Consider the following 72089-nt stretch of genomic DNA (forward strand, 5'->3'; position numbering starts at 1 on the left):
AAAATGAATTACTAAATATGGCTTTGGCAAGATTTGTAGGAAACAATATATTCACCCAGTAGTGATAGGACTATAAAGTGGCATAATATTTTTGAAGGTCAATTTTTCAACAGGTCAGTATCTATGAAAATAAGTTTAATTCGGAAATTCCACTCAAAAGAATCTTTTTTTCAGTTGATTTTTCCACATATTCAGTTAACAATACAGACTCAAGGAGACACATTGTGGTTGGAGTTTTCCTTCTACTACATTTTATAGGGTTTCATTTGTGGACAGACATTGTTTAAAGCTAGTTTTGTTATGAAATATCTTGTTTTCTCCATCTATAGTGATTGAAAATTTTCCTGGGTATAGTACTTATGTATGGTATTGTATCATCTGCAAATAGGGATAATTTCACTTCTTTCTTTCTAATTTTTGTCCCCTTGATCACCTTTTGTTGCCTTATTGCTCTAGCTAGAACTTTGAGTACTATATTAAATAGAAATGGAGAGAGTGGACAGCCCTGGCTTGTTCCTGATTTTAGTGGAATTACTTTGATTTTCTCCCCAGTTAATTTGATGGTGGCTGTCAGCTTGCTGTATATTGATTTTATTATGTTTAGAAACAGTATGTTCCTTGTATTCATGATCATCCAAGACCTTTATCATTAAGGGGTATTGGATTTTGTCAAAGACTTTCTTAGCATCTAATGAGATGGCCATTTGGTTCTCTTCTTTCAATTAGTTTATATGGTGTAGTAAATTGACAAATTTTCATATAATTAACTATCCCTGCATTTCTTGGGAAAAGCCTACTTGATCATAGTGGATGAAATTTTTAATGTGTTCTTGGATTCGGTTTGACAGTATTTTATTGAGTATTTTTCATCAGTGTTCATGAGGGAAATGAGTCTGCAATTCTCTTTCTTTGTTGAGTCTTCATATGTTTTGGCTATCAGGGTAACTGTAGCCTCAGAAAAAGTATTTGAGAATGTTCCTTCTGTTTCTATTGTGTGAAACAATATGAAGAGTATTGGTATTTGCTCTTCTTTGAAATTCTGATAGAATTCTGCACTGAAGCTATCTAAACAAAAATAGAGGAGTAGATGGAGGGAACAGAGGGGAGGTGGGGGAGGGAACAGGAGGAAAGGAGGGAGGGGAAACTGTGATTGGGATGTAAAACAATTGAAAATATTAAATTAAAAAAGTTTTGAAAATCTTCTAAATTGGAAGTAGTCTATGTTTAATAACAGTTGATACAAACATAAATAATTAAATACCATAAAACATTATAAAGAGTATCCTAGCATAATATAATGGAAGTGGTATGTACTGGTATAAAAGTATCCACAAACTATTAAATTAAAAGAAAAACCAAAGAAGATACACATTTTTTTTAAATGTTTTCACTGTGTTAGATACATAAGCTTATATTTATGACATTTGTAATGATTTGGAATTCATTTTATTTATTTTCTTATATTCAGATCCTTAAATACATGGATTTTATTACGTTCAATAACTTCTCATGTGTGATGTGCTTGTATATATGTATGTGTATTCCTGTGCACATTACAATGAGTGTCAGCATGCACACAGAGATCACATGACAACCTTAGGTGTCAGCCCTCACCTTTCATCTTATTTTGAGTCAATTTCTCTATGTTTATTGCCTCTGGGTGTGCCAGGCCAGGTGTACCAGAAGCTTCTAGGGAGTCTCCTGTCTCCACCTCCCATCTCACTATAGGTTAACCAGTATTGCAGACACAACACACTCAAGTGGAGTTTTTCATAGGGACAGCAGGTCAGCTCTGTCCACCAGCCATTCTCAAATAACCACACAGAGACTTATTACTAATTATAAATGCTCAACCAATAACTTAGGCTTGTTACTAACTAGCTCTTTCATCTTAAATTAACCCATAATTCTTATCTATGCTCTGCCACATGGTGGTACCTTTTTCAGCAAAGCATATTAATCTTGCTTCTCTCCAAGTCTCCTGGTGACTCCAGAGATTCCTCCCTTCTTCTTCCTCACACTCTTTTTTTGTCTGCTCATGCCATCTAACTTCTGCCTGTCCAGGTATTGGTCAATCAGCTCTTTTATTAACCAAGGAGCATGATAGGTATTTACAATGTACAAAGATTGTGCCACAGCAAACACTTGCTAGCAGATGCAATTTTATGTGGTTTCTGAGCATTTGAATAGAGGCCCTCATAGTTGCATAACAAGAGCTTTACCCACTAATCCATATCCTCAGTCTAAAATCCATAGATATTTAAAAATTTATTTGTTTATGGAGCATTACACTCATGTGGACTATTATGCTTTCTCCAGAACTACTAATATTTTTATGATAGTTAACTTTTCAGTGTCAACCTGATTGAGTCATAGATATCCAAATTAAATGCAATATGTAGGCATCTCTACCATTCAGTTGGTGGGCTATCCCAGAGTAGCTATCTCTTCCCATGTGAATGAGTGCCATCTATTCTGTTTAGGGCCTAAAGGTCCCAAAATATAGGGTAAAGAGAAATTAACAATTGTCTTTCATGCTTTCTTCTAACTCTGATTGGTACCCTGCTTCCCAGAATTACAACTGAGATTACATCTCCTGACCATCTATCTATCTTGGATGTCTAGTTTACAGATGACAGACCTTGAGACTTTCAACATGCATAGTCTCATTAGGTGAATGTTATTTTTATTTTAAATATGTTTATGATTATGTGTGTATGGTATTCTCTCTCATTATTTCTCATGTGTGAATGATTGTGTGTGTGTGTGTGTGTGTGTGTGTGTGTGTGTGTGTGTGTGTGTGTGTATGTGTGTGTGTGTGCATTCAGGTGCTTACAGTGGCCAGAAAAAGCATCAGATACCTTCATGTTAGGATTACAATAAATTATAAGTAGACTAACGTGGGTGCTGAGAACTTACTTCCATTTTCCTGCAAAAGAAGCCAGCATCCTTAATTCCTGAGCTATCTCTCCAGTCCCATGAGCCCATTCTTAATAATAAATATATAAAGCCTATTGTTTCACTGGGTAACTTTAACTAATACACTTCTTATCCCTGCTTAATTTATTATTTTAATAGAACCCACAATAGGTTCTCATACATAGTGTATATCCATATCCCGGCACAGGAGTGCAGATATGTAATCTCAGAACATGGGAGATGGAGGCCAGATGACCAGGAATTCAAGGTCATCATCAGCTATAGAATGTTCAAGGCCAGTCTGGGCTTAGTGGGATCCTGTCTCCACAATAAAAGCAAAACAAAATAAAAGCACATAATGCATATCCAAGGGAGAATCTTCTTTTTCCTTCCAAATTCAAGAAGTTTGCAATTTTTCTATTTGAGCATTGATGTAAGAGCCCTCTGCACTTCGATAAACCTAATATCTGGAAGTCCTAATAAAGAGAGACATGGGACTTTCTCTCAGGACCAGAAAGGAAACATCTCCTATGAGAAAAGAGACTTCTAATCCTTGCTTTCTGATAATAACACCACTTCCATAAGCAAGACTCAATGAGTAAAATCCCTAAAGCCAGACTGGTTCAATCTACCGGGGTTGTTCTTTCTAAGTATGTTTTAGGAAATTAAGAAAATGTGATTAACATGGTGGTTAATCTTCATCGTCAACTTGACTGGATTTAGAATGACCTAGCAGATTGACAATGTAGACTTCTAGGTTTATGTTTGGGAAGGCATTTCCAGAGAGGATTAACTGAAGGGAGAAGAGATATCCTGAATGTGCATGGCACCATCCCAGGGGACTGGGGGTGGGCCCAGTTGGAATAAAATGGTCAAGAAAGGAAAACCAGCAGAACAATGGCATTTCCTTTCTTTCTGCTTCCTGCTCCTTCATAAAGGAAACTATTCTCCTCTGCCACACCCTCCTTCACATAATGAAATAAATCTTCTGAATTCGTGAGCTGTGTGTTTCCTAATTTAAAGTTTCTCTCAGGCATTTTGGTAGTGGGCTGGGCACGTGACCCCAGGCCATTTAGGTCCTAGAAAAATACTCACTAGAATCTAGAAATGTTTAGGGAGGCCTTACCCCTCTGAGGTGTAGATGTGGGGTTGGAGAAGGAAAGGAGGGTGGAACTGGGGTTGGTATGTATAATAAAAGCTAAATTTTTAAATAAAAAAATAAATCTAGAAATGTTTAAAGCATACTGAAATATCCCAAAACAATGCCACTGAAATTATTCTTGCTCTTCTTCAGGGATGTGGTAAAGGACAGCACAACCATCCAGATTTAAATTCCCAGCTTATAATATTTGTTTTGGGGACACTTGTATCTGTTTCTGAATTTGTGTAGTTTCCCAGAGATGAACTATCTTTCTGGGAAGAAGACAGGTAGAGGATTTGTGTATGCATGTTTCCTTGACATCTGACCACGAACTTGACCTGTTCCATTTCAGTTTGTTGAATCCTCTCAATGCCTCTTTGTTATAAGTGGAGGAAGTAAAGTAATTCTCATGAACATTTAATCAATTTCCTGTTGGTAAAGCTCAGGGATAGAATTTGAACCCAGAGCTTTCTGGATCCCAAGCCTAGGAACATACAGGAATCCTAAAGAAGAAATCCATCTCAAAGCTCAGTGTTACACAAACAATAGTAATCAAAATCATCAAGTTATTATATCAATGTGGATTCTCCATCATATGCTACATGGAAATAACAATGACCAGATGAGAAGAACTCATTAAGGGAATCCATAGTAGTTGTGAGATTATTCTGGCTGCCCCCAACCTCCCTCCCTGTTGTCTGTTCTCATTTTATGTTGGAGTATAGATTGGAAATCCATACAAGATTTCTGCAGCCATGACCACTAGGATTCCCCCTAAACTGACCACAGGGTGGTGTGTTAAGTGTAGTATGGTATCTGAGACTCACCTCACCTATCCTGTCATACTGCTGTCCTTACCTTGCTCTATGACCTTAGACAAGTTACCTCACATCACTGAGCTTCTGTTTCACCACTTGTAAAATGAAGATAATTATTCATAGTTAATAGATCATGGTAAGGATTAAAGTACATGTGACAACCTGAGGAGAGCATCAGCACAGCACCTGATAGCCCATCCACATTCAGCTGATATAAAGGCTCCTGTAGGTTTCTGAGAAAATAGGTTCTTTCATCCCAGAGTTATTTGTTTGCATGTTTTAAAGATTGATTCTCACCATGCAGACCAAACTGACCTTGAATGTGTGGCAATCCCCTTGCCTCTGCCTCCCAAACACTGGGGTTACAAGAATATGCCACCATGCTCAGTACAGCAGATTGCATTAGGTTCCTATAATCTGATCTCAATGGAGGAATATGTGAAATGAGAGTACAGTGGGACCAGAAAACACACATTCATATTTCAAACTAGGAAGAATCCAGTATGAGAAAGCACAAAGCCCAGTAGTTTCTTAAAGTGGTAATGATAGATTGTCAAAAACAAAAAAATAGGTCATTCGACCTATGAGATGCCTCACTGGGTAAAGGTGCCTACAGCAAGTCTGATAACTTGAGTTTAATTACCAATCTCCCCATGATAGAAATAAGCACCAACTCCTACAAGTTGCCCACTGATTTCCACACAAGTAGTATGGTATACATGTTCACATGTACATACACACATGAACATAAAATAGATAAAGTTGTTAAACTATTGAAAAACACCTGGGGCTGGGTGGTTCAGACATTGAAGGAGCTTCCTCCTCTAACAAGGGACCCTTGCCAGAACACACATAGTGACACACAGTCACCTCTGATTCCTGTTACAGCAGGTCTGACACCCTTTCCTGCCCTGCATGGGTTCCTTAAACACATATGGCCCATATAAACTCACATAGGCAGACACACACAGACACATACATAAAATGATAAATAAGTAAATTAAACATGTCATCTAATAGAAACCTATTGATCAGCACTTTTGAAGGTTAGAGGTCAAGTCAAAATGCTGGCAGGGTCCTGTTCCTTCTGAAAATTTCTTGGGGAATTAAACTTCCTTGCTTCTTCCATCTTAGCTAGCTACCAGAGCCCCTCAGCATGTCATACTGGACAAGGGTCTCACTTTGCTGCATTATGACTTCACCTAAAGCAACTGCCTCTATGACTCTATTTTCAAATAAATCAACATTTTAGGGTAATGGATGTTAGAACTTCAATATGGCCTTTGGGACAAAGCACATATATACTAAACTTTAATAAGATAGATTTTCTTCATCTCCAAGTTCTAAGTTACATCTGCCTGGTTAGGCCATTGTACTCAGTTCAGAAGCCTAAAATGTACACATTTCTCTACAGTTCTACAGTTAGTGCTGTCAGGGTAACAACCACTCTGGAAGTATCTATACAACAGAAATCTCAGAGAGTCTGTTCTTCAACAGTAACCAGCCCACTACTCCTGTGGGAGAGAACAGACCTAAGACTTGTGGGTTCCCGGAGCTTAGACTGAACAGAACTGGAGAAGACTCTCTCTGTTCCTACAGAGACATAAATTCACTTCTCATTGAAAATATGCAAATTTCCCCTATAGCCTCATGGGACAGACATGGTGGACACAAGGACATGGGTGTTCTTTCCTTCGTCCACCCACATTCTCGCAACCTGTTTGCAACTCTTATGTTGGCCATGACTTAGACCCTGGCATTGGTATTTCAATGGATCTGCATTCCCTGTCTGCTCCCCACACTGCCCCTACTCAACCACATTTCCACTCAGCACCTAGTTTGCCTTCTGAAAATGTACATATGGCTTTTCATCTCCCTGTTTGGAACCTGAGAAAAGCTTCTATTTCTTTTGTATGGCAATCAAGTCTCTGGATATGGTTTTATTTGCTCTGGGTCTGAATAGGAACATTTCTGTAAACAAACCCTCTCACCTCAGATACAGGTGGGTAAGTGGCTCAAGTTGGGTCAGTCGGATTTTCTCACCCGTCACTGTGGTTGATTATAAGAAATATCTCAACTAAGAGAAGCTAAACATTTTTTAAATGTATCAATATAATGGAAAACATCATTTCTATTTCAAGTCATCAGGTTGAAGAGAAATAATCCCACACTTCTCTATGGCTGTGTTCCCTACTAAGTAGAATTTCTTCCAGAATTCCTCATTCCAGATTTGCACCAAGAAAGAAAAATGGTAGCTACCAGAGGGATGCTGAGAGTAAGACAAAATGTCAGACAAAGAAGCACAGGTAGCAACTTAAGCTTTGTTCAGGTCCAGATTCTCTGGGACCATCTCCATTCCTTGCCACACATATCTGCCCACATTGCAGCTAAACAATCAATAGTTGGGTTTCTTTGATGTGAAAGAATCCTCATCAGTAGGACAATCCTTGACATCTAGCTTCAGCTTGTCTGCTCAGTCATACTCACTTCCCTCCCTAGACTGTGTGGTCAGTCACACTGCCAGTGGACTCCAGTGCCCTTTCACACTTCCATGTTTTGCATAATTCCATATCTCTTCTGGGGATCTCTCTGTCTTTAAATTGAATGTTTACTCCTCTCTTCTCTAGAGGAGATGCTGAGGCTTGTCTAGTGCTCACAGGAATGACAGCCCATTCCAGAAATGAAATAACACAGAAAATAGTGTTACCATGTAAGGTAGGCACAACAGAATGTTGAGCTAAAGAGACCTAGTCCCTTTAGCTCCTGAGAGCAGTGGAAATGGATGAATCTTATAATACCAAAAGGATTTGATTCTGAAAGAATAGTAGTTGGCCAGAAAAAGACAGCAGAAGCAAAAGACTAGAAGGCAGCTGGAAAATGCCCCAAACAGACAAAGAAGGAAGAAGAACCCAGTGATCTCACTAATGGAACAGAGCTTGAAGATTAGGATTTGAGCTAAAGAAGTGGAAAAGGGAAGAGATGGATTGCCAGAATGCCACTGGGGAGGCAAACCATCCTGAAAAAACACACACAATACATATATGTGTGTGTTTATGTGCGTGCGTGCGTGCGTGCGTGCGTGCGTGCGTGCGTGCGTGCGTGCGTGCGTGCGTGCGTGCGTGTGTGTGTGTGTGTGTGTGTGTGTGTGTATCAAATTAACAGTGGTACATGTTTGCAAAGTACATTGTGATAATTGATAAATTTGTCAAAAGTGCAATTATCAGGTTAAAGTAACTAATATTTCCACCTCCTTAAATCATTTTTTTATTGAGAGTATATAAACTTCTCCTATCATTCTTTAAAACTCATTTGATTTGTAAAATACAGTCATTCCACTATGCTATAGAACATTCCTCCTGCCTAACAGGATTACGTACTCAAAGCCCCTCTACCTCTCTCCTCTCATCTATTCTAGCCTAGAGCAAGCACTATCCTACCCTCTACTATGAAATAAGCATTGCTTTGCTCCCATGCATGAATGAGAGCATGGAATATTTAACTACATGAGTTGGCTCATTTAACTTTAACCTAAAATACTTTAAATCAATACAGCACAATGACCTGAACATGAACTTTGGAACCAAACAAGCCTAAGCTACCAGCCTTGGTTCCTTGGAAAGAATCTGAAGGTAAACACTTGCATGAACATGTTTCATTATAAATCCCAGAGAATAAGAGGGAGAAAAAAGAGAAAAGTAGTAGTAAAGAAGAATGGTCAATAAGAGGTATAGTGCCTGTTTTACATAGACTGAATTAAATCATATGTTCACTAACAGTTTATAAAAGCATTCCTTGCTCTCTGCATCTTTGCCAGCATTTGTTAGTTTTGTTTCCTCAATTTTAATCTTTCCAAATAGGATGAGATGTTATCTCACTGCATATTTCATTTGCTTTCTTACTTAGGGTTTCTATCACTGTGTTATAACGCATGACCCAAAACTTCTTGAAGAAGAAAGTGTTTATTTCAGCTTAGAATTCCACATCGCAGTCTATTACTGAGCAAAGTCAGGAACGCAAGGTTGGAACCTGGAGGCACGAACTGAAGCAGAGTCCATGGAAGAGTGTTGCTTACTAGCTTGGTCCTCATAGATTTCTCAGCTTGCTTTCTTGCACATTTTAAGATCACCTACCCAAGGGTGAAATTGCACACAGTGAGCTATGTCCTCCCACATTAATTATCAAAAAAAATTGTACCCACAAACTTGCCTATGATTGACATTTAACAAGCCAGCATATTTACATCTCCCAGTTAATAAGCAAAAATGGGCCTTTTCATACATCTATTTGCCTTTTTAAGATTCTTTTGAGAAAGGTCATTCAGAATATTTTCCCATTTTAACTGGATTGTTAATATATTTTATGTTGCTATTTGAATGCTTTATATATCCTTAACAGCTAAACATACAATTATTGTTTGATCTAATAACCCCACTATTAGGTATGTATCTAAAGGAAATGAAATCAGCAAATCAATGATATATCATCACTCCACATTATTTTAGCACTATCAAAATAGTCAAGGCATGGAACCATCCTAAATGGCTATCAATGAATAAAGAAAATGTGATATGTATACAAAATGATGAAATCCTGTCAGAGCAAATTGTGTGAGAATGAATGACATTATAGTAAGGGAACTACATAAAAAGATAAATAACTCATATTCCCATACATTCATGGAAACAAAAACACTGTCCTCACTGTGGTAGATAATATTCAATGGCACCAAAGGTTGGAAGGAATGAAGATGGGAATAGAAGTGGACCAAGACACAGAAAAGAACAACTGGACAGGAGAAAATATTCTCTTGTTTTATGGTATAGTAGTGCTACTATAACAATAATAACATACTATATACTTCCAAAGAGCTAGATAAACCTTGAATGTCCTCAATACATAAGACATGATAAATGTATTAGGTGGGGTATATGCTAACTGACTAATTTTCTCATTACACACTGTGGGTGAGTGTATCACTCTGCCATATAACCATGAACAACAATTAATAAAACAATTTGAAGAGAAAATAAAGCTGAAATTGTGACTCAGAGTGGTCGCCTGATATGCACAAAACCCTGAATTCAACCCATAACACTCAAAACATGAGCTTGTTTTGTTCTTCAAGAAAAATGAATAAAATGCCTCTCTTCACAGCTTGTCCAGGGAATGAGATGCAGATAATCACTTTACTGGCTTTCCAGTTCCCTCTGGTCAGCTTTTATTCATAGGAAACTAGTCTGTCAGTTCTCTGGACTGGTGTGCCTATGTAACCAGGTGTACTGTGAAGCTGATGTCACAAGGAAGCCTCAGGAAGGAGGGGCTGGAAAATACACTATGGGAGCACCCAGATTGAGGTGCTATCAAATGACACCTGCCTCAAGTTAGTGGGAGTTATGTTGAGCTGGTTGCTACAGCAACACCCAAATGTGATCTATATGTAACTAATAGCACCTTAAGATGCATACAGTCTGATGTGGACTTCATCATCTCTCACAGGCTGCCATTTCTTCTGGGTGCCTCAGTTTCCTATGAAAAGTTGGAATAGTTGTATGTCACTTCTGAGAAAATACCTCTGATTAGGAGTGTACCTGCTGTACAGAAAACACTCAGTCACTGGCAGTTATTATTATTATGTTCATCATCCATGACAATGGTACAGAATTACTTTCTGTCAGTTTCTGCTTTGAGTCATTGTTGTTCACCTATTATTACTATAAAGTAGCTTATTATGAAAAAATCACAAGTAACTTTGTTTTAAAAATAACATGTAGCCTTTTATTTATTGATTTATTGCAGCACTATTCACAGTATCCAGGAAACAAACATCTAAGTGCCCACTGGCTGATGAAAGGATAAAGACAGTGAATGCTGTACCTGTTCACAATGCTATACCCTTCAACTATAAAAGAGACTGTCATTGCATCACTTGTGATAACCTTGATGGAGTAAAACAAGTCAGGCACAAAAACAAATAGTGAAGGTTGTATAATCTTACATGAGTGTGGAATCTAAAAGAAAGTTATTTCATTGTAAAAAATTTATTTCATTTTCTATTTCTACAACTTTCATAGCAAACATGACTTTCTAGTAGAAGGTAACATCATTTTATGTCATATATAGTTAAATTTTTAAAGTAATGAGTTACAACACATTATGCAAAGTTAGCACAGATGGTATAGAGTATAAGGAAATAGGATCACTCTATGGCTCCTTATAAAGTAGTCACTAGGATGGGTGTCATCAGAATTTTGAAGGTTCAGTGAGAATAAGTTTGATATCATCTGCCTCTTTTAGCAAAGTTCCTCAAGACATAGTAAGGTCAAATAAAATATAGCCTTATGTGTAAAGTAATCACAGGGAATATAGTTTTGTTTTGCCCTTTCCCATCACCTAGATTTCTCCTATACCCATAATTGAAAGTCTTGACAAATTATAGACTAACCTAATCCATCATCATGAGCTACAGTGTTAGCATCAGATAAAGTGTCTGTTAAATGGGAATAAGTGTACTGCATTTTGAACAATGCTTTTAGTTTCAGATAGCCATAAAACTGGGGGAAGTGGAATAGAAAAGCTCATAGGGATCTGCAATTAAATCCAAGAAGCCTGGTGATTAAAATATCTATGGGTTAATAAATGTCTGCTCCATTAAGCTACTAGCTCTGGGGTGATTTGGGTTAATCTCTTCTCACCTGCAGAAAGAGATGAATCGCAGAGAAAGGCAGAAGTAAAACTAGTTGGAAATCAGAGCATCAGTGTGAGAAGGGACAGCTAACAAGTGGCTTGGAGGTCCTAGGCAAGCATCTTCCAAAGGAGGTTAAAAGGTTACAAAGGACACACACTGCTTACGGAAGCAGTACTATTATTTTTGGTAATAGTCAATATAGAGATATGTAAAGGTAAAAATTTCAGAATAAACTTGGAATCTGGGCATTAAGTAATCCTTTGTGTTCTTTCTATTTGTAGACAGAAAAACTCAAAACAAAAGAATATAGAACAAAGTAGTAAAGAAAAAGTACACACAGGTAAGTAAAATATAAAGTAAAACAGGATAGAGTTGATTGCCATTGACAGTGAATATGAGCAGGCATTGTTCTAAATAAGCTAAGTGTTTATACTACTGACCAAGTGGTCATCCTACCATGGAGTTATTATTTATCCCTATCTCATATAGCAGGAGAATGAAGCAACAATACAGAATGAATTCAGAATAATAGTCAGGACACCAACCTAGGCATCCTGTCCCCCTTGGGACTATGTATTTAAAAAACCAATTCCTTTCTGCAAAAGCAATTTGAGTCAGCTAGAGAAGGAAGGAGGAACAGTTAAGGAATGGCCATGCTCATGAATAATTAAACTAAGTAAATTCACAAACATATAAGCTAATGAACAGATATCACCACTTTTCCAAGAACTCTATAAGATTTGTTTTGTCTTATTCTAGACCATATAGTCTTATTCTAGACCATATCCTCCAAGAGGCCTTTAACTCTGATCAAAACACCATGAAGGGAAGGCAGGCAGTCATTTCCATCTGTGTAGGCATGGTCATGGAGGAGGGTCCATGGTGGAAAGGATAAAGAAAAGAGGCCATTAGCACAACTGCTCCTTTTCCTCCAACTGTCTTGGCACTTACCACTCTATGCTGGCAAGATCCTGAGTCAGTTGTCCCAAACAGATTGTACACTTCTTATTCAAAATGATGTTATTTGGTTATGTTCTGTGGTTCATAGGAGGAAAGACTATCATCAATTATTCTCACCTCTTCATTCCATTACTTACTAAGTTGTCTGTTCAATACTTATTAAGTTTAATACTGTCCCAGGTCCCTCATTGAAAAGTATCACTGGCTTTGGTTTGATGACCCTAGGAACAATGATTGGACACAGATGGGCAGGCATGCAAGAGCTTTATTTGAGGTCACATTTTCTTATTTGGCATATTTGAGGACAACTGGTAGAAAAACTGACAGATGAGATGCACAAGGATAGAAGTCAAAAGGGGTATGTTTTTGTGCTGGCTACTGCAAGGCTCAGCCCTCCATGGGCAGCTCTGGGGTGTGCTAAAAATTCTTCTGAGGGATTCTGCACACAAAGGTCATGAACTGGGACACTCTTCCTTCCACTCATATTAGTTGAAGAGAAGAATGCTTCTGGAGACACTACCCTATTGCCATTTCTGGTATTCCTAACCGTGATACATAAACAGAACAAAATAATAATCATAAAAAAAACTCAGAAAAATTGTGCTTGCAGTAAGACACCATGGACACATCCCGTGAGATGCTGACAGGATATGAGCTAAAGGAGGACCCACTGCATCTGCAGTAAAGAAGTGGTAATTGTTTTTTCTCTCTACTCCCTGACTACATACACACACACACACACACACACACACACACACACACACACACACACACACACACACACACATGCTTATAATTTTATACCTCACAAGCATCTTTAATAAGTTATGTTTTATACTTTATGTGTATGTGTGTATGGGTATTCTGCCTCCATGTGTGTCTGCATATTGTGTGAGTACAGTGCCTTCAGAAACCAGAAGAGGAATTCAGATCCTTTGGAACAGGAGTTGGAGTTTTGAGCCTCCATGTCGGTGCTGAAATCAAACCTAACTACTCTGAAACAGAGCCAGTGCTCTCAACCACTGAGCTACCTCTCCAGTCACCACACAAGCATACTTTTTTTCAACTTTTTTTTATTTGAATTAGAAACAGGATTATTTTACATGACAATCCCAGTTCCCTTCTCCCTCCATTCATCCCCTACCTCCGAACTAAAGCCCTATCTATCATATATCCTTTCTGCTCCCCCTGGATGGTGAGGCATTCCACAGGGTGTCATCAGAGTCTATTGTATCCTTTGGGATAGGGCCTAGGCCCACCCCCGTGTGTGTTGGCTCAGGGAGTATTCCTCTATATGGAATGGGCTCCCAAAGTCCACACCTATGCTAGGGATAAGTACTGAACTACTACAGGAGGTCTTGTACATTTCCGAGGTTTCCTCAGAGAAACCCATGTTCCTGGGGTCTGGATCAGTCCCATGCTGGTATTCCAGCTATCAGTCTAGGGAGAAAGAGTTCCCTGATGTTCAGGTCAGCTGTTTCTGTGGGTTTCACCAGCCTGGTCTGGACCCCTTTGCTCTACACTCATCTTTCTCTGCATCTGGGTTCCAGTTCAGTTCAGTGATTAGTTCTGGGTATCTGCTTCTACTTCCATCAGCTTCTGGATGAAGGCTATAGGATGGCATATAAGTTAGTAATCAATCTCATTATCAGGGGAGTGCATTTAAGGTAGCCTCTCCTCTGTTGCTTAGGTTGTTAGCTGATGTCATCTTTGTAGATCTCTAGACATTTTCCTAGTGCCTGATTTCTCTGTAAACCTAAAATGTCTCCCTCTATTATGGTATCTCCATTCTTGTTATTATCTATTCTTCCCCTGACTCGACCTTTCTGCTCCTTCATGTCCTCTGCATCCCTCTTCTTCTTCCCTTCTCGTTCTTCTCCTAGCTCCCCCTGCCTCTTCCTGTCCTCCCAATTTGCTCAGGAGATCTTGACCCTTTCCCCTTCTCCAGGGGACCATGTATGTCACTCTTAGGGTCCTCCTTGTTTATTAGCTTCTTTGGCAGTGTGGATTGTAGGCTGGTAATCCTTTACTCTATGTCTAAAATCCGAATATGAGGGAGTACATACTATGTTTTTCATTTTGCGATTGGGTTACCTCGCTCAAAATGGTTTCTTCTAGTTCCATCCATTTTCCTGCATATTTCAAGATTCCGTTGGTTTTTTTCTGCTGAGCAGTACTCCATGTGTAAATGTACCACATTTTCTCTATCCATTCTTGGTTGAGGGTCATCTAGGCTGCTTCCACTTTCTGGCTATTACAAATAGTGCTGCTATGAACATCGTTGAACAGATGTCCTTGTTGTATGAATGTTCTTTTGGGTATATGCCTAAGAGTGGAATTGCTGGATCTTGTGATAGACAGATTCCCATTTTCCACACAAGCATTCTTTATCACAGAGTTTAGCTAGCTGCTTATAGTCTGTCTCCTCTTTAGAAGGACAAAGCAGAGTCTCCTGAAACCACAAGCTTTTGAAGACTATAATTCCTCTTCAGATATGTAATTTAACAAAAGATACTTCAACAGCAAAAACTACATAAGGAAATGCAATCAGGTTGTGATTTTTCTCATGATAATTAAAGTGTGTGTGTGTGTGTGTGTGTGTGTGTGTGTGTGTGTGTGTGTATGTATGTATGTATGTATGTATGAATATCACATTAATTTGAGAGTTCCCTAGCAACTGGGCTTTGCTGATGCCTTGGGCGCATTCTTGAAATTCCCACTGGGCATTTGTATACTACTCACACACTTGAACTTCGTGTGGAGAAGGAAGATCTACCTTGTTTACTTGAGGATCAGTGGTACCAACAATGCCTGGAGAAATTGGTCATGTATAGGAAACTTAGCTTGCTTTGTGGATTATTGAGAAATGGATGGTAGATAGATAAGTTGTTTAAAGAGAGAGAAATTTCAGAACATGTAAACAGATTCAAAAGAAAATTATACTCTAAACCTATTCATAGATGTTGCCCAAGGGTGGTCATTAAAGCTTCAGAGAATGAAGCTTTAATGTCTTGACTATCTCAGGTTGAGAAGCACAGTACAATTAAGTTCTGCTGTAAGGTTGGACCTCTTGCATCATAGCCTCTTAAGGTAATCTCATCATCTCAATGTGCAGGGTGGTCGAAGAAGTTGTCAGTGGCTTTAGGCATTGTCACAAATAATTCATCCCTTATGCTTGGACTTTTGCAAGTGAGAGGGGAAGGATAATTGGGTCTTCCTGGCAACCCATATCAGCTCCCTGCTAAGATCCTTCTACTTCCTTTCTATCCTTGCCCAGTGCCAAGGCCAAAGGGTGATTATTTGGAAGCTAATGCCTGCTGTTACTACCCTGTCATGATTGTTTTCCCAATCTATGCATCCTATGCCAGCTACTTCAAAAGGTTTAGAAGTCACTGCTAATTTCAAAGCTAGAGTAAGATTGACACTGCAATGCTTCCCAGCTGGTTTTTCTGGGCAGCCGGCCTCACCAGTGCCTTCACAACCTGCTTTCTCTTACATCTTTGAGTTTGCAAAACATAGGCTATTAAAACATTCAAACAGAACAGAACATGTTTCCAAAACAAAGAAAGCACATAGATATAAACATGTTCTCTGTTGCAGACATTTTCATTAATAATGAACATTGGGAAATTGGGGCTTTGGAGTCACTGAGTCCAAGGTTCAAAGTTTAGGTCTTCTATGTATTAATTGAGTGATCTTAGAAAAACTCTTTGTCTTTCTCTAAAACTAAAATTAAAGTACTCCCTTTGAAAGACCCAGGGAAATGCAGAGGAAGAAACCTCAAATTTGACCTTTGGGTCACACCTAAAGTCAAAGCCTGGCTCTCCTACATTTCAAATAATGACTGTAGACTTAATTCACCGAACCTTCCAGAGACTCAGGCTGCTTTTTTGTAAGTGGAAATGGTAAGACATATCTCATAGTATGCTGTTATAGGGATTATATCCTTTAATATATATGAAGTCCAGCACCCAGTACCAAGTGAATGTTTGAGAAACTGATAGATTAGGCAAATGAATATGAAATGTAAAACATGATTTAGTGTCTGCCTTTAACAGTGCATGGAGCAAGTAGCAACTATGGTATAATGGTTTTCATGAACATGTCTGTGTCCACAGCTTGTTCATAGTCAGTCACCCCACAGCTGATGTTCAATCCTATGCTTAAAGCAGTAACATTAAAGCATGGCTCATAAATCCACAGTTCAACTGGGGCCTGGGAGTTCTAAACAGGGGTAACTTCAGTACAGGGATGTTGCTGACCCTAATGATTCCCATCTTTAAGAGGCAAGCTCCTGCTTGTTTGAGCTGAGATGGGCAATGTCTCAAAAGAGAGGGAGGAAAGACCTGGAGCTGGCACTTCACAACCTCTGCTACATTTATTGGCCACACAACATCACTAAGCCTGCTCAGTATACAGAGTGGAGAGACAGCCTACATCCATCAATAAAAGGTAAAAGTAGTTATAAGCCAAATGGGCATGATCACAGTGTAGGCAGGAAAGGAATGTGATCATTATTATAGCACAACACTGCCTCTGAAGTAAATTATAGTCAATCCTTTTTAAAATTGATATATTCTTTCACCATTCCATATATATTACTTCGACCATATCCACCCTTATTTTCTCTAATCCCCTTCCTCATCCTAGCAAATCCCTTCTTCTTTCAACAAATTCCCCTCCTACTTTAACAACTATTTTATTTGTACAGATAGTTGCATTTAATAGGTGTTGCCATCATAGGCCGAGGTGAAGGGTTATTTACTTGAATAAGACAACTTACCAGCTATATTACTGAGGAATATGACTGCTCTTCCCCAAGCAAATTTTAATGAGCTTCCTTGGAGAAGAGCAGAGCCTACACACCCCTCTCCTATCTACAATGGAATAGATGGGAATGGGGTGCAGCTCTTAGACGGTTAGCCACTGCTGCTATGAGTTTATGGGGGCAACAATCATGTCATGTCCAGAAGACCACAACATTTCAGACCACTCCTTCCTATTCTCTGCTCTCACATTCTTTCTGCCTGCTCTTCCATGGCATTCCCTGAGCCTTGGGATGGAGGAGGATGTATGATAAAAATGTTCCCTTTAGACCTGAGTACTCACAGTTGCTTATTCTCATCACTTGGTGTTATGTCTTGGCACTAACTGTTACTCACTAACACTTCTCTAACCCAGGCTGAGGGCAGTTCTACTTAAAGGAATAAACATGAATATTTAGAAGGCAATTTAACATATACCAAAACAATAGTATTGAATTCCCCCTTAGGGTTTATAACTTCCTTTTTTTTTTTTTTCCAAGACAGGGTTTTTCTGTGTAGCTTTGGAGCCTATCCTGGCATTCTCTCTGGAGACCAGGCTGGCCGTGAACTCACAGAGATCCTCCTGCCTCTGCCAACCGAGTGCTGGGATTAAAGGTGTGTGCCACAAAATCCCGGCCTGGATTTATGACTTCCTAAGCAAGAAGCTGTTGACAGGTTTACAGTAACAGGAATGAACTTCTCCTATAGAATGGAACTAAAATCTAACAAGAAAATAATGGTTAACCACATAACAGTGAAACCACCATTTCAGCAGTGGATGCATCTTGCCTGGAAGGTTGGTATTACTACTTGAAGCGTTCGCAGTGGTGAGACTACTGACTTTTCTCTCTACAGCACCCTCTATAGTATCTTCTGAAACTATGAAAGTTAGCCAAAAGGGAGTAAGCTCTCAACTTAGCTATAATTTGATTTCTCTATGTCATGCACCCAAGGCATGTGGTGTCTTCAGCAATATGTTCTAACCATCTCATTCTGGAGGACAATCAAGAGCAATGCAGTAGCCTGTATTGTTTCAGGAGCCTCTGGGCTTTCTGTGACCAACAAACTAAGGAAGTATCCCACACCACTTGCCACTGGGAATTTTGTTTAACAACCCCTGACTTCTGAAGGTGGCCTTATCTACATCTCAACTCAAACTGGTCTTTTTTTCAATTTAGCTTACAAAACTTCATACACCATTTTCACACAGCTTTAGGTTTTGGTTAATTATTCATTCCTACCCACTCAATTCCCAATCCCTCCCATGCCCATTTCCACTTAAAGCTTTCCATCTTCAATATTGCCTTCCTCTACTTTCATATCCAATGTAATCTATAAATATCTTTTTGATGAATTCCTCATGACAATTCAGATGTGTTATCTTCATGCCCAGGCTCAGCAACAGTCTTCTAGCTTTAAGAAGTCACCAGTTTTGAACTTTTCAGTTTGAGAAGTATGCTGAGTGGGCAACTTGTGTCATGTGGTCTTGGAAGAACTCAACCAGCATTGTTTTATTCAATAAACATCGACTAATTGGTTTTTCAGAGTAGGTGTTGAGTGGCAATGCTATGTATGTCACTTCGATGAACTAGATGGACACAGGACAAGATGAAGTTCCTAACACCACCTTATTATAAACTGTCAGATTAATGAGCTCAGGCTGGGTTCTTCTTCGCTAAGTATCCAAAACATATTGTGGCTCCCACAAAGGGAGAGCCACAGCCTTCAGGGATGGGGAAAGACCAGAATGTCAGTCCTTGCCATCTTAGTCTTAGGGGAGGCAAATCTAAGCTTGCACAAGGAAGAGGGCTTTTGTTTTGCTTTTCATAAAACCATGGCCTCTTTTCTGAGGCTTTAAAAGATATTTTAAGGGGCTTGGAAGATATTTTGGTGAGTAAAGTGCTTGCTGTATAAGCATGAGGACCCAAGCTCAACCCCTAGCAGTTACATAAAAATCTGGGCATGGTGCTGTGTGCTTAAAACCTAAACACTAGCCAGGATACTCCCTGAGGCTCTCAGACTGGTCTACCTAGTCTAACAAGTGAACACCAGGCCCCAGGAAAACCTTGTCTCAAAAGCAAACTATGTACACTGCTACTGAGAAATGTCACTTAAAGTTGACATCTGGCCTTCCAATACATGTGCACCCATGCACACAAACATACACACATGCACACATAGAGAGGTTAAATAGTATGGGATGTAGAATAAAAGCTTATGTGAGTTCTGCTAGTGGTATTTTCTCTGTGTGACCTTGCTTATCAATCCTGACCTTCATTTTTCCAGCTCTTGGGGTATAAGGAAGACTAGACACATCCTATGTGAAAACCTTGCCACAGGAGGATAATCAATAAATATTTGATACACATCATCAATATGTAAGCATGACTAAGGAAATTTTATTGTGATGTCTTTTAATAATTAATTTTGTGTTCCTTCTTTCAGAGGCACAGTCTCATTCCAGACAGAACTTTCACTTATTAAAGTTTCCAAACTACTTTTCTGTATCACCATGATGAGCAATTACTTTTTTTGGTATAAGTTACCTCCTGAATTATAAATTATAGTTATATAGTTACAGAATTACAAATTAATTAGTATTTTTAGAAACTTCCTCAATATGTATGATATTCAAGGCTAGGAAATGAATGCCCAATCCAGGGAAAGACCACATGGATGGTATCTGCCCTATGTAAAAAATATTGAAGAAAATTGGTTTAACAGTCATTATGACATTAAAATAAAGATACTGTACAGTTAAAATGAGTTATGAAGAAAACAGAGATTTACTTAATAAAGTTTATTATTCTTGTACTCTAAGTTTCAAGACAAGATGTGGGCTTATGGCTTGATTTTACTCCAAACATTTTTCGAGAACCCTAGCTTCTGTATTATAATCCCTCATAAAAATACTCAGAAAGTCACTTGTGCTTATAATTATGCAGCCATTTTATGTGACTTCATTCTCTAGCTCTCTTCATGATCCAAAATAACAGATATAGCCCTACCCTTTATAGCTGCATTCTAGCCAGGAAGAAGAGGAAAGGACAAAGAACAAAAATCCATGTGTATCATAAAATTATTTACATAGGGGCCCATGACACTTTAGCATACATCAATTGACATGTGTCAACAGCTACAAAAGTAGTTGGAAAATGTCTCTTGTACTCTGGATAACAAGTCCCAATTGCTAAGAAGGAAGAAGAGAGTTAATATTAAGAAAAACTAATAGCCTATTCTATTGTTGTTAAACCATTCCATAGAGTAAGAAATAGTTCAGGAAGGATTTCGGTTCTTCTTGGCTCACCTAGATCTGAGCTCCAGATTGTGAGTTTTACTTATTCTTACTTTATTCTACCTATGAAAGGTATTACCATGCCATTAATATGTGGAATCATGAAGTCTGATTCTAGAAATGCCTGGTCCGAGACTCTGCACCTATTCATTCCATTGCACTATAGCAAAATCATATTAGTCACTTTTCTGCTCTGTGACCAAATACCTAATAAGGTTCCCTTCAAGACAAATGGTTGGTTTGGGCTCATGAATTCAGTATTTTCACTTCAAAGTCAGCTGTATCTATCTCATAGTTGCCAGGAAAAAGACAATGAAAGGAAAAGTCCAGGGATAAGATAGATGTTTCACAGATACATTCTTAGTGGCATAGGCCCTCTAGCCAGGCCCCACTCCTCACAGCTTCCATGGCCACCTGCTAATCCATTCAATTGGCAATCCTTTAATGGACTAATGTATTGATTAGTTTAGAACTATCGTGATTCAGTCACCTCTCTCAGTGACTGTATCCATTAGTTAAGAATCAACCCATTAACATTACCTAGGGAATACTACCTAGGTAAACTATAACATAGAGTTTAAGGGATATAATTCTACTTTCAGAAAGTTGATACTTCTGAGACAACAACAAAAATCACAAAAAGTATTTTCTTGCTTTCCCCATCTTTGAAAATGAATACAGTAATACCTACTAAAGTTTAAAGATCAGGAACTTTAATATATAAAATAGCAGTACCCAGACACCCAGAGGAATGGAGTAACAGAGGCAACATATAGTGTTTCCTTGAAAGACATTTGTTGTAGTATTTTATGTAAATGTATCATCACAGAGGGCATTTATTTCTTCTCAGGTCACTCCTTAAAGGTTTTATGCAAATAATGACACTTATATTTAGTTGATAAACAGAGATTAGAGAGGAAAGCACTTTAGACAGGGATCAGCCATCGTGTAGTGACAGGGCATGATATCTGGAGAAGGTGAAGAATAAAAGAAGACCAAACTCCATGAATCTTTGATGAAGGATAGTTGTTATTGTGCTTGCATGACTACTCTGCAAATCTTTCATTCCCCAATGTCATCTCCAAGTTGTGATATAAGCTGGTGGCTCTAGCCACTTCTGGTCATTGTTACCTGGCTCCAACAGTGTAGCTGAAGAAGAAAAGAGATAAAGGTGTGGGGATACTAAGGTATAGCACCAGAGGATGGTAGTTGAGCCTCTGCACACAATCTTAAAAATGATTCAGTGAAACATGCAAAGGGAAACAACAGGGCAGGAGAGCATTCAGTTTCCAAAGGCAAAAGCCTAGATTATCCAGCAGCAAATCTGCCACAGTCTCATTCCCAGAGAATGCCCACATTTTGATTTTCTTATTTCTTATTTCTCTCATCCTAAATTCATTCACAAATCTTTAGAAGACTTCATCAGAGATTTGGTGGTTTCTTAGCAACATGACAGTAGAAGGCACAGCCAAGTTGACATCTACAGTGTGCAGGGAGGGAGAAAGTACTGAGTAAAACATCATTGAAGAAAGACATCACTAAGAAGAAGATAGGATGTTCCAAGAAACAAAAAAAATGTGAAAGAATGATGTGTTATAGAGCTTGAAAGGATGGAAGGTCTTTGGAAACTGAGGCATTCTCTTGAAAGGAACTATAGGACAACTGGCTTTTCCTCTCTTTCTTTTGATTCACAACAAAGGACCATGAGGTGAACAGTTTCCTTCAGGGGAGCAAAATACATAGATAGAAATGAGTTCAGAAGTTCTGATGGCCATATCTGCCACATCCCAGTGCTGGGCTTTACCTAACTTAGCCCCTCTGTGTCTTCTTCCATCACATGGAGATAGACCATTTCTCCTGCCCAGAACTAACACAGCTGATGTTCTGCCCTTCCTATTCTGTTACTCAGAACTAGAAAAGTTAGCCAAGCTTCTCTGCTTGGGATAAGTTACATACGCATAAGGCAAGATTTCCCTAAACTGTCATTAAATGTTCAGTGGAAAGTGCAGTCCTTCAGGCCTCAAATGATGTCCATAGCATAGGGCTAATCCTTGAGGACACGGTTGAATATAGATGAGAAGAACTCATTTCAGCAACTTCAAATGCTCTCAGAATTCATGACTTGAGCACTCTGAACTGAACTTGAACCCTCTGGCATTCCGATCAGCTTATGCAGTTTTGATTGCAAGAAAAGAGAATTTTAAAAAGTCATTAAACAAGGTGAAAACCCTTATTGGACACGAATTGGCTCTTAAAGAATATTACAATGATATAAAGCTCAAATGGGTCAGAAATTTATGAAACTCATTTCCCTTAAATAAAACATGATTTTAAATATTCAAGGGAGAGTATCTGCCAGATGTACTGAGTGTTTTAAAACATTTGAAAAACTGCAAGATTTTGTTCATTTCAAAGACTTTGTGTTGGATGGTGGAATGCCTGCAACATCACTGGCAATTCCCCTGGTCCAAAGCCTACACATTAAGGGACATATAAGGTGCTGTACGTTGTTTGTAATAGCCAGAACCTGGAAGCAACCTAGATGCCCCTCAAGCAAAGAATGGATGGAGAAAATGTGGTACATTTACACAATGGAGTATTAGTTACAGAAAAAAAAAAAACCAATGAAATATTGAAATCTGTAGACAAATGGATGAAACTGGAAGAAACGATCCTAAGTGAGGTAACTCAGTCACAGAAAGACAAGCATGGTATGTACTCACTCATATATGGATATTAGACATAGAGCAAAGGATTACCAGCCTACAATCCACACCTCCCGAGAAACTGGGAAACAAGGAGGACCCCAAGAGAGAAATGCACGGTCCCATGGAGAATGGAAAAGGACAAGAACCCCTGAGCAAATTGGGAGAATGGAGGAAGAAGGGAGGGAGGTAGGAAAAGAGAAGAGGAGAAGAGGAGGGGGAAGGAGGACACGAGGGAGCAGGAAGACTGAATCAGGAGAGGAGTAGGGGAGAGCAAGGAAAGAGATACCTTAATAGAGGGAGCCAATATAGATTTAAAGAAAAATCTGGCACTAGGGAAATGTTCTGAGATCCACAAGGATGACTCCAACTAAGGGTCTAGTCAGTAGTGGAGAGGCAGCATTTGATGCCCTTCCCCTATAATGAGATTGATGACTACTTTAATTGACACCCTAGAGCCTTCATCCTGTAGATGATGGAAGCAGAAGCAGACACCCACAGCTAAGCCCTGAGACATACTCCTGGAATCTAGTTGTAGAGAGAGAGGAGGGGATGAGCAAGGCAGTCAAGACAGTGCTGGAGAAACCTACGAAACAGCTGACCTGACCTAGTGAGAGCACAGAGACCCCAATCATAAAGCTGGGAAACCAGCATTGAACAGAACCAAGCCCTCTGAATGTGGTTGTCAGCTGGAGGCCTGGGCAGTCTATGGGACCTTTAACAGTGGAACCAGTGTTTATCCCTAGTGAAGAAATGGATTTCGGGAGCCCATTCCCATGGAAGGATACTATTTCAGCCCAGATACATGGAGGAGGGCCTAGGCCCTCCCCCAAATGATGTGACAGACTTTGATGATTTGCCGTGGAGGGCCTCACTATCCCTGGGGAGTTGGGGAGTTGGGGGGTTAGGGGGAGGGCATGGGAGGATGAGAGGGAGAGGGAACACGGAGATTGATGTGTAAAATAAGATTGTTTCTATATAAATTTTTTTTAAAAATTAAGCTACTGTAAATCTAGGAACAGAGCCATGCTGACTGTCCCTTTTCTTCCCAATCACAGAATCCACCTGGATATTGGACACATAGACTAAGAAGCCTGGTTAGCAACTTGCCTGCTCTTCAAACAGAATTTGAGTTTTTCGTTTTTTTGTTTTTTAGCAAAGTGTAAGGCTATTTCACAATTAAAATACCCAACACTTAGTACAATGAGACAGTGAATAATCCAATTAAATGATTAAGAGATGAGAAACTAGAATGAATGAAGGAAAAATGAGATAGAATAGAAAGAAAATTAACAGAGTAGTGGATGGTAGAAAAACAAGGGGGTGTACAGATAAATGTGTTGACATTTTGGGGTGTAGATAGGTAAAATAGATTAGATTATAAATTGAAATGTCAATTTATGGATAGGTAGATCATTCCATATATATTTGGATACTTGGATGAATGGCCTGATTCATGAAGGATATATAAATGAGTAATAAATTGGTAACAAGGATAGGTAGCTGGACAGAGATGTATGTATGTGTGCATGAGTAGATGAGTTGGTGAATGAATGGATGGACAAGCCAAAATAGAGACTAACTGAAAATTGATATTTGAAGGAATTATCTGACAATTTCACACTTAGCCTAGTCCCTTTTGAAATAACATATTTCCCTTTAAGATAAATGTTTGTAATGCCCTGATTTCAAAATAAAACACTATATCTCTTTGATTCTTTATACTAAACAATATGTGGCAATTAACAAAACAACTGGTGCTCAGAGCATTTATCAGCCGTAACTCTATAGGTCATGTGTTCATAGCTAAGTCACAAGAACAATATGAGCCCTGCGTCATTATTTCCAAAACAAAGGTGTTTCTAATACTGCAACTTGCCTACTGGGCTAACATTTCTCCTATACTTTCCTAACAGTGGTATTGCTTGCTTTCTGAGGCAGTTGCCCATTCTCAGAGAGCAAATGACAGCTGGGCACAGAATCGAATTCACATTTGCTTGTAACAGGTTCTGCCCAGTGAGAAAAAGGGGAAAGCACTTTAATCTGGAGATTAATGAAGTAGCTGACTAGGGCCTTTGAGATTTAGCCATTCTTCCTGCTTTGGTTTTTGTTGTGTGTGGTCTTAGAGCTGCAACATCAGCTGCTTTAACCAAGAAGGAAAAGCCATGAAATTCCAAGCAGGTTTAAATCCTGCCATCTTACATGAGAACACAGAAAAATGGTTTGAACCCACTGGGTGCTACTCTGAATAAATTTCTCTATTTAACTTCACTATTATAGATTCTATTATATCATTTCACATGTCAAATCAATGAGCTACAGAATCTCACACAAGCTAACAGTCAACACACACACACACACATACACACACACACACACACACACACACACACACACACACACACACGGATCTGAAAACAATTAAAGGTAGCTCATGTGACCATCACACACTACTGCTTTATATTGTCAACTAAATATTTAATTATGAATGCATCCCTAATCATTTCAAGTTATGTCAACCTGTCTTTTTAACTTGCCTGGCTACTTTGAACACATGAAAGTGCCAATCTGTCATATCATCTTGAAAGTAATTTTAAGTCATATACACTATTATTATCAACTGTGTATATTTGGCAAAAACAGAATTTACAAAGGCTGAGTCACCCACCAGACAAACAAACACATAAGTGAGGGAACTGGGGTGGGAAGAAGCACTAGTTTGCTAGCTCTGAAGATGATTCATAATCCACCCTGTGGCCCTGCCTTCCTGTGCAGTGCTCATTTCTTTGACCAGAATAAAAAACCCAAAGGAATCCTCAGTGATACTAATGAAACCTGACTCCTGGGCTGAAAGTAGTCCTGCAGGCCATAAAGGGAAATTGCAAGCAGAGAGGGTATTCAGTATTATCTGGGGTCCCTAAGGCCGGTTCTGCTCAGCTCCAACCTAGAAAGGTCGCTTCTTTCCCCAGCTTTGTGATTCAGAAAGGGGGTGTGTTCTCCCTTCAGGAATGATCATCCGGGCCCCCTTCAGAGTCCCAGTCTTTCTTAATAAAAACTCTCCCATGTCCTGATGCCAGAAAAGCACAGCCAGTGCCCTATTAGGTATCCCCAGAGTCTTCAAGGTCTAGCCCATGTACTGAGGAAGGGTAGGAGTTGAGTCAGAAGGGGAATCAGATACAGAGAAGCCAATGGCTGCAAGGTAGTCAGAAATCAGGCCTGTGATTTGGAAAGCCTCTAAGACCAACTGAGAGAACACCTTCAGTTCCAGACAGTGGGTGTGAACAGGAGGCTCATGGTGTCCATTAATCATTACAGCCACCATCCTCCAAGGTAGGCACTGGGATGATGAAACTCATTTCATTCTGAAAAAAAAAAAAAAGCCTTAGAAATAGCTGTTAGCCAAAAGAGAAACAAATATTCAGAAAAAATAAATGTATCTGAAAAGGAAAGGAGAGAAGGAATGATGGAACGGGGTGGACTATGAAAGGGAGGAGGGAGGAAAGAGATTGGAGGGAGAAAGTGTGGAGAGGGAAGAAAGGAAATAAAGGAAGGGAGGGAGATGCGCCAGAGCAAGGAAGTTAATGAGACAAGCTGTGGATGCCCGCAAGTTCTACACGGTCCCTAAGACCCTGTTCTTCCCAGGTACTATTGTGGGTGTCTAAAGAGAGAAAGCATTGAAAACAGAAAACAAAGAAGGAGAAAAGAAGGGTCAAGAGTCCCAAGGAGCAAAAGTAGAGAAAGCCAGCTTGCAGCACATGTTGCTTCTAAAGGGCACATACAAATTGAGCCAGTTTGTGTGACTGGAGAGGGGACAGGTGCCATTGCTTGATGGAATCTGTAAGCTCTGTTAAATACCACTGGTTTAGTGAGATTATGGGTTTAGTAGAGCAGCAAGCAGGGGAAATTTCCAGGTCATAGGACAAAGAGGTATATGGAGGTGCATGGTGTGTGTGGGGTGTGTGTGTGGGGGTGTGTGTGTGTGTGAGAGAGAGAGAGAGAGAGAGAGAGAGAGAGAGAGAGAGAGGAGAGAGGCAGAGAGAGAAATGAGCATTTGACAACTGAGCATTTGTATGTATGTGTGGTGTGAGTATGTGTGTTGCTGTATGTGTGCATTGTGTATGTATGTATTGTGTGCTGTGTATTATATGTGTTTGTGTGGTATATGTGTAACTGTGTGTGCGTTTGTGAGTGTGTGTTTTCCTGACTTTGTAGCACATATAGCCATTGGCCTGTGTGCTTTTCTCTAGGAGGTTAAGTTTTCCTTCTAATTCTTTAAAAGTGTTGGGAAGTTATATAAGAAAAGATTGCAGAAGCTAGACAAAGGAATTTCCAATAGAAACGTGAATGTCATGGGGGTTCAGATGACACTGCCCTGCATTAGCTATGAGTGGCATAGGCAGATTGTTGTGGGGGAGGGGCATGTACTGGCCTCAGTATGTATGTTTAGTAACCTCCTTGATAGTGAAACAGTCAACCCACCTGCAGTCAGCTTCTCTGTGGAAGTCAACGCAGACAATCCCATTCACCTTTGTCTTCTTCCTCTGTCAGGTTTGCTTCACAGAGGGAAATCTCTGTGACATTTGTGCAATTCATATGTGCTTCTAGGTACTACTCATCCTGTCTGTGGTAGTAGGACTAGCAAATCACATCTTGCTCTGAGGTTGTTTTTCCAACTATAACATGGGACGATAACAACATTCTTTCTTTTGCATTTCAGCATGCAAACATCTCCTCCCCTTTTATCTACAGGATGTAGGCACGCACTATCCCTCAGTTGGAAATATTCTTCCCATGCTCTTTTGTCTTAGTTGCATTTCAATGTTGCTACAATAAAACATTCAGATGGGAGAAAGGGTTTATTTGGCTTAAATTCCAGGTTAGACTAGGCTGTGATAGCAGAGGATACACAGTGACAAGGGCTGGAGAGAACTAGTCACATTACATCCAGAATCAAGAACAGAGAACAATGCATTGGTGCTTGCATGTTAGTTCTCTACTCACTTTCTCCATTCTTATACAAACCAGAATGCTTACCTACCTCAATTACTATAATCAAGATACTCTCCCATAGACATGTCCAGAGGTCAACCTAATCTAGACAATCCTTCCCAAATTATTCTAGACTATGTACAGTTGACAATTAAAACTAACTACCATATATCCTTTATCATCCAGTCTCCTAGACACTTCCTTCTGGCCTTCATAGTCTTGCCTTAGCTTGATAAAACCACATGTTCTCTTAGGTGAGAGAGGGTGTGTGTTTTTGTTTGCCATTGCAGCCTGAGTTCAAGCAGCATGTCTTTCACTTAGAGAGTATCTAAAACCTATTTGAAGAGCTATGGAGTATCCTCCAAAGATCCTGAGGATCAAAGAGTTGAATGTACCTAAAAGGCTATTAAAATGTTGGTGAGGAGTTGAATAAATAGATAGCCTTTACACTGTTGGAGGTAATATAAAATGGTGTGGTTGCTATGGAAAACAACAACAACAAAAAGATTCCTCAAAACATTAAAAATAGAACTGCCATGTAATCTAACAGTGTAATTTCTGGGTATTTTTTTCACAATCATTGAAGCCAAACTCTCTAAGTGTTGCTAGCACTCTGATGTTCACTGTAACACTGCTCACAGTAGTGTAGTAATAACCTCAATACCCATGGCCAATTGAACACATCAGAAAACCATGGAACATGCATACCATGGAATGCTATTCTACCCCCTTTTAAAGAAAATTACACTATATCGGATAATGTACATGAACATCAAAGGCATTTTACTACATGAGACAAGTCAGTCACAGAAATACAGAATTATCTTATTTATATTCTAATTAGTTATTTTCATTATTCTACTTGAATTAACAAGTAGAATGGTGCTGGGCAGTGACTTGAGAGGGAAGGAGAGAGAACTGTAATCAGACATCAAATTTAGAATAGTAAGATGAATAGGGTCTAAATATCTGTTGTCCCATATACCTATAGTCTATAATACTATAGTGTTAAATATTGCATACTTAAAATTTTAAGAGGAAAAATCTTATACATTGATAGGGAGGGACATTATGGGGTAATAATAGAATACAGACAATAAAAGAGAGAAAGAGGGAAGAATTGGGATAGAGGTTTAGGAGGAGAGAAAACGGAGAATAGAAATGGAAAACGGAGAAGGGAAGAGCAGGGGTAGAGAAAAAATAACTATCTCCTGGGGGCTGGAGAGATGGCTCAGAGGTTAAGAGCACTGACTGCTCTTCCAGATTTCCTGAATTCAATTCCCAGCAACCACATGGTGGCTCAAAACCATCTGTTATGAGATCTGGTGCCCTCTTCTGGTGTGCAGATATACATGAAAGCAGAATGTTGTATACATAATAAATAAAATCTTTTAAAAAAAAGAAAGAACTAACACTAACACCAAGATGTTTGAATAAAGCCATATAGAAACCTACTATTTTATGAGCTCCTCTATTTGTGTGTGTGTGCATGAGTCTGTACATACATGTGTGTTTATAGTCATATACATATATGAGTTTGAGTTATCCTACACAAGGGATAATGTTCCTTCCAGAAGCCAGAAGTTGAGGAATAAAAATCCCAGTGCCAAGTATGAGACACTTAACTCTCAAGTTGTTTGTTAGGGGTATCCCAGTGGTTACCAAAAATACACAGGCTTTTGCAATTGCTCTTGGTTTTCCATCAGCACTTAATGGTAAAACCTGATTCTAGAAACACCACACAATTTTGCCATAGGGAATAGAGAAATCAGGTTGGTCCTAACCTTAAAACTTTCCCAGTGGCTAGTTTTCATACTACCAAAAGGTACTATGCAGGCTGTTGACAGGCAAAGTCAGCAACAGTTTTACCCAGCTGTGAACTGTGAACCATAATAATGACAGACATTACAAGATATGTCCATGGATGCAATAGTGGCATCAATGTTATGATGGTAACCTACCACTTTCTTATTGTATTTAAGGTTTGTTCCATACGTGGAAATTTGGGTCTGGTTCTGTAAATCTGGCCAACAACCTGTATCTGGGTAGTTCATAGGTCCAATGCATAAACCTACTACTATTATTTTGTTAAATGAACTACTAATCAAACTACTAACTAAACTTGTATCCCCCTCTACCCATAAATCAGTGCAGCTCTCAGACTTCATCAGATAATTTGGGAAGGTGGGGGTGGGCAGGAGATTATAGTTAATGCAGAAACTCACAACTGGTCAAAGCACAGAGAATAAGTATTTGTGGAGTACTGAGCCAAAATGGGACATCTATATCACATCACTTTCCCAGGGCTCAATGACCATCTCAGAAGAAGGGATGAAAATATTATAAGAGCTAGAAATTGAGGAGGACCAGATCAAAATAGTGTTTTCTGTATATGACAGGACAACTGCATTCATAAACTCATATCCCTTTTGGTTACTACGTAACAGCAAGACATTCAACATTACAAAATGAAGTATCGAGGTGCTCATGACCCCTGAGCACTAAGTATCTATTGACAATTGATTAGTTCTCTGTGGCTGAACAATCAGTTTTATTTTAAGATGTGGCCCCTGGTTTGTTGACCACACCCAAGTAGATGATTTCAAAACCATGTGTATATGAATAGCACAAACTGAAATCAAAAGGCCATGAAATAAATGAAGACAGGAAGTTGGAATGCAGTGGGAGGATGGGGGTGGATCTGGAAAAAGTTAGGGGAGGAAGGAGTGGGAGATGGTTATGACTAAAATACACTGTATGCATGTATGAAATTCTCAACAAATAAACAAAAATAACACATTAAAAATAAATAATAGAGTAAAATTAATTACAACAAAGCTATGAATTTACAATACTTACTTTGAAAGAACAAGCATAGGCATGTTGTCTCTGAGAGTTGTTTTTCCAGGCATGCCCTACCCTTTTTTCTCTAGCCTGTAGTTAGATGTGGAATGTTCCTAACCACTAGCCACTGACAGTGAACTTGAACAGGTAAGGCAATCTGAGTGAGTTATTAAAAGGTTCTAGGAACTGTATCTTCTCAATAGCAGTTTCCTGTTTTCATTTCCCATTTAGTCTATAAGACTGCTGTAGAAAAAACAAAAAACAAAAAAACATGAGACTGTGGCCATAAAAATCCTTCATGGGGAATTTAAAAAAATAATATTTGTTTTCCTAGGACATCTCAGACTTCCTGTTCTTCTTTATTTCATAAAATTTAAACATGGGCTTTTTCTTCTTCATTAGATGAAAAGGCCTCTTCCCCATGCTCAACTTTCCACTTCTCCACTTTTTACTTTCTCTTGCTCCACTGTTTACTTCTATCTAGGAATTCTTGTTTATCAAACTGGTGTTAGTCATCCCTGGTCCATTGGGTGGAGCTCATCTACAAAGATCTCCAGTTGGGAGGATCAGGTCTGCCCCTTCCTTCCCCATCCCTGAGGAGGGAGATATGAGAGACTCAGACTTCACCAGGGTGGGCTATGCCTAGTTATAGACAGGAAAATAGGAAGTAACAAGATCTTTTGCAATCTCTCTCTCAGAAATATTACCTATCAGTGACAAGTCTCTATCTGTTGATTTGCTTTGTTGTATCACAGTTGCTTCAAAACTCTAACACAGAAGAAGCAACTAAGTATGGAGCCAACTACACACATGGATTTCTTGACACAACAGCTGATATACAATAAGCTGTCATTTGGGAATGACAATATTATCTAACATTTGATGAATGATTGTCATGTGATAGGCTCTACTCTAAGCTCTGTTGTCTTGGTTTCTGTTTCATCTCATAACAACTCTTAGGTACTCACCTCAATGTCAGTGCACTGTCAAAGTACAGAGGAGGAAAGGGAAGTGCAGCATTTCTATGACATGCCTAAAGCCACACCTCAAGGAGTTGCCAAAGAGAGACTTACCTCTCCCCACTCTGACACCACTAAAGTTACCTCTTACTACTCTCAAGCACCAGATTCAAGATGACATCCAAACACATCATTTCCTTGAGTTTTAGCACAAGTAAACTATGAACATGCTCAAAAATTTAGAACTTTCATTTTTAAAGAATCACCAACTGGTTCGTTTAGGGATTGAGTGTGAGGGACAAGTGTCAGTTCATTTAGTATAAATGTATTTTATTTATGTATTTTTCATGTTTAGCATTGTGAGAGACATGGCAATGGAGAGAATAATCTCTATTTCAGATTCATTTATTTAAAAGTCATTAGAAATAACAGGAGATAGGGGACAGCTAGAATTATGACCACATCTCAGGATAATGGAGATGACATGGCTTGTCTGAGAGTACCTTGGGTGCTGCTCCTTTTAGGTTTTGCATGCTTGGGATCAAACCCAAAGCCTATTCTGTGTAGAAGCATTCATTCTAGACACAACCCTAGACACCCAGCTCACCTCAGACATGGACACATCATCAGGATCAATCAGCAGGCATGTTTTGTTTCCCTGACCTCCAGTACTTCTCCTTAAAACTCTCTCATGAAGTGACTGGAGAGATATATTAGTGGTTAAGAACACTAGATGTTCTTCCAGGAGACCCAGGTTCAATTCCCAGCACCCACATGGCAGCTCATAGCTGTCTATCACTCCTGTTCCAGGGGATCTGATTCCTACATACAGACATACTTGTAAGCAAAACACCAATGTATATAAAAATAAAAGTAAGTTAATTTAAAAAAAATAACTCACCAATACCAAACTTTATTCAAATCACTATGTGCCTGGTATCTTGAATAAATTACATAATAATATGACTGCCAACAATGATGGACTCTAGAATAAGAATTCTCATTGAGCAGATGAAGAGAGCAAATCTCTGTAAAGTCGTGTGACTATCTGTGTTTGCTGAACAAAGTAAAGAAGATGTATATCTCTATGCTTTACAGATGGCATGTTCCTTTTGCAGTAAAACTTGTGGTCTAAAAAAATCAAGGATCTGTGTTCTGATTCACTGATTTCAGTTCACTAAGAATAACCTTGTAGTTACTAAAACAATAAATGGTTCAATCATTATGCCTCAGGTGAACTTCATAATCCATAAAAGTACTTGATGCCCAGAAACTAGCATATTGGCTAAAAGATCAGTCATTTTGCTTTATGATTAAACTTTACTCATGATTCCTGGACATCCCATTTGCCAACAGCAAGGCTCTAGTCAAATCCATTTGATGTTCCAACAAGGCTCTTGCTCTTTTCTAACTATTAACCATTAAGACATTCTCAGCCATTGAGTATCAGCAAAACAGGGAAAGAGAATTGGCTCACACAGACATTCAAATAATGAAGCAATGTGTCACTGAATATTGACTAGACTTGATAGACAGGAATCAGGAGGAAACTGCTCCTCTTAAACAGTGCTGGTGAAAGAGCCAGGCAGTTCATAACATCCATCAAAATTATAAGTAGACAAACATTTCAACCCATGCTATTTCTCTGTACAAAATGTCCTACAGACAATCTATGCACCATTGTGCAACTGTGTGTCTGTATATTCACTGAAGCATTGTTTGTGAACACAGTAAGAACATTGAACTTTATCACTAAGTAAGTCTCATAATTGTGCCACTAATGGATCAAGCTTTTGTCATGTCCCCGCCAAACACAGATCAGTTTTAGTTTTCCTTAGGTAACTGACCAAGGAGGATTGGAAGCAACCTACAGGGAAGTAACGTGGCTCTTGTATGCACAGAGCAGTCACAGTTTCTCTAAGCCCTCTGATTAAAGAAGGACTTTCTAAAACCCTATCCAGACTTGTGAAGTCCGAATCTCTGCTTCTAAGTAAGCCTGTACCATCACATGGCTCCAAATTCCACATTGGTTTCCTACCCGAGGGAAAAGGCAGAAAGATGAGCAACAGACATTGCCTTGGGCAGCCACTGCAGTAGGTAAAATGCCCTGAGCTCTTCAGGGACTCCAGAGCTGGTTATATGCTTTGCTGAACTCTCCTCTTTTTGTTTTACTTACTTTTCCACTCTCTCACTGGTCTTTGCTCTTTTGGCACTCCACTAACTCTGAGAAAATTAGTCCCTTTGCAAAAGAGAACCGAAACCCTTGGAAGGCAATTAAATGATCCCACACTAGCACAGTCCAGTTTCTTACAAATTCAAGAGCCAGCATGACTTGCTGCTGGCATGAGGCCTTGAGTTCATTTTATGAAATCAAAAGCACCCAACCTATTGTCAGATAAGTGGACAAACTTGACCTCTGATTTCAGCACTCTCCTCTGTGTGAAAGGTAAGACCTAGCTCCTGGCTTAGTCTCTAATACAATCTACACTTACAAACCTTGGAAATCACTGTCTTGGAAGGACAGTCTCAAACAGGAACCTTACAACAAAGGCCATTTTTCACCTCTGAAATATCTAGGCATTGGTATCAACAGAGGCATCCCGACATGAAATACTTTATTATATAAAAGTTTCCTAAATTCAGTTAGTTGTTGTTTAGGTATCCAAACAGTATGGATTATGAAAGTAATTATAAATTTATTTAAGTGTAAATTATTGACTTTATGTTTAAACTTTACTTTATAAATTGTGTGTGTGTGTGTGTGTGTGTGTGTGTGTGTGTGTGTGTGTGTGTTCGTATATACATGTGTATTGTATACTTGTGTGCACACATGTGTTCTAGTGGGCAGGCTAACACTGTAAAATTTCATGAACATTTAATTTACCTTTTATTCTTTTTTGTTTGCCATATTTTCCACATTAGGGACTGTTAGATTTTCAGATCTATATTTAAGCCCATAAATACAAACTCTGGGCAGGCTCTCTGCTTCTGATGCCTAAGGAATGAGATAGTCAGGCCATAGGCATTCTATTTCGTATGTTTCACAGAGGTGTTGCTCATAGTCTTCTTTATAGGCAGGTCATCCAGTGACAGTGTCTGAGGAACTGCACAGTCAGAATTCTGGCTCATCTACTTGGTATGTTTCATAGAGGTGAGTCTTGAAGTCCTCTGTACAGACAAGACTCCAGTGTTGGTACCATGTGTCTGTGGACTTGCACACACTGGAGTCTCATGCCACCTCTGGTTTTCACCATATGGAATGCTACTAAGAAGGTATGAATCTTGCTACTTGCATTCTTTCCTCCTTCACATACTGTCATCATCCTAAAGGCCACATCATGGTAGACTTCAGATGCTGTTCTATGCAGGGCTGTACTTACTAATGCAGAACTTCTCTAACTTAGGGACTTATTTTCTGAAGCTCTCAGGCATGGAATTTCACTGCACACTGATTTCAGCACAAAGCAAAGTCTGAGCAGAAAGGTGACTGTTTCAGGCATCTATTTCACTTGAAAACTAGGAGTGTGCTTAAAACCACTGTTTTGCAACATGAAAGCTATCCAAAAGCATTTTCTCTCAAGAGTCTAGTTCAAAGTTGGAAATCAATGGAACAGTCTAGAATGTTTGATCTAGTTTCCTCTCCCATCAGAAAGAAACTGACCTTGTTAAACAAAGTCTATCTTGCTTAGGCACTCTACTAAGTGCTTTTCAGACCCAGGTAACCTTCCTTAACCTTGTGATATACTTCATAGTAATGTAAAATTCTGAGAACAGTGAGTAACATTGCACACATTTTATAGATAAGGAAAATGCAATTCAGAACAGGTCTTAAAAACTCAACTAGAAAGCTAGAAAGATGGTTCAGCAATTAAAAACACTTGTTTTTCTTACAAAGAATCAAGGTTTGATTGCCAGCACCCACATAGCAGTCAAAATTAGCTGTAATTCTAGTCTCAGAGCATCTGATCCACTCTGCTGATCACTCTGAGTACCAAGCATGCATGTGGTGCACAAACATACATACAAGTAAAACACACATAAGCTTAAAATAAATGGCCTAAAAACTTTACTAGAAACCAATATTAGCAATCAGAATAGCTATTAACTACTGTAACTGCATAGATGTTCTTTGAGATTATTATAGAGTTTGGACTTGGGTAACTTTTTGTTTGAGTGGCAACATTAATCTAGTTGTGTGATATATGATGTTTTTATTTGTGAATTCATTACAAAAAAGTCATTATATAGTGGAAGGAAGGAATAAAGGAAGGAAGAAAAAAGAAGAAAGAGAGAGAGAAAGAGAAAGAGATAGAAAGAGAGAACAGAGGAAGGAAGGAAGGAAGGAAGGAAGGAAGGAAGGAAGGAAGGAAGGAGAGAAACAACTAGTAAGAGCCAAAATCAAAATGAAACTTCTGTTACCCTTTAATTATACAAAACCACCCAAGAGCTTATCTAAAAATGCAAGAAAAGAAAAAATATGTTCTGTGTGTTACAGCTCCTAACTGGAACACTTCTGGGAGAACTTGCTAGTACAGAAAACTAGATTCAAATGTGCACTGTGAGACATTTGGAGATTCAGCTTCTGGCCATCTCAGGGTTCTCTTGCAGTGAGCAAAATATATTGTTTCTTTGCTGATTTTTGTGGATCAGCCTCTGAACTTCCCATCCCTTTTAGTCCCACTTTGCTATTGTATTTCTAGACTCTTGCAAAAGCTCTGCAATGAACCTCTTGATCAAAGTACTTTCACCTCCCTCCTATCTTTCTAGGATAAGAGTGTTGACTGACTCTCCTGTAGATATTCCACTAAGGTCCCTTGAGTTGAACACATGTGCTAGCCACATGACACACAGTGCCTGTGTCCTTGTCAAAGCCTGGGATTGTAGAGGGCAGAAGTGTGCATCTGTAAGCCCTTCCATGGATTCTTAAGCTTCATGGGTACCCTAAGGACATCTGAGGTTTCACTCCTCCCTAGAAAGTCTATACCCAGAGTCTTCAATAAGGTTTCTATTGCTGAAATGAAACATCATGACCAAAAAAGCAAGTGGGGGGTTACTTGGTTTACACTTCAGCATTGCTGCTTATCATTGAAAGAAGTCAAGACAGGAACTTAAACAGGGCAGGATCCCAGGGCAGGAGCTGATGCAGAGGCCATGAAGAGGTACTGCTTATTTGCTGTTTTCCTGTAGCTTGCTCCCCTCACCTTCTTAGAGAACCCAGGATCAGGAGCTCACGGATGGCATCACCCACCATGGGCTGGGCCCTCCCACATTGGTCACTAATAGAGAAAGTGCCTTCCAGTGGGATTTCAAGGAGGCAGTTCCTCATCTGAGGCTGCTTCCTCTGACTCTAGCTTGTGTCAAGTTGACACACAAAACCAGCCAGTACAACCAGTGATGTGATATTAGGAGAAAATTTATTTTACCTTTTTTGGCCTAATTCAGAACAACTCTGAAGCTGTGGCCTAGCTCTTGAACCCCTTTGGGATTGGATGAGGCTGCCAATCCTGTATTATAGAACTTCTCCCCTGACTTGTTCCTACTCGATTTTCCCACCTCTAGAGATCTGTATCTCAAGGAAACCCTTTAAGGAACATTAGGTTGTTAAAGTATTTTTCCAGAATTGACTCTTCAGGAAATCAAACTACAATGTATCTTTAAGAGGAAGTGAAGGAGGGAGGGAGGGAGAAAGCAGGAAACGTGGAGTGAGCAAAAGAAAGAAGAAATCTGTGAGGACAGAGGACACAAGGGGGAAGACAGGATGACATGGAGGAAGACAGTACTTTTCCTAATTAATAGGTGGGTTTCCTCTTCTAGGAACATCAAAAAATAAGTCTTTGTGGATTGCATTTCCAGTGAAGTGTGGGCATTTGGCTATATACATTTTCCATGACAGGGACCTTAATAGGTTTATAAAAATTTGTCAATATCTCTACTCTCCATGGAGCCCCTGGTAGTGGATTAGTATTTTTCCTTGGTGTAAGATGGGACTTTGAGAGCCCATCCCACATGAAGGGATACACTCTTGCCCTGGACACATGGGGAAGGGCCCAGGCCCAGGCCAGGAAGATTTGGCGGACTTTGGAGAGCCCTGGTTGAGGGCCCTACCCTGCCTGGGAAGTGGAGGGTGGACGGGGTGGGGGTAGGTCCGGGGTAGGGGAGGAGGGATGCGGGTGAGGGCAGGGAGAGGGAGAAGGGATTGACATGAGAAACAAGCTTGGTCCTAACTTGAACTAATAAAAATAAAAAATAAAAAAAATTGGCAATATCATATTTTAAAGAGTGACACTGGGGAGATGATCTGTAAATATGGTCAGCATGGCTGGTTTGACACATACTGCCTACCTGTTATGTGGCCAAAAGCTAACAGGGTCTGCCCCCTTCTAAACAAACAATCTTATAAGAATCCTTAGTAAGTATCTCAGGTTAGTAGTAGTCATCTGAACTCACTGTAGGACGAAATATTTATAAAAACTATTCCATCAAATGAATGGCTTAAACAAAATTATATTATCTTCAAAGTATCAAGCAAGTAAATGTGGTCTGCCATTAGTTTCTAATTACCACTCAGACAAATGTTAACAGGCTTTACAGAGAAGAACATTTATCCTGAGCTAGATTCTGTCATTTTGGACTGTCCCTTCCCAATGTGATCACAGTGCCTTGAATCTTTCCTGGAGTATCTTTCCCTTATTTTCAGGCCCATACACCAACCACTGACATATAAATTCTTCTAATAGAGCTTACAAAACATCTTAGACAATGGAGTTAGAACTGTTGGTCCATTCTCTATGTCATAAACCTCATCCACACTTTATTTTCTCCTGTATTGGTTGTTCCATTCGGTCTAAGGCTCCACTGTATCTGTCTCTCTAATCTAGATATTCTGGGCCCTAAATGCAGTTTTTCTGCTTCATACCATACTTTTGCATTCTGAGCATGTGACCTTTATTGATGTGACTTGCCCGGGAGTCACAGTTTGTAACAGCTCTGCTGTAGATAGAAAGGGCTGCTAATGCACTTCCTGAGTGTCATAGTCTTGATCATGTAGGTGATACACCAGATTGCTGTGGCTGGGCCATCCCAGAAGATACTGAATTTTTGTTTTAGCTCTTCCTTTATTGGCATAATATTTCTGTTCTTGGGATACTCATTCCTTTTTTCCTGTACCTACAAAAATAAAAGTGAAACATAGTCACCCGACAAAGTTCCAAATCTGTAGGGGAAGAAATCAAAAAGACAGGTACATTGCACAAAGTGTGATCACTGTTAGGCTGATCTGAGAAAACCTGGTTCAGACCCACAAGTTTTTTGATCTCCTGATACTGAAATCCACAAGTCATTAGAACTATCTACAGCCACAGAAGCTATGATCCAGGGAAAAACCGAGTTCTTGAAACACTTCCTGACAGTGCCTGTAAGGAAGGAAACCTTCAAGCCACTTTCAAACAATCCAGTGAGTGTCAGTCTCTGCCTCAGTGAAGAAGCCAGGGATGATCCAGCAGTGGGTGATGTGGATTATGTGTGGATTACGAGCAGTGGCGGTGGCAACCACTAGTACCAAAATGTGTTTCCTATACCTCCTGTTTGCCAGTGCTCTTCTAAGATCACTGTGTGTTTTAACCCTTTTAGCCCTCATAGAAAACTGATGGGGTAGGTACTATAGAAAACCACCATTTTAACAGAGGAGAAACCTAAGGCACAAGGAAAGTGAACAACTGACCAGGGATCACTCTGCAAGTAAGGGTGGAAGTCAGTCTAACTTATCCACCAAACTGTATGTTCAGAATCTGACACTGGTGGAGTGTTGTTCTTCTTTCACAGCCCCCTCCTCTGACTCCATCTCTGCCTGTATTCAAGGCTGGGAAACCTCTCTTCTCTTCACTGTTGCTCTTTTTTTGATTGTACTGGAGGGTCGTCTCCATCTCCTCATTGTTCTGATGAAAGTGCCTGACAGAAAATTATTCGAGAGAGGAAAGGCTGATTTACTTTCATGATTTTAAAGGCATTTCAAGTCAAGACAGGGCAGCATATATAAAGGAATTCAAACTGTAGTGGCAGTAGCACGAGGCAGAAGTTTGTTCAGATCACAACTACAGCACAAGGATTGGCTATGGGCCTGATCCTCCACAGTGACCATAATCTGCCCCTAGTAAACCACTTTAGCGGCTATGCCATACATCCTAAACGTTCCATAACCAATGCAAACAGTTCCAAAACAAGGGTACCAGGAGTTCAAATGCTTGAACTTTTAGGGAACAAACCATACTAAAGCCTTAACACCACTAGAGAAGCTGCATGGCATTGTCTCACCCATGAGAGCTGCAAGTCTTTGGATCTACATGAATAGCCTTTGCTTTAAACTTCTTTCTCTACACCTTAAACATTAAAGATTTTGTTCCAGTGTGGACAAAAACTAGGGGCTATAAGGGTTAAGCCACTAGGCCACTGGGAGCCAAGGTCTGATTTTTATAGATCTGTTATTAGATAACTTGAAGTGAATGAAATGATGTGAGGGGGAAATAGCTAAAATTGAAACTGATTTGCATCTGCAACCATCAATTACCTACCATCTTGTGGTGTTATTATGAATGCTTTGTGTTAGGCACTGTTGGAAGACATAGAGACAGAGAGCTGAAAACAAAACAAACAAGCAAACAAACTCCTTGCTCTCAGTGACCATAGAGCATAGCCTGAAAGCTCAACTGCAATTCTGTCACTACACAGGGATGTACATCTCACCAGAGGAAATATTTAGAAGCAAACAGAAATTGCCTGTGAATAAAGGACAGAGGAAGTGATTTTCTCTAGAGTTAAGATGCCTGTCATGGGGAACCATTTGGTCACAAATCAAAATTATTGGTGGCTACTCACTGCTTAATGTTGATCAGAATGGAGGGCATGTTTCTGGTGGAGAGGAGAGAATTCACAGAGTTTCTGAGATGGGGGTGGTTGGATCAACAACCCCTATGACTAGTATCAAGAAGAGGTAGAATTAAGGCAGCTGGAGTGAAATCAGGTCATGTGAGGAGTTGGGATTTATCCTAAGCAAAGGGAAACTTTGACTCAGGTGCAAGCCACTCACCACCTCCTACATACAGCACACATTTCTGCACAGCCTACAAGGAGCCAGTATTCATGTACCACAAATATAATAAAGACACATATTAATCAGATTGCTCATTTAAACAAATGCCTGTGAGAATTTATAATGAATACAGGCAGTCTGAGGATGCAGCTTAGTGGTGGAGTACTTGACCATCATAGAAGGCCCAGGGCGAATGATCTCTAGACCCCTGAAGAAGTACAGTTTTATTTTGGTTTGTGGTTTTAGAGGTTTATTTAGTTCATGATCAATTGGTCCTGTGACAAGGCAGCTATTACAATGGAATGGCACAACTGGCCATGGCATGGCCAGAGAGCAACAGACAGATAGAACAAGGCCTGGTTCCTGCTATCCCCTTCAAAGACATAAAACCAATGGCCTAATGTCTTTCTAGTGACCTCAGCTCTTAATGGTTTTTCCACTTCTTGAAAGCATGAAGGAGGGCAGGGTCTAAACACATAGACCTTTAAAGGACAGCTAAGATCTAATGATCTACTGTATAGCTAGAAGGGAGACAGAATCTCTCTGTCCCTCTTAATTTGTTGAGTTGGAGACATAGGATAAAGAACAATTATATTTTACTGTGGCGAAACTGGCTCCTATCAAGTGCTAGTGTAGCACCACATGAAGTTTGAGTCATAATCAGTAAAGATCATGAAGTATGGAGGGAAGACAAAAGCAAAAACAGACCATTACTAGAAAAGAGGAGAGCACAGGACTCAGAAAACACAGTGGGTCAGAAATTGTAATAGGTGGTCAAAACACTGGGCTTTGGACACCTGTCAGGAATGTGGTGTTCAAATCTAAAAGCTTTCAAAACTTAATCTCATTGTGTTAGTTGACTTGAGTTGGTGTACTAAAATACAACAGGCTCCAAGAAAAAAATATTTCCTCAAATTCTCCAAATTTAGAATTATGCCATCTTGGTCTGCCAGAGTTAGATTCTGGGAGGACTCTTCTCTTTTTGTAGAAATATACTTTCTTAGACTTATTGGTGTCTCTACCTACAGACCTATCAGGTCAGAACCTGGGCCTGATAACTTCATTTAAGCATAATATTCCCTGAAACACCCCATCTCAGCATTCAATCAGATTGGATTCTGAGTCTCTTATCAGGACACGGTCTAGTCAATGTCTAGTAGTCATGGTCAGCAAAAAGTTACAGAAATATTTAAAGCCAGAAAGCTATGTTGAACTTCTAGAAGCATCATACTATTCCTTGGGAGAAACTATGTTAAAGAAGGTTGGGCACAAACAAACAAACAGACAAAATACTATGGCACCCTTTATTCTTCTGTAATAGAAATAAAACATGACAAGGACATGAGCATAAAGTACAGAGGCCAGCTAGAAAGATGCAAAGGATATGATGGCCTCTTTGGAACTGTTGACTCAGTGTCTCAAGCTTGACAACTAGACAAATGAGGATGGTTCTCCACTAAGATGAGAAACCAGGCAATGGTGGGGGCAGAGATGGAGTAATAACTATTCAGACCTTGGAATGTTGACCTAGAAGCCAGGGTGTAATATACAGCAACTATGCCTACGCATCATTATCATTGATTCAGAACATCTCTGTAATCAGCTGATAAATAAATTTAAAGATAATCAATAAGGTTCTGGCTAACTGGATGCTGCAGGCTCTTTGTAGGATTTCATTGGTGAAGAAACTGGAAATCTGAATGGTGAAGTGACAAGCCCAGGATCTCAGAATTGGACTCAGGTTTGTAAACCAGATCATTTGTCCCCCTGGGCTCTTCCCAACAGTGACTCCCCTGAGCAGTGGTTCATTTTATCTTGGTTAAGAAATTATGGCTTGTTTCTGCTCCTACTTTTACTGTGTTTCTGCATGCTTGATTGCATGAGCCATGCCAATTGTATTCACATATCCACACCTCAGCTCAAGCTCTGTAGATATTCCCTATGCTCTACCTTCTTGGGAAATGCAAACTAGATAGTTTCCTATCACTACTATGGCAGACTATCACAAGCTTAGTGACTTTAAACAGAGTCAGTATATTGTGGTATAGTGCTATGGGTTACAAGTTTAATGTCCAGCATGGATAAATCTGATGGGCTAAGATCAGGCTTGTCACTTCTGGAATGCTCTGATGGAAACCCTGTCCCTGAGTGCTGTCCCTTCCTGCCCGATGGCCTCTACCTCTATCTCCAAGTCAAGGAATATCAGATCCATCCATGCTGGGACTGCCATCCCTGCTTCTCTGACTTCTGCTAGCTCTTCCACATTTAAGGACCCCTATGAAAGTATTGGTCCACAGGGACAGGACATGATTCAGTCTACTTAAAGCTAGTTGCCTCGAAGCCAGAATTCCATCAGTAACTTCAGATCCTCAACTCTACAAGACTTAACATAGCTTCTGAGGATTTAGGTGTGGACATCTTTCGTGCAATTGTCATTTTCCCTGATATACTAAAAATTCTCAGGGTTGTTTGCTTCTAGTTTTGTTTAGAGTTTTTTGTTTGTTCATTTGCTTCATTCCAGGAAGGCCATGCTTATAGATAGCAACTATGAGATAATTCTGATTTGATTATTAGACAGTCAATAAAAAGGAAACTCCCTTTGATGGGTAGAGTCAAAAACGAAATTGAACACTGAAAAAAATTACTACCATGTCCAGATACAGGTCTGGCTGGTCATTTAGGCCAGTTTTGAGTTTCATCCTCAAAATCTCTGTGTAGTTTCTGTCTGCATTTGGTTTGGGAAATACCTTGTAAGCACAATTCACTATACCATAATAACCCAATGTCAGACCCATTCAACAGATGAAGAACTTCAAAAAGGTAAAATAACATGGTTGTAGTGACAGGAAAGTAAGTAAGGAATCCTAATCCAGGTAGACAGAACTACAGATGTCTGAAATAATATTTTTTCAGAAAAGTTACAATATTTTAGTGACTCTCTGTGTGTGTCCTCAAAGTCGAGATCAACATGCAGTTTTCAGGAGTCAGCTCTTACCATGCACCATATAGTCCCAGAGGGCATACCCAGGTTGTCATAAGCTTTGTGGCAGACACCTTCATCCACTGAGCAATCTTGCCAATCTGAAGTCTGAGTTCTTTTTCTTTTTTCATATTTTTATTGTTTTTGTTTGCAAACAATCATTTCTCATTTTACATACCAATCCCAGTTCTCATTCCCTCCTTCCTCCTGGTCTCCCCACACACATCCCACCCACTCCTCAGAGAAGGTAAGGCTTTCCATGAGGAGTCAAGGAAGTCTGACACATCTCTTTGAGGCAGAACCAAGGCCCTCCCCCTATATCTAGGCTGAACAAGGTATCCCTCCAAATCCCTCCAAAGAGAAAGGGCTCCAAAAAGCCAGTTAAAGCATTAGGGCAAATCCTGGTCCCATTGTGAGTGGCCCCACATACTGACCAAGCTACACTATTGCCACCCACATTAAGACGGCCTTGCTTGGTCCTATGCAGGTTTCCCTGCTGTCAGTTCAGAGTCGGTGAGCTCCCACTAGCTTAGGTCAGGTGTTTCTGTGGGTATGCCCAAATTTGTCTTGGTTCCTTTGCTCATATTATTACTCCTCACTCTTTTCAAATAAACTCTGGGAGCTAGGCCCAGTGCTTAGCTGTGAATCTCTGCATCTGCCTCCATCAGTTGCTAGATGAAGGTTTATGATGATAATTCAGGTAGTCATCAATCTCATCACAAGGGAAGGCCAGTTCAGGCACCCTCTCCACTTTTGCTTAGAGTATTAGTTGGGGTCATCTTTGTAGATTGCTGGGAATTTCCCTAATGCCAGGTTTCTTCCTAACCTCATAATGGCTCCCTCTATCAAGGGATCACTTTCCTTGCTCTCCCTTGCTGTTGTCCCAATTCAACCATCTTCCTCCCTTTGGGTATCCTTCCAATACCACTTCTCCCCTCCTACCTCCTATACTCCCTCCCTCCTCTCTCCACACTTCCAATTTACTCAGATCTTGTCTATTGCCCCTTCCCAGAGGGGTCCATGTATGTGCCTCTTGAGGTTCTCCTTGTTACCTAGCATCTCTGGGGTTGTGGACTATAGACTGGTTATCCTTTGCTTTATGTTCAAATATTCACTTATGAGTGAGTACATATATGTTTCTTATTCTGGATCTGGCTTACTTTATTCAGGATGATTTTTTCCAGTTCCATCCATTTTTGATTTTGTTAATTTGCATGTTCTCTCTGCCTTTTGGTTAATTTGGATAAAGGTTTGTCTATGTTGTTGATTTTCTGGAAGAATCCACTCTTTGTTAAATTGATTCTTTGAATTGTTTTCATTGTTTTGACATTATTGATTTCTGACCTCTGTTTGATTATTTCTTGGTGTCTACTCCTCTGGGGTGCATTTGCTTCTATTTGTTCTAGAGTTTTCAGTTGTGCTGTTAATTCTCTAGTGTGACTATTCTCCAATTTCTTCATGTGAGCACTTAGAGATATAAAATTTCTTTTAGTACTGCTTTCAAAGTGTCCCATAAATTTGGGTTTGTTGTGTCTTCATTTTCATTGAATTATAGGAAATCTTTAATTTATTTCTTTATTTCTTCCTTGATCCAGGAGTGATAGAATTCCTTCAATTTCCATGAGTTGTTAGGTTTTTTGCAATTTGTGTTGTTGTTGAAATCTAACTTTAAAGCATGGTGGTCTGATAAGACACAGGGGGTTATTCCAAATTTTTTGTACCTGTTGAGGTTTCCTTTGTTGCCGAGTATGTGGCCAATTTTAGAGAAGGTTCCATGGGGTGCTGAAAAGAAGGTATATTCTTTTGTGTTTGGATGGAATGTTCTATAGATGTCTGTTAATCCCAATTGGGTCATAACTTCTGTTAGTTCCTTTGTCTCTTTGTGAAGTTTCTGTCTGGTAGTCCTGTCCAGTGGTGAGAGTTGGGTGTTGAAGTCTCCCACTATAACTGTGGGAGGTCTTATGTGTGATTTGAGTTTTAATAATGCTTCTTTTAGGGACATAGGTGCCTTTGTATTTGGGGCATAGATGTTTAGAATTAAGACTTCTTCGTGATGGATTTTTACTGTGATGAATATGAAATGACCTTCATCTCTTCTGATTGATTTTAGTTTGAAGTCTAATTTGTTAGATATTAGGATAGCTACACCAGCCTGTTTCTTGGGTCCATTAGACTGGAATATCTTATCCCAACCCTTCACTCTGAGGTAATGTCAGTCTTTGAAGTTGAGGTATGTTTCTTGTATGCAACAGAAGGATGGATTCTGTCTTCGCATCAATTCTTTTAGCCTGCGTCTTTTTATAGGCAAGTTAAGACCATTAATATCAATGGAAATTAAGGATCATTGAGTATTTATTGTCTTTTTTTATTTGGTGGTGGTGGTGGTGGTATTGTGTGTGTATTTACCCTGTTTTTTCCTTTGGGTTTTGATAAAGTGGGATTATCTACTGCATATATTTTTGTGAGTACACATAATTTCCTTAGGTTGGAGTTTTCCTTCCAGTACTTTCTGTAGGGCTGGATTAGTGGCTATGTATTGTTTAAATCTGGTTTGGTTGTGTAATATCTTGTTTTCTTCATCTGTAGTGGAAAGCTTTGCTTGGTATAGTAGTCTGGGCTGGCATCTGTGGTCTCTTAGGACCTTCTGATTTTCAGAGTTTCCATGAAGAATTCAGGTGTAATTCTGACAGTTTGCCTTTATATGTTTCTTGGCTTTTTTCCTTTGCTACTCTTAATATTCTTTCTTTATTGGGTATGTGTGGTGTTTTAATTATTATGTGATGAGGGGACTTTTGTGGTCTACTCTATTTGACTTCTATAGGCTTCTTGAACTTTAATTGGCATGTCTTTCTTTAGGTTGGGAAAGCTTTCTTCTATGATTTTGTTGAATATGATTTCTGCACCTTTGAGTTGGGTTTCTTTACCTTCTTCTATACCTATTATTCTTAGGTTTGGCCTTTTCACAGTGTCCCATATTTCCTGGATATTTTGTGTTGGAGATTTCTTGAACTTAAGATATTCTTTGGTCAACGAATCTATTTCTCCTAGCGTATCTTCAACCCCTCAGATTCTCTCTTCCATCTCTTGTATTCTGTTGGTTATGCTCGAATCTGTAGCTCTTGATCATTTACCCATCTTTTCTAATTCCAGCACTCCCTCAGACTGCTTTTATTTTTCTCTATCTCAACTTTCAAACCTTGCACTGTTTGACTTATTTATTGCAATTTTTGGTTTGTCTTTTCTCCCATTTCTTTGAAGGATTTTCTCATTTCCTCTCTTAGCATCTCTATCATCTGCATAAAGTTGTTTTTAATGTTGTTCTCTTCTGATTCATCTGTGTCAGAATGTTCAGGTCTTGCTGACATAGAGTCCCTAGACTCTGGTGGCATCATATTGGTTTTTCTGTTGTTGGATGCATTCTTATATTGTCATTTTCCCATCTCTTCTTCCAGTGGGTACAGCAGTTGTCTGTTCTTCTCCTGGAGTGTACAGGTCTAAGGTTATCTTCCCGTGGGACTGATACTCTGATGGGTCTCAAGGTATTCTTAAGTCTCAGAAGCTCAAGGTCAAGGTTGTCAGCGTGAGCCTTGTCCTATGTGGGCTCTCATCTGCCTATACCCTCCCATTAAGAGCAGAGAGGAAACAGGATTTCTGATGTCTTTTCAGGAGGGGCCCAGTTCTCTTCATGAGGGCACTAACTTCATGACCAAATCACCTCCCATAGAGCTCACTTCCAAATCATTCCACTGGGAATTGGAATTTCAACATAAATAGTTTATAAGAATATAAACATTTAGGCCACAGCACTATTATACCTGGAGATAAAGGTATATAACTGATTTGAGACCAGAATGGCAGAGCAGATGATCCCTGGTGATTTTAAACAATAGTCTTTGAGGTAGATTTATAATAGAAAAATCTAGACTGGGGGTTGTATTTTGTTTGTATTAAGTAAATAAAAGGCTCACTTATAACAACCAAATCAGGATGTTTAGAGATGACTCACACCTTAGCAGTCGCTAAAAATCTTCTCAGATGATCCTAGTATATTCTGCATTCGTATCACTACATTCGTATCACCAAAAGATAACAAGAAACAAAAGAATTTTCTGATGAATCTTCAAAGGAGCTCATAGGGCCTACAGGCCCAAAATATTTACTAGCCTACCCTTTGTAGAAGGGTTAAAGACTCCCTCATATAGAGGAAGCATATATTCTGCATTTAAAATCCACTGTGTCCTGCTGAATATACTTCATAGATAAAGCTAAAGCCTGAAAGAAGTTGTCCTTGTCTAGAAATAATGATTGGCACTATTTTTAAACAAACCTCCTCCCACTATCCTAAGAGATCAATAAATGATGGTCAGTAAAAAAGGCAAGAGTAAAAGTGGAAAACAGGGAAACCAGAATAAAATTCATCTCACCAACTCAACAACACTGGACTTGAATGTATTCTATTTTCTTTATCTGTCCCCCACCACCTTTTTTTCTGAATTACCAATTGAACTCATTTGTTTCCAAATCACAACTATGTCTTATTCATCTTATAATCCTTGGGGTTTTTTTTGTTTCTTTTGAGGGGGGGGGGCTGGCAGGCAGGGGAGTTCAAGACACGGTTTCTCTGTGTAACAGTCCTGACTGTCCTGGAACTCACTATGTAGACCAGAATGACCTTGGACTAAGATCTGCCTGTCTCTGCCTCCCAAGTGCTGGAATTAAAGGAATGTACCATCACTGCCTGGAATCCTTGCTTCTGATCCAATGACTGACCAGGATTATGAGTTGAGCCATATGGAAAATCCATATAAAAGGAGTAATGCCACTACATTCGTATCACCAAAAGATAACAAGAAACAAAAGAATTTTCTGATGAATCTTCAAAGGAGCTCATAGGGCCTACAGGCCCAAAATATTTACTAGCCTACCCTTTGTAGAAGGGTTAAAGACTCCCTCATATAGAGGAAGCATATATCATCTGTTGCTCTCCCTTCCCAGATTCACTTCTGTTTCTTTGTACCACCACTTCCCAAACCAGATAAGACACTTACAACCACACTGTGTCCACTTGGCTCTTAGAAGAACCTCAACTAAGATCTTTCTAGTATCTTCCTGACTTTGACACCCAACTCAACACCCAGAAAACAGCACATTCTCAAATATTTGTTTTACAAACATAGACATAGAAACTTGAAAGTGGGTGCTAAGTCACCAAATAAAGAATCTTGTTAAACAGGCAACATCTCTAGGAAGGGCAGTAAGAACAGGTCAATGAATGGATAGACCTGTGAAGGATTCCAGGAGCCCTTCCCTGCCCAATTACATCTCTGGCTTATGAAATGCCAGTATCACTGCATCAGGACTAAGTTTTTCCCTGCAGGCGTTCTCTGTGACAGGGCATAGACTCTTTCTAGGGTTAGATATGTATTACCAACACCTGAATGCTGACCTTTAGGACAGGTGCTTCAGTAAACTCCTAATCTAAACCAAGGAGACAATCTAAGACAAGAGGAAGAGACTAGACCTGGAACTGTCCTGCATCCAGGACCCTGTGTCTAGAACTGCCATATTCCTTTGTTACCAGTTCCGCACAATAGGTAAAAGCATCTTGAGCTTATTGCTCCAAGATACATGACAGGATGGGTCCTGGGGACTGGCATGTTCTTTCTTTAATTATTGGGTCTTTTCTAGTATTCCTAGGAATTCCCCCTCAATCCTTTTGTAATTACACATCTTTTTTCTTCACCAGTTGCAGATTTGCCTTGAAAGTTTGGGTCAGTTGTGAACTATCATTTCATGTTTAAGTGCCATCAAGTTAGCACTGTGTGTGAGGAACATTTCAAATGTAGAAGTGGCCATAGGATGCACCTTCTAAGCCATAAACAGAACTGATCTAAACCCATAACCACATTTATGCAGATGTCTCATTTATGCCATAGCCCCAGTCTGCTCTCCAACAATGACTTAGTACAATGGGACCGTAGATCACTAGTACCAAGAGGTCTAGAACTCCATAGCTCCTTTTCTGGCAAGCTGAGACTGGATAACTCCCGAGAGGACTGACACCCCTTCAGTAGACTAAACAGTGGCCTGGGAGCTTCCACTCCACTTCCTTTCCTGTACCTGCATTAGCGTCAGATTTGCCTTGCCTTCTGATGCCTGCCCTGCCCTTCCCAGTCCCCTCTGGTTTCCTTTCTCACAGGCACATCCTCAAAAGGAACTTCACACCTTTAATCCCATTTTGCCATCTTCTTTGTCATAAATCTAAATAAACCCAGATTGGTTTGTTGAAGTCTCAAAATCTCTATCTCCTGTATTTAAATAAAATTTCAAAAAATTAGTGAGCCTGCAGCCAGTGGGTAATCAGGAAAGATCTAGTACTTAAACTTGGAGTTCCTTTACTCCAGAATGTATGTTAGGGTTGTGTATGTACCTCATAGCTACAGCATTTGCCCAATGTGTTGGATCCTCGGCATCACAAAAACAAACAAGTAAAAAGGCAAAGAAAGAAAGGATGTACTTTCTCTGCATTTGCCTGCCTTCTGGAGCTGCCTGTTGTGTAGTTGCACAGAAGTTTCCAGACATGAAAAAGGGGAGGGAGCAATTTGGGAGGAAGCAAGAGAACATCAAGAGTGGGGACAGACAGACAAGTAGAAGATGTGAAAGTGATCAAATAAGAACAAAATATAGTGATATGTAGGTATGAAAATGGCCCATAATTTAATATGTTAACATAAAAAGTTATTTTTTAAAAAAAAATGTGTTATAAAGAACTGTCAGACATCCTGACAGTTTAGAAAATGCAGAAACTAAGAAAAATATAAATAACAATTACAGTTAATGTATAATATAGGTTAAAAGACAAGCTGAAGAGTTCAAAAGAATGCTGTGGGCAGAGTCCAAGAAAAAAGAACTACCACATACACACTTCTGTCAAGCTTGAACCTCCTGGGAGTTGGTTGTGTTTAGCAAAACACTGCAATGAGATCTCTACCACTGTTGGAAAAAGAAAGAGCACCAGAAACAAAGAATGAAATAAAATCAGTGAAATTCTGATCATGTCTCAGGTTTAGCATCCTTTCACTAACCTGGTGAAATTATCCTACAGCTTATGAAAAGTGGGGTGACAATGGAATGGAAACACTGAAGGAAAATATAGGAAGTCTTCTGTATATGACCCGAATTCTTCCAAGTTACAATGCTTGTTGGGCTCCTGCCCTGTCCTACCCACTCCTGGGAGTCAGTGATGAAAGGATAAATGCCAGGGATAGGAGAAGCCACCCAAGATTAAACTCCTCACCACTTGGTCAGAACCTGCCTGTTGGTCCACATCATCATAAACAGAGATGTGTTTACAAGTTTATCTTTTCCAGGCCACCTTCCCTGACACTCTAAATGGGGTCAACTCTCTCTCTCTCTCTCTCTCTCTCTCTCTCTCTCTCTCTCTCTCTCTCTCTCTCTCTCTCTCTCTCTCTGCCCCCAGCACCACTACTCTCTTATCTTGTCCATCATAGTCTCCTCTACCCTGTGTCATCTACATGGTAGGTATGTACACAGAGAGAGAGGGGGACAGGGAAAAGAGAAAGAAAGAGCAGTAGCTACATCAGTTACTCATGAAGGTGATTTTGGTACAGAGGAGGATCTAAATAAAGACTGGTTTAATGATAATGAATTGATGCATTATTGGATATACCTACTGTTTTATTTTTTACTCTGCCTGGTATAATCCACGTATTTTCTAAGGAGGTATAACAGTTTAAGTGTATCCTTTCCATGTGGTTAAATATAAAAATATAAGTGGGCTTTACTTCTGGCTGCATGAACACCAGCTGTATGTCTACGAGACAAGGTCTCATTCAAATCATGGTACAGTCTCTACAAGAGAAGGCAGCTCATTTATAAGACCACTAACAGAGACAAGGCATAGTTGCAAAAGGCACCTGTGGACCTTATGCTGAGTTACTGATTTAGGAGAAATTGTGGAGTTTGGTGCACCTTTGCACCAGAAATATCCTGTGTGTTCCATCACTTTGTCTTCATAAAAGCTCTATAAGGCAAATCATTCTTCTTTTTCATAGTTAATGAATGCAGGGATCCTGAAAATCTTTTCCAAAGTATGGAGTTAACAATAAGCATGCTCAAGAGTCAAACTCAGGGGGCTGGAGAGGGCTCTTACAGAGGAAGAATGGATTGACTCCCTGCCCTTACAAAACAGCAAGCAGCCCTCCATAACTCAGTCACAGGGGAATCTCACACCCTCTTCTGGCCTCTAAGGGAACTGCACTCATGTGATACACAGAAATACATGTTCACAAAACACCATACTACATAAAATAAAATAAACCTTAAAAAAAATAAGGATTAAAACTCAGGGCTTCGACAGGCATGGTGGCATAAGCCTTTACTCCGAGCACTTGAAAGGTAGAGTCAGGTAGATATCTGCTCTCTGGAGATGAGGCTTGATCCACACAACAAAACCTTATATCAAAAATCAATCAAACAAACAAAAACCCTCAGGACTTCCTAACTCAGACTGCACAGCTTTCTAACCTAAATTCCAGACAAGGTCTCCCAACTCAAGGCCATGGCAAGTCTTCTCTCTAAGAAGGTAGCCAGAGAGAGCAGCATACTTCCCTCCAAGTTTCCCAGATGGAAATTTGTAATCCAGAGGATGCAGAAAGATAAAAAGAGGATAAGAGAATTCCAAGAATGACTTTGCAAACACACTGCACAAAGGGCAAAGGCCTGCATCCTGTCCATATGAAAGGATTCCCCAGCATGTTCCCTTCCTAACATGGAGGCATGCATGAATTACTAGGACCTGGCTTCCTGAAGACTAGAACCATACCTTTTGAAGTTTCTATCCTAAGCACCAAGATCAGTAATTGTCTGCAGACTTGCTTCATATACAAGTCAGAACTTTGCAACTTGAGGCTCTGAAAAAAAAAAAAAGTATTAGGAAAGTGAGAAAACAAAACCCAAGGGAGCCTGGGTGGGTCCTAAGTGCAGACAGGGAGATTTATAAAAGAGAAAAAACAACTATTAAAGAGCTAAGACACGAATCTTTACTGGCAGAAAATATAAGGAGTATAATATCTACAATATCTAAAAGGGGAACATAAAAGCAGGAAGAAACATTTCATGGGTTTCAACATGGCTTGTAGCAGTAGTCACTAGAAAAAAATAAAGTGATCTGGAAGTGAGCACTCAGAGACAGGTAGATCTGGAGAGGCAGTTTGGGACAGAGAACTAGGAGTTCCCAGGCTCTAGATTTTCAGTGACTTGGGGACACTCTCTTCTTCACTAACCCATCTCTGTACACGTGTCAAGAGCCCTGAGAATCCTGGGCAGGCTGTCTGCCTAGTGAATTTCCTTGTCTTCTAAGGAAGAGAGTCATAACCAACACAGCAGCACTGTGATGAGTTTCACAATGGGAGCTGCAGCAGGACTTTGGTGGTTGACATGACTTGGAAAACAGGAAGTCTCCCTGGTCAAGGGATGGTCAACTGAAGTACAAGAATGAGGAAATACTCGCCCTTGCAGACAAGCAGAGAAGGCTCCAGGAAGAGAGAGAAACATGACAGAGTGGAACAGTAAGAATTGAGGAGGGTCCAGAAAACTACAAGGATTTGGAGCTTACAGGAATCTGGCAGTTCAGAACCATTCAGTCAAGAACCAAACAGAAGTGCCACACATTTTCAGGCCACCTGCAGAGCAACAGAGAGCTACCAGCACTTGAAGAGGACCAGGTTTGTTTTCTCCTGGATCTCTGAGAGTTGATTTGGTAATATGAAACTGAAGCCATTGACAGTCCCTGAAAATAATAAAGAGTAAAGCTTTCTTAAGTGATTGGCATATGAGCCAAGCATATCCCAACTCTGCCACAGCCTCACCATGCTGCTGGTCAATGACTCATGGCTTATTCTTGGAGTCACTAGGAAGAAAGGACAGCACTGTGTCACTGAGCAAATTGCTAAGTCTTCAGTGTGTTGTCAGAGAAGTTCGTGGAGCCACATTATAGAAATTTCTTGGACATCACATGGAATTCTCTCATGATTTCCTTCTTCAAAGATCCCCAGAAATGTTGACATTGGGATTTCTAATAGGTCTGAATGAATGACATATTCAATGGCTCATGTTATTTGAAAGTCAAGTTTTTCTTTTAATACAGAGTCAAACAATATGGAGGTTCTACCAGTCAACTAATTTTTCTATTTTCCATCTATTCTCCTTGAACATAAACTGCCTCCCTATCTTATTGACCACAGGTGTCCTCTTTATTCCTAAGCACCAAGTACAGACAATTCATTTCGTTGGCTACATTGTACTAGTATGACTGCCAAGAGGTACCCTTCCCCCACCAGGCCTTACTGTAGATGAAATTCTCTTGCATGTTCCTCTTATGTCCAAGCCACCCTATGGCTTCATGATCTAGAAGAGTTGTGCAATTTGGTATTGGCCTCCAGTGGGTCTGGGATAAGTCCCAGATGAACACTGTGTGCCTGCCCTCTGGACAGATGATCACCCAAGTTCTCTACCCAATGTTCTGAAGCCTGTCGCTTGATCTGTTGACACCATTTGCCAACTAAGTTCATGGCCACAAGTCTAACTGGTAAATCAAGCCACCATGATCAAAGCTTGCATAACCCTGGCTAAGAGCCTTGTTCTGTGACCTGTTTCCTCATCTGCTGTGTAGAGTTAATAATGGTGTCTGCTTTGTGGAGTGCTTGTAAGGGTCAAATGAAACAGTGTGAAAAGTGGTTAATGAATATTTACTACTGCTACTACAGTGATGATGGTGATAGATATAGGGGCTACTAACTTGAAGGACTCTTTTACTGCTTTGCAATAAAGCTTAATGAGTTGTACTATGAGCCTTGACTTCGGCATGTGTCTCTAATATATCCACCTGTGACCTCTACTTTCTAAAGCTGGGGTACCGGTAAAGGCAAATCTCTTCAAGACCGTCATTGTGGCAAGTCTTTTCTACCCTGTGGGACACCTGGGATAGTAGAGTAGAAAGAGTGAATCTGGTCACCTCTCCTAATACTAAAGTAAAGACACCCCAGGGAAGCAGTTACCAGCATGAGGTCGAAGATCGAATAGTTGGAAGAGCTAGGTCTACACTCCAGGACTCTCGATAATTGGTTCTGTCTGTACTGTGCAATGAGGCTTCAATGAAGGGAGCCACAAAAAAATTATCACTCTTTGCTGAGAACCAACTTGTGTTAAGCCCAAGGATGGAGCTTTGTATTCATGAGGCCACATAACTTTCATCAGAACAGCACAGAATGGTGACAAAGCACTTTATAAGCAAGAATATGATGACAAAGTTTGTAAAGCTGTTATCTTGATCCATTTCTGTTGCAATAAATGAGTATTATACTGGAAAACAAAGAATAGAGGTTTTATTCTTTAGGTTCAATAGAGGTTTTACTTCATGGATTTCAAGATGGGGGGGTTCTGTGAGAAGGACATTGGGTTCTGGTAAAGCCTTATTGCTGTGCCATAACATGATGGAAGCATTGCATGACAAGGTAGAGTCAGCATGCCATTCCTAGAATAGGCATGTGCTGTAGGCTGGATTTTTTGTGGTGTGTGTGTGTGTGTGTGTGTGTGTGTGTGTGTGTGTGTGTGTGAGAGAGAGAGAGAGAGAGAGAGAGAGAGAGAGAGAGAGAATGTAGGTAAGAGATAATCTCTCATTTGCAGGCTGAGTTGGTCCTGTGCTTCAACTATAGAGACCTATGATTCAAAACAAACGCTCCTCCCCTGCCAAGAACTCTGAAAGTCAAGGTTTTCTTTCACCCACATTCATCTCTGATCTTCCTGGGTGTCTGGCTAAGTTCCAATACTCTGTGATGTGACCAACTGACTCACCTGGCCTTTCTAGGGGTTTCTCTAAGATTTTGAAGCTAGCTGAGAGGATTACAATCCTGTCAGGGTATAGACTGCCAAGGCCAGTCGGTGCAGCACTGTAGATTAAGTGAAGAAAACTTGAATACTTGATTTATTTTTTAGTATCTTGCCTGTGGTCAGGACACTGAGATCAGCAAAATAACTGCCAGGTGGGTCACAGCATCTCTGCCATTCCAACTACCAACATCTGAGAGCCCCATCTCCCTTTTAAACCCAGAGTGTTGCAGCAATTCTGATACAAGAGCAATGTCCCAGCAGGTCACGTCCATTTTTGAGTTGGCACGCATATGTGGCTAGCACCATCTTCCTCCCTCCCTTCTGACCCCCTTCTTTTTCATGCTTTATCAAGCTGAGCTCTGTGAAATGAGTAGCTGCCCAGGGTCTCAAACACTGATTTCTGCCAAAGATAGAAAAAAAAAAAAAAAGATTCCATTTGCCATCAATGAAGCTTGCATGATAAAATCTGTTTGGAGCTGCACACCAGCCCTGCTGCTGACAGCTACCTATGTGCCAGTGTTTGGATTTTTTACTGATTGCAAAGCACAACCCTTCTCAGGCAGCAGATGCTTCCTAGAAGCAAGCCCCACTGGTCCTGTATACCAGGACCTTCTTTTCTGATGCCAGGCTCCTTACCACTGCAGCTGAGGCACTTGGGTCTAGAAAATGGAGTGAGGTCTCTATGAATTCATCCCATCAACTGCTTTGAGCATATCTCCTGTGTCCTTTTGCTTAGTACTCTTGGGGGGAAAAGAGGATGTCAGCATAAGCATTCATCTGCAAAAGAAGAAATAAGACAAGGAAGAGCTGACAGAAAGACAAAGACAGTACAGACAGCCTCATTTGTGTTTTTCTACAGAGAAATAGAAATGTCAAAACAAGCCATAGCCTATTACTGGGACCCAAGAGCCTAGTGGGGAAGTGAGGGAGGCAATCTAGCTAAGAATATACTTTTATAAAGTTTGATTGGTGCCAGGCTTGGTGGTATACAACTGTAGTCCCCACATTCGGGAGGCAGAAACAAGAGGATCTTGTAGCTTGGTCTACATACCAAAACTTCAAAATATCAAAATAAAGTTTTATTAGAGCAGTAAATACAACAATATCTTTTTTAATTTGTAATTGATTGTTTTGCATTTTGTCTAATAATAGCAAAGCAATGAAAGCATGTGCTCCCAAAGCAGAAAATACTTACTGATGGGGGGATGTCCTTCTGTATATATGTTTCCCTTATTGGTTGATGAATAAAACACTGATTGGCCAGTATCCAGGCAGGAAGTATAGGTGGGGCAACCAGACAAGGAGAATTCTGGGGAGAGGATCAAAGGGACAAGAGGCCGCCAGGAGATGCCATATAGTGGAGGAAGGAGTAAGAGGTCTGGACCTTCTGGGATAAGATAAGACCACATGGAAATACTTAGATTAATAGAAATGGGTTAATAATTAAGAGAGAGCTAGCCAATAAAAAGCCTGAACCATCGGCCCAACAGTTTAATAATTAATATGACTCGGTGTATTTATTTGGGGCTGAAGGGTGGTAGGACCAGGCAGAAAAGAAACTCTGACTACAATTTACTATCAATCTAGTTGCAGAAAAATGTCTGGAATGACCGAGTTCCTATATTCAAGGTCCTTTTAAGTGCTTTACACATTTCTTCTCATTTACTCATTGCAGCAACTTCTGTTCTGTGAGTATTGATAATGATTTGCATTTTGAGACCTGGAGAAACAAGTTAACTACTTTTCTGTCACATAGAAGTATCTATATTTGACCCAACAGCACTTCTCTTTCTTTGTTCCTAAATGCTGAGACTGGGATTTAATCCTGGAGTGAGAGGTCTGAGTGAGCGATGCACTGTGGGAGACACTGTAGTAAGAAGGCATGGCCCAGATGAAGGCAGAGGGCACAAGTGAATACAACCAATAGCATGGGAGAAGAAATGCCAGACTTTCAGAGACAAGAGAACAAGTTTACCTACTAGAGCAGAGGAATTGGTATATATCACAATTGGTATATTCTGGCAGATCACACAACAAAGACCTCACTGCTAGTAAATCCTGAGGCTTTGCTGGGTCCAAGTGCTTAAGGCCTTGACAGGCCAGCCTCACTCTCTGATTGCAGTGTTTTCTGAGGGCCAATGTTCACAGTCTTCAGGAGCAGTGACCTAAGCCAACAGTCTCTTCACACTGGAGTCAAAATCAAACCAGCTACCAACCTGATGTTTGTTTTAACAACACGCTCACTTGTGACCATAGTTTCTGTTTAACCAGGTGCAAAGAAAGGACATAGCACTGGAAACCAGCCCATTGGCATCCTGTTTGTCAGTGGTTCCACATGTGACCTTGGATAAGTCACTTAAATGTTCTAACTCCAATCTCTAACTGTATCAAGTGTGGGGCTTGGGACAAATGTAACTCTACCAGCACAAACTTCTCAAATGTAATCAGACGAATCAACACAGAAACAATTAAGGACCCCAAAGATCACATATCAGCTGATTAGCCAATCAACTTTAGCTTTTAGTTAGATATGATCCCATAAAGTTAAGAATCAGGCAGTGTTGTTTGAATTTGTAAGAACATAGGTATCTGTATCTGTAACTGGAATCTAAATCTTAATACCATGAAATACATCAATTGATCTTAATGTTCACAAGGTTTTTACTTAATGCTAACATGCAGCTGTTAATAAAATAGAAGTAACCAGGCATCACAACAACACAGAATGGTTAATGTCAGTCAGACCAGGAAGCAGCTGAGAGCTTCCCAACCACATGGATCCAAAGTCAAGCAGTTTGGGTCCATACCTGATTATGCAGTTAAGTGTTCATGCACCTTAGCCAACCACTTAGCTTCTCTGTATCCAACGTCCTCACCAAAAACCTATGACTAAAAATAGTGTGTGTTTCAGGGCTGTGGTCCAGGATCAATTTGTCCAGTTCTTATAATGCTATTCAAACCATGTTGGCACACATGAAGTGTTCTTTGAATATCGCCCATGATGATAATAATGAAATGCACTGGGTGATAAAGGCACTGTGTTAGTAAGAGTTCTCTAGAGTCACAGTTGTCATGGAATGGCTATTGATAGACAGACAGACAGATAGATAGATGAGAGAGTGAGAGAGAGAGAGGGTGGAGAGATGGGGAGGGAGGGAGGGAGGAGAGGGAGAGAGAGAGAGAGAGAGAGAGGATGAGAGAGAGAGAGAGAGATTTATTGGCATGGTTTACAGGCTACAGTCCAGCTAATTCAACAATGGCTAGCTGTGAATGTAAAGTCCAAGAATCTAGTAGTTGCTCAGTCCAAGACAGGATGTCTCAGCTGATCTTCTATGTATGTGGAATCCCAAAGAAGTAGGCTCCAATGACAGTGAAGGATGGATCTGATAGCAAGGCAAGAGCAAGCAAGCAATGAGCAAAAGCTTCCTTCTTTTATGTCCTTATATAGACTTCCAGCAGAAGATATGGTCCAGACTAAAGGTATGTCTTCCAACCTCAAGATTTGGTTTAAACATGTGTGTCTTCCTGCCTCGAAATCCAAATTAAATGCCTGTGTCTTCCAGCCTTAAGATCTGGACCAAAGGTATGTGTTATGATAAATCTTTCCACCAAAGGCTGCCCGAGCCCCACCGCCACATGTGCGCTTTATACTAACACCCCCCCCCCCCCCCAGTTAGGGACCAAATGAATACACAGAAACTTGTTTTAGGTTCAAATGCTGCTTGGCCAATGACTAGGATTTCTCATCTGTTAGCTCAGTCTTAATTATCATAAACCTATATATTTTATAAGACTTATCTTATTGGATGCCTTATTGTCATCCCTCCTTGCTGGTGGCTCACATCCCGCCGCTGGAGGAGGCGAAGGGAAAAGAGGGAACTTCCTGTTTCTCCTTGCTCAAATATGAGTCTCCTTGCTATGTCACTTCTGACCTGGATCACCACTTCTCTACTACATTTCCCAGAATCCTCTTTGACTTCTAGTCCTGTCTAACTTGCTGTTTCATTGGCCAAACAGAACTTTATTAAACAATACGATAAACATACACAGAAGTATTTCTCCCATCAGGTATGTGTCTTCCTATCTCAATGGTCTGGACTAGAAGTGAATTCACCTACTTTAAACTAAGCAGAAAATCCCTCACAGGTGTGCCCTCCATTTCTGGATTGTAATTCTTTCCAGATATAGTCAAGTGGACACCAAGAATAGCCATCATAGTACTTACATGATCTAGACTGGGATTGGAGGATATGAGCAGTCAAAGCATACCTGTCCACACTGAGACCCAAAGGGTGAGCAAAAATCAGAAGGAAAATGGTGAAGAGTCGGTGAGGACATTCTCCAGGAAGTAGGTATGGGTATATCACAGTGCAGAGTCAAGGACATATATGAGTTTAGAGCAAACACAAGGATAATAGACAGTAAGACTGAGATAGAAGCTCAAATCTAATCATGAAAGCTATGTAAGCACTAACCACCCTCTCTCACAGTCTACCCCCAAAGAAGAGATGAATAGCCCATCATATAATTTATCTGTGACAAAACTCTGATTTAACCACACCCTGCTTAAAAGACTACACCCAGCACCCGGAGATGGGACTCAAATTGGCATGTAGTCTAGAAGGAGATACTCAAGGAACTCCCAGAACAAAGGGCCCAGGGTGGGTGGAAGATAATAGTGAGTCTCACCCACTGAAGTCAAAGATGGCTACAAAAACTGAAAAAAAGGAGCAGAACTAAAAATATCCCTGAGTCGCAGAGGTATGAAAGTAGACTAAAGAGAAATAGAAGAGAGATTAGTATAGAAGAGAAGCAGCATGGGCCCAGTACGCCAAAACCTGCTTGCATGAACCCAACGAGTGTGCTTGAGACCTAGAGTCCTGACTAGAAAAGGGACACTATGGAACATTAGCAGCCTTGGGTTGAGGGGCAGCAGAAAAAAGGCCTCCACATGGTGTCATGACTGTACTCAAGCATTGTCCTCCATGATAAGGTTGTTATGGTTGTTACTGAGCCATCCAGTAAGGCTAGAAGGAATGGCACAGATAGTATTCTTAAGATATTAAGTCTATAAGCACCACTGAATCTCCTTCCCATTCATGTGTAAATAAAGGTAATAATAGTACTATCTGCAAGTGTTTTTATGAGGGTGACATGAATTAATATATACAAAGTGCTTAAAATAATACTTGAACTATAGCAAATGTTCTATATTATTGCTTAATTTCATTTTAATTATCATAAGGAATACATTGGTGCTTATTCCTAGACCCCATGTTGCTTGCTTAAAATGTAAAGTGACTAATGTATGATTCTCAAACTTAGACTGTTTAGCATCTAAGGAGAACATCAGAAAAGGATGAACACACAACAGCATTAAATGGCTGATAGAGTGGTGAACCATGGCGGCCCTCACAAGAAAAAAAAAGAAGAGGCCAGAGACAGAAATATGGATAATACATACAGAATGTTATGCCCTGGATTTAATATTTTAGTTAGTAGATTTGCTTGCCTTGCATGCATGAGTCCCTGGGTTCAATTCCTACATTTCTAGAAAACAAAACAAAGTCAAAGAACAAGAATGAAGCCAATAAAGCCGTAACCATGGTCTGGGTAGAGATGGGAGCTCTGCCAAGCTATTGACCACTGATTCAAGAAGACAGAAAATGGGGACACTCTCAGTACTGTTATGCTTTGAAATAAATATGTATTTCAAAGACCTAACCTCATGTCATGACCAAGTCTCTTTCCTTTCCTGATATTCCAGCTTTTTATTGTCCCCAATTGATTTACTAATGAGAAGAAGAAGAAGAAGAAGAAGAAGAAGAAGAAGAAGAAGAAGAAGAAGAAGAAGAAGAAGAAGAACAACAACAACAACAATAACAACAACAACAACAACAACAACAACAACAACAACAACGAGATGCCATGAATCTACCCTGTGTGACAAGGAAAAAAAAAACACAATGAAAAGCACCAATGAGTTTCAAATATATTCTTGGTTTTCATTTCAACTTGAAATTTGTCTTTTGGCTGCTGAATATACTAAAGTTAGAACAGCTGTGCTTCTGAAGGGCTCCTATACTAACACATTTAAAGAGAAGCAGAAAGGTCATCAGTTACAATGTAAAGAAAGGAGGCATCTAGAGAACAAGCCAAGACCCCTCATAACCACTTATTTTAACTGTTGTTTTCTGTTGTGTCTGGGGCAATAGACTGTTTGGTCTAATCCCACCTTTAAGAATCCTTTTACCCACTGTTCCCAGAGAGACATGAATACAAATGCATGTGTTTGTTCAAGGCAAAGCTGGGCCAAATTATTTTTCAGTCATTTTAAAACTCGATGTGCTCTTTATATCAATGATTCTCAACCCTTCTAAGGCTGCAACTCTTTAGTAGAGTTCTTCGTGTTGTGGTGACCCCCAGCCATAAAAGTATTTTTGCTGACACTCCATAACTGTAATTTTCCTACTGTTATGAATCATAATGTAAATTTCCTATTTTCCAATTAGGCAACCCCCTTGAAAGGTCATTGAAAAAAAAGGTCAAAAGGTGTCACAACCCACTGGTTTAGAACCCTGGCTTTAGAGAAAAACTAGGAAGAACAGAAAATCATGACCCAGAAATCCAATTTCTTAAGGAATGCTCAGCTAACTTGGGGGTGTTTCCTTGCTGACAATATATCCCCTTGAAATAGTTTTGTTTATTTGCTTCAGGAAGTAAAGAGTTGCTGCCTCTCCACATCCATAATCCACCCTGCTGCTTAATGCTATGCTAGAGGTACAGCTGAGAGATAGTAATAAACACCTTGCCCATGTGTCTGGTTACTGCACTACATTTTTCTCAGGGCAGGTAGGAAATGGAGCAAGCAAGGGGAAACAACATGCTTTAGGCTTTACTCTGAAGGACTGGCTGTGTGGAGAAGGCACCTCTGCACACTAAAGACACTGACTCATCGCTGGCTGTGGGGCAGGCAGAACCAGAAAAGTCAGTTGGACCAGCTCAAGAAGAGGCCAGAGCCAAGGAGCTGAGGCTTATAAAACATAGGGAAACCCTGAGATAGGCTTGCATTACCTGGGTGGCAGCTGATGGCAGACACTCCTAGACCATTTCCCACCCATGCACATCTTTGGCAAGTTCAGCAGGTTCCTTTTTTTTTTTTCTTCCCTGATCACTGTGTAAGAATGCCAGGGACCACTCCCAGCCCATGGTGCTGATAATGAAGGAGGCATGCCTTCTGAAGCTAGTAACTAACCACAACAAGAGTCAGCAATGTTTGCTGTCGAGGACCAAAGAGTAAATGTGTAGGGCCTGTGGGTCACTTAGTGTCTACGTCATGTTGTCTTTGTTGTTGTTAATGGACTGGAGATGATGTGGGTGGTGGGGGTGGACGAAGCTCCTTAAGAAAAGATACATCCCTAGTCAGACACTTATTTCTCATTTCAATGCAGACTAATGATACCTCTCCTAAGGATCGTATGAAATTTTCTGACAAATGAATGTGGAGCATAAGCTAGTTTATTTAATTAAATGTAAAAAAAAAAAAGTATTAGCTCACAAAGAATTAGGTTTCATTTCTTTGCAAACAAATGAGTTTTTGTAGTTTCTTTACTCACCCCCTGCTGCCTTCCCCATCCCCCTCTTCCCCTGTGCACTTTTACCCCAGTAGCCTCCTTCCTACTTCACCATCACCTGTGACCTTTTACCTACCTACCCCCCTTATCAGAACCTCTTGTTTCTCAGATAGTCTCCTATCACATTCCATAGTACTAGATAAGAGACAAATCCAGTCTTAACTGAGGTCCTGAGAAATCTGAAGAGAGCTGAGTACTCTTGATCACACCTCCATCTCTCCTGGAGCATAGGGACTGCCTGACAATGCCATTTATAGTCTCCAGGCTCAGCAGTCTTCTAATGCTTAGGAAGACATCCCTCTAGCCTCAGGCATGGTTAAATATGGTACTCTACAAATGAGCAGTACTGATGAAGTGTAAGAAAGACTCTTCAGAAGTTTTCTAGTGTCATCTATTGTCACTTTGACTAGAAACTCAAACAAGAATCCAGACACATTCCTTTCACTTACAGAATTTTAATTGTGTTGGCTTAAAAATTTTACCCAACATCTAATGAAGATAAGACACTGAAAATACGAACTGACAAGGACCAGAACATATATGGAAGCAAAACACAGGCATACAACTTGTAGCAGCCAGCCAAGGAACCTATCATTTACTGTAACTAGTCCAGGAGGCTTGCCTGCCTCTTATAATCAGATTTATAGAAAGTCAGGCTAGCAGTAACGCATATTCTTAAGTAATTAATCCAGGAAGCCAAACAAGAACCATCGTCATAATTGACCCAGCATGGACAGGACCCATCATGCCCTTCCTTCTAACAGAGGGAAAACAGAACAAAAACAAATATATACTCTTATCACAGAAGGTATCCTGGTTTAAATTAGACACCCTTCAGTCTCCTGAAGCCAATGCCTCCAACTGGGTAGCATGGGAAGGCCTTGTTGGATCCCTGTTCCTCACTACACAGCTTTCCCACTCTTCTGGCCTTTCAGTCGCATAAGTCACAGTAGTAAGCCCACTGCTGTAAAAGCTGGTTCTTATCATTCATTTACTTACACAAAGTTATTGCTTATTCCTCTGTTTTGACTGCTACCATATTAAAATGTCACTATTCCCAATATTTCAGGATTACACTGAACTTAAAAATAGAAAATACCTGAAAATGCTTTAATTCATCATTAATGTTGTCTTTAAGGTAAACAAACCACAGAGCATCCTGAACCAGTATTAGCTGCCTGGCTAGAGGCAAAGTCACTTCATACTATGCTCACTGTGAAATCAAACAGAAGCCAGTGAATTGGTTGAATGGTGCTGTGTGTACAGTGCTATTGAGGATATAAATATGCCAATGGAAAAGAAATAGGAACTTACAGATGATGCAGTTTCTAGAGTACAGATTCCAAAAATACACTGCTATATGAGAAAAAGAATGTCATAACAAACTCATTTAGAGGATGCTGTGTGGGACCAGTTAAACAAGATTTTTATTGGGTATTTAATTTGAAAGAGGGAGAAATTTTAAGTGTATTTCCAAGGATAATTGATTCAGGGGCTCACTCTAGGCAAGGCAACTTTTGACTCCAGGATACAGAGAACCAATCTTGGAAAATGCAATTGTAGAAGACTAAGAAGTTCAGGGACATTTTAAAATTTTAATTGAAAGGAACTAAACTAGACTAATGCAGAAGAAAATGCTAGTTGCTTAGGGGGTCTGGTGGTTTGTTAAGGGCTTAGCACATGCTAACATTTACTATCTCATTTCATGCTATCAATATCTCCTGGAATAAGATATTATTAATTATCTTAACTGTTTCACAGGGAGGGAAGAGATAAATGGGTGGGTAGAATAACTGGCTCAAGAGCCATCTACCTCAGAATGAGGTCACTAACTACCCTGCCTCCACTTAGCTGTCCATGGGGCTGCAGCCCCTGACCCTACAGCCCAAAGAAGGACAGAGGGTCCTTTTACCTTGGCAAGGTTATCTGAGGACCAACTGCTCCCCTAACAACTTTATCAAGGCAGTGGGAACAAGCAGGCACATGTGTTATCACAAGTAATACTTATGAGATTCTGGATTCTCAGTACTCTTTCTTATAAAATGATTAACAGTATTATATCTGATTCTGTAATGGACTAAATTATGCTTCTCCTAAATTCATATACTGAAACCCTAACCCCCAATATGACTATACCTTGAAACTGGAGCTAACTAAGGTTATAAGTGTGGGGCTCTAATCTGGTATAACTAAAACCAAATAAGAGAAAGATTTCTCTGTCTTTATCTGACTCTCTTCTTCTATCTTGCCCATAAACACCTCATATCATGTGAAAGACATTAAGAAATACCATCTGCAAAGCAAGAAAGAAGTCCACTGGAAAGAAAAATCAGTTGGAATGTCACTTTGCAATTTCAGCTTTTAGAACTAAAAACAAAACAAAACAAAAGTCTATCAAATTGCTTGGCCTAGGTAATTTTGTGATAATAGACAGCTAGGTAAGTAAGACAGCCCCTCATCCTTATTACCTCAAAAGTGGACTATATTGGGAAGTAGAACCTTTAGGCAGATATTTAAAGTAAAGCTGTGAGGGTGGGCCCTCATCCAACCTGACTGGTGTCCTTGCAAGAAGCAGTTGTGATGCATAAACAACCATCAAGGCAAGGTATCCATATGAAGAGGCAATAAAAAGATGACTATCTGTAAGAGGCCTCAGATGAAAACCTGCCAGTATATGATCCACAGCCTGTGATCCATCATCCTGGTGTTATTCACACCCCAAGTGACAGTGTGTCACTATCTACACCTTCTACTGCTTGAGAGGCAACTCCCATTAACCAGAAGAGAAAAGCAAGTTTGTTGTCCATTCTGATACTCACCTTTTCTTAGTTCTTTCCTAAGTACCCACCAACCCAAGTTGGTGACAATGAGATATTCATCTTCAGGATATGTTTCCCTGGACCTCATAACTACATGCAGAAACAAGCCTCTTCATTGGCACAGAGTGAGAGCTTGGTACAAGGTGCATTTCGTCTTCATGTTAGGAGATCCACTTACTGAAGTGGACCATCAAATAACTGCAAGTTCACATTTAAAAAATATTTGTGGCATATAGACAACTATAACCATTTCTGCTCAGGTGCTACAAGTTTCACCTGGTAGTCTTTTGCCACAGAAGGAAGACACAGAAGTTCACATGCCTAGTAGCATCTCTGTGGCTTGCTCCAGTTACTAAAGCTCTATTTCTAAGTCCTTTATCTCACATCTGGAAGAGAAGTGGACCTAAATGGATGTCATGTCTTAGTGACATCCAGAAAGTCACTCCAGTGTCCAGTTTAGAGGGATGTCTACTAAATGTCAGAAGGTTCAAATTGTCTTACTGGTACTGAGGGCCAGGAAACATCCAGGAGCTTATGCTCAATTGGCTCTCTGAAGTGCCTTTCAAAGTGGGCTAACATCTTGTTTTGTACAGAGGGTTTCATTTATGTGGTAGTAGTGTGTTCATGGAAGGCCAAAGCACTAATAAAGTAATTTTCACCTCTTTCATGATGGCTAATGTTTCTTAATGTACTCTATTTTCTAGAAAAGAGCATCCATTTGTGCAATGAGTATTTATTGAATATCAATTATATGCTAAGCAACAAAGCTGACCAAACATTCTGCTTTCATGATGTTCACAGTGCAGTCAGAAAGAGAGACAGTAAATGAAATAAATGACAAGGAAATTACTGTAGCATGATAAAAGTGAAAAATGAATATGTCATGGAGGGGCACAAAGAGTTCCAGGTGCAAGAGGGATAGAGGTACAGTTTGGAAGTCCTACCAGTAAGTGGAACGGAAGCTTAATAGAGAATTTAAGGACAGTGACTTGCAGCAGCTAGGTCATCTGTTACACTCTACAATTAGATGTGGTGATTATCCCTGCATACATATATGAATCAATATCTAACTCAAGCAATTCATGAGAAACTGCTCATGTGATTAGGGAGGCCACGTGTTTCCGGATCTGCCAGGTTTGTAGGATGAGTAGGTAGGTAAGCTGGAGGCACAGTAGAGCTGATGGTAGTAACAGTTCAAAAGCTGACTGCTGGCTCAAGACCCGATAGAGCTTATGTTTCAATTTCATTCTAAGGCAGGAGTAAGTGTCTCTTATCTTGGCAAAGATTAGTTCTTGCTTTAGGACAAGGGTATTTTCATTTGTGATTGTTTTTAAAGAGCTAGAGATAGAAGCCAGGGTTTAGGGTATGCTCTACAAGTTCCTACAGTGAGCTTCACCACCAGCCTGCAAGTCAACCTTTTTATTCTGTTTATACCTTCAACTGATTGCCTGAGGCTCAGCTATGTTCAGGATGGCAGTTTGTTTAATTCATTCTACTATTTCAAATGTTAATCACATCAAGAAACATCTGAGAGTTTGGCCAAATAGCTGGGCACTCTGTGGCCTGGTCAAGTTGACAGATTTAACTGTTATGATTGTAAATAGACAATGGACAGTGGTTAAAAGTTGAGATGAGGGGGCGTGGCATGGTTTGGAATGTGTGGTATGGAGCAGTATATATTGGGTGGGATGTTGTGGTATGAAATGGTACAGAATGATGTGGTATAGAACAAAATGGAACAAGGTGATTATCACCTGACTCCATCTTTTTCTTGCTTTGTGATTCACGTTTCTGACTTCTACACTGTTGGACTAGTCATGCATGACTCCCATAGCTACAGGGGAAATTAAAAACTCTTGTGTATAAGAGGCCTAACATGACATCCAGATCAGGAAAAACTCAGGAAATTGTTGAGAGCTTCCTCACCAACCCTAAAGAAACTGCCAGGAGCTTCCTCCAGTGCTGGGGCTAGGGCTCTTCATTAGAAATCCAATTATGCTCTACCAGAATAATTAGCCAGATTCCTCGGATCCCAGACTTCAGGAGTTTCATTAAGATTGCCTCTTACTCTTTGTAGGCCAGAAAACCTCACTGTCTGAAGAGCAAAACCAAAAATTCCCAGCAGGTGCGTAGTCTACATAAACCAGTCAGGGCCCTCTATTTGAGGCAAAGTTATCCCAGGCCTAAGAAAGCACAGGCCTGGGACAAGGGTCAGTCTCAATCTGCTGGTTAAACAAGCTGAGAGCTCTCCTGAAATCCTCATGTAGGCTGACCCAGAGCTGGAGTCTCTTAGCTGCCTTAACTGTCTCTGGATAGTACATGTAACAAAGTGTGTCTTTATCCACTGTGCTTCCTACAAATAGCAACAACATGTATATTACCCTGTCAACACCACAAGAAGACAGGGACCAAGTCCCCTGGACTCCTCTTAAGAATAGTTGTTCCCCCTGGCTCTAGAGGAAGACACAGGTGTCATTGTGGTCCTGCCACTCAGCTCTCTGTCCTGTCTGTAAGTTGGACTTCCAGGTCCTCAGGTCCCCCCCCCCGTCATAAAATGGACTGATAATATAAACAAGTCTCTGAAGACTTTATTTATAAGGAGAATTAATTGAATCTTTATCATGTGCAAGCACAATGACCATGTTGGCACTAATGAATTATGCATGAGCAAGTTGTGAACTGGTAGTCTGTGTCAGGCAAAGGGCCCTGAGCTGCAGAAATTTCCCTTGACATTCTTATTAAGTTTTCAACATTTTCACTTAACACTTGGTTCTGGAAACTCTAATCTGAAATCCCCTTTTCTTTCTTTCACACATAGGGAAAATATGGCTCACTGGGGTTTATTAAACTCTCTAATATCAGCCATCAATAACTAGAGAGTGAGTAGCTTTCTGATCTTGATTTTACAAAGTTCTGGATAGCCCATTCTATGAAACACCATTTACAAGTGCTTAGTAATGTAAGTGGCTGCCATCCTTCATCATCCTCACTTTGTCACCCAGTGGTCTCTGTCCTTTGACCAATAACCTTCATTCCAGCAGCTACTCAGAAATGACCTCTGTATGCTAATGCATGTACCTAATGAGCACATGGCCTTCTTAGACAGGTCTATATAGTCACTGCTCTGTGAATTGGCTAGAGGCAGTGTTTCGTTTGAAGATGACAGGGGTGAGACAGATACCTGTCATAAGTCACCTGCAAAAGTGGGTGGAGCCTGGGATAATCTCTCATCCTGGAAAACTACCTCTCTGCTTCAGGGGGTGGAGATGGACATGAATAAATTGTGAGTCACTTTCCAGGAAATAGCAAGGCTAGGAGACCAGGACAAGGAAGCAGGCTGGTGGACATTTGTGAGCGACTTCACCATCCATGGGGAAACAGGGCAAGTGTCCCAAGAGAGAATTAGGAGTGAAGGTCAGTTTGTAAATCAAGACATCTACAGGGGTGCAGCAAGAGTCTCTGCACTATGTCTCGGCGCTTGCTTTAAAACTTCCTTTTCATTCACACCTCTACTTTTGGTGCATTTTGTTGTAATTTTTAATATGCATTGAACTGCATATAAAGGAACCAAAGGAATAGAGTTATCACCCTGCTTGCAGCAGGTTTTGAAAAGAACAAGGGCAGTATATGTGTGGGTAATTCTGCATTGCACCGTGGGGTAGTTGATTTAGACCTCACAGAGACAAAGGAAAATGTTAAGAGCAAAGAGAAAGAAACTTACCCTTCAGGTGACACATGTTCTCCTGGGCACTGTGTAAGTTTCCACATTTTCAGGAACCTTCAGGACACACCCTCCACCAGGCTCAGCTCAGTAGGTCTGGGTAACATCTGAGTCTACATTGTGGATGGTGTGGACACTGCTGGTGTACAGATCACACTCACAGCAGCAATATCCCAGCTGATCAAAAGTCCCCAGTCTTAGGTCAGATACATTATATGGTGGAGATTTGAAGAGAAGAAAAAACATTTCAAAATGCTTTCACTTAAAACAAAGGCTAAAAATTCTTTGATACACTGCAAAAAGAATGGCTGAGGAGACAGTGTGTGTGTGTTTATCAACAGCTACATTTTATTTCATAGTTTGTCCCATTTTCACCAGAAAGTCCCATTCAAAACAGATGCTCTAAGATATTGTTTTAAGGAAGAGAAAATGAGCTCTGTGATCAAACTAATGAAGGACAAAGGAAGGTACTGGAGGTTGAGAGCATCTACATATTTGTTGACTCTTGAGAGGATAGCAACGGGAGCTTCCTGAATCACTGAGGGGAACCAGAAGCATCTGCTTCCCATTTTGATTGAAGCCACCTTCTAGTTCCTCGGTTTCTCTCTACCTTCCTTCTTTTCTTTCCTCCTGTATTAGCAGTTAAATGCAAATTACATCACTAAATACTGGGTGTAGGGAGACTGTTTTGAAGTTGTCAATATAATGGCAGGGCAAGAAAATGAGCATCATATAAAAATAATGGGATGTTCATCTGTGGAAGCCACTTGGAAAGTACTTTAAAGGAGACAAATAAGCCAACGGAATTGTTTATAAATTTATAAACAAAAGCATTAATTTCTATGATGCCATCTTAATATATTTTTAAAAATTATCTCAAGTCTAAAAATCTTTCTCTAGTAAAGCTGTTTGTTCAGCTTCAGCGAAATCTAAGTTCCATAAATCAGGAAAATATTTGAAGTTACCTCTGATGGTTGTATAATCTGTTTTCTGTTGTTATAACAAACCACCTAGAGATAATTTATAAGTAAAGATGCTTATTTTGACTCTTTCTTCTGGAAGCTGGGAAGTCAAAGAACAAAGCCCCTGGTATCCCATTGGCTTTATCTCACAGTGTGTCACATAAAGACAATCTAGTAAGGATACTAACCTAATAAAAGCATTTTCAAAATCAACCAATGTGGTAAAATGCCAATTTTTACCTTGATATAAACATGTATATGATATATATCATATGTATATATCATGTATAACACACAGACACACAAACCACACACAACACACAACACACACAACACACACACACACACACACACACACACACACACACGGAATACACAATTGTCAAACATTCTACTATGAAGCTGGTTTTAGCCAGGAGTGGCCATATGTAACTTTGATTCCAGCATCCAGGAGGCTGAGACAGGAGTATTACAAGTTTTAAGGCCAGAGGAAAAAGCATGAAAAGGAGAAGATGAGGACTATTTCTTCTGATCTGGTAAAAAGCTAACACCGTCAAGAATAAAAACCACCTTCCTCAAATTAAATAATACATCATAGCATTAATCAGCAAGTCCTCCCCGTGTCCTATAGGAATTTCCCACAAGAAAGAGAGCTTCAGCTTCAGCTCAAATGGTGGTTTCAAATTCAGAGCAAACAGTGTGCAATCCTTGAGATGCTTACAGAGGCAGACACAGGAGGACCACATTCTCCTGGGATGAAAGCTGTTTTATTGTGTATGAAGAAAGACTTTTGAAAGTAGATACAAAACTTGGATGGAGGCTTTGTAGTTCCCAGAAGCTTTCATTGAAGCACCTGCA

The sequence above is a fragment of the Cricetulus griseus genome, assembly GCF_003668045.3.
Source record: "Cricetulus griseus strain 17A/GY chromosome 1 unlocalized genomic scaffold, alternate assembly CriGri-PICRH-1.0 chr1_1, whole genome shotgun sequence".
Classification (NCBI taxonomy): domain Eukaryota; kingdom Metazoa; phylum Chordata; class Mammalia; order Rodentia; family Cricetidae; genus Cricetulus; species Cricetulus griseus.